Source organism: Dryobates pubescens, chromosome 33, assembly GCF_014839835.1.
Source record: "Dryobates pubescens isolate bDryPub1 chromosome 33, bDryPub1.pri, whole genome shotgun sequence".
Taxonomy (NCBI): Eukaryota; Metazoa; Chordata; class Aves; order Piciformes; family Picidae; genus Dryobates; species Dryobates pubescens.
In genome coordinates, this window is record NC_071644.1 from 9245544 (window position 1) to 9313717 (window position 68174).

Below are 68174 nucleotides of genomic sequence, written 5' to 3' on the forward strand. Positions count from 1 at the left end.
TCGGTGGGATGAAGGATGCTGGGCACGGCTCTCCCGTGCCGCCTGCGCCTGCTCGCACGGCCCGCGGGTGGAGCCCGCACCGCTCCCGGGCACCGGCACCATGCGTCGGGGCTGCCTCCGGGGACAGGGCTCGCCGTAACCCCCCGGGCTGAGGAGCCCTGCGCCCCGGGGCTTCCAAAGCCCGGCTTAAACACGCAGCCCCCTCCCCGGTGCTCCCGGGGACCCTGCCCGGAGCGGGATGCGCCGTGCTGGGGGCACCGGCTGCTCGAGGGATGCAGCTCGGTGCAGTGACCCTCAAATCCCCGATCGCTGAACGGCGCCTGGCTACGCGGGTCCTCAGAAGCCGCTGCCCCCGGTGCCACCCGCCGTGGCCGGGGCGAAGGAGCGATCCGGTGCTCGGTGCAAGTTGCTGCCGTCCTGGGGAGGGAGCGGCCGTTTCCCAGCGGGTCTCTCCCCGCCCTCCCCGGCGGGACCTGCTCGCCCGCCCCACCGGCTCCATCCTCGGGTCCGCCCCGGCCGCGGAGCGGATCCGCCCCCGCCTCCTCCCCGCGCAACTTCCCCGAGCCGCGGCCCCCCGCCCCCGCCCCGCGGGTGCGCGCACAGACGCGGACGCGCCCAGCCCAGGCGTGCCGAGCTGTACCGAGCCGAGCTGTACCGAGCCGAGCCCAGCCGAGTCTCTCCTCTGGCCGCGCATGGGGAGCGCAGCCTCCGCGGGTGCGCAGCAGCCTCTGCTGCCCCGCCGGCGCTGAAGGACCGGAGCAACCGGAGCAGCCTGAGCGCCGGTCCCCGGGCAATGCCCGCTCCGCTGCCCGCCGCCTGCCCCGCCGCTGCCCGCGGGCGCGGAGCGGGGTGCCCGCATGGAGCGCTGAGGCGGTGAGCCCCGCCGCGCCGGGCCGGGAGACGTGACGATGTGGATGCGACGGCTCCCGGGAAGCAGGTAGGGCCGGGGCGCGGAACCCCGCGGAGCCCTCGCGGACCCCCGTGGAGCCAGCCGTGGGGCTCGGGAGTTGGAGGATGAACTTGTGGAAGAGGGATGGAGCGGGGCGCGACGCGGTGCAGCCCGGCGGCTCCCGGGGCTTGCGGGGGACGCGGCCGGTGTCGGTTCCCGGCGGGGAGATGCTCGTCCCGCTGCCCCAGCCCCGCTCTGCCGCCCTGCCCGTGGAACCGGGGCTCCCGTTGCCGGCCGGTCCCCGCACGCCGCCGGGATGGGTCCCGCGTCCCCCCGCAGCGGGCGCTGGTCGGGGGAAGGCGGCTGCCGGGGCATGTGCGGCAGGGGGGGATGTGTTGGGAAGATTAATCGGGAATTGCAAAGCGGAGGAGACGGAGGCAAAGTGTTATGTAACGCGTTTTCATTACCGCGGCGAAGTCATCTGAGCCCAAATCTTGTTATTTCCCCGGTGCTGAGCCCGGGGAGCGCCGGCAGCTCCCCAGCGCTTCCCCCGAGCCGCAGCAGCCCCCGGGGCCGGGGGCTGAGCCCTCCCGATGGGATTCACTTGCAGCAGCAGCGTGTTAAACAAGTGAGATCATGGGGAAAAAAAACCACGCTGCTGCGAGATTCACCACGCGTGCCGCTTCCCCCTCCCCATCCCCATTTTGTGTTGAGAAAAGTCCTGGGTTTGAGCTGGTGAGGGATTTGTTTGGGGCTGGGGTGCGACCTCACCGTGTGGGGCTGGGGTCAAGCCCCACCGCCAGCCCCAAGCCTTCCCTCCACGGAGAGAGCATCCTTATGTTTTCCAGCTGTGGCAAGAGTCTAGCAGCTTCAGAAAGGGGCCCCGAGGCGAGGGGTCCTTCAGCAAGGGGTTCCCACATGGTCCCACTCCCACAGCTCATACTGCGACCACCCCCCAGGGAGCAGGACCTGGCACCCCGGGTGGCTGCAGGGTGAGCACGGGGTGCAACCAGGGGTGCCCATCACCCTGCTCTGCTCCCCGCACTCAGGCAGAACATGGCTGCTGGGTTTGGGGGTGCAGGAGGAGGGGAGGAAGGCAGAGCCTCCCCCCCGAACGCCGCGGGTGGGATGCGGCTGCTGAGAGAGGCCTTTGTCCGTTGCCTTTGGAGTGGCTGAGGCTTTGTCCCTCTGCCTGAGGCTTTGTCCCTCTGTCTCAGCTGTGGCTGGAGTCCTGGGGGTTGAGACTGGAGCAGAGGTTTTGTCTGTGCCGAGGAGCTGAGGGAGGCCCTCGGCTTTTGTTTCCCACTCGCGTGTTCCGGAGGCACGTGGTGAGAGAGTTCCCGATGCCCCCAGCCACATCCCTTTGCCCCTGGCGATGCCCGGGCACACGAGCACCTTCGTGCTGCCAGCGGAGGCGTCGGTCTGCCCGCCGAGGGTGTGCTGCTGCCTGGTGGGAAGGACAGAGTCTCCAGGGAGTCTGCGGTGATGTAGTGACCTTAGGGATTACTCCTCGGGAGAGTCCCCAGGCTGGATCTCGGGGTGTCTGGATGCGTGCCGTGGCAGGGCAGAGCCCGGAGGAGCTGGAGCCGTGCGCCGAGGCTGGAGCCGGCACAAGCCGGGGATGGTGGAACCAGAGGACGCCCTCTGCTTTCTTGTGTTTGTGAAGAGTTTAGCAATGAAAACAGAAGCCTTCCACTTGCTCCTCTCCTCGGTCTGCCGAGAGGATTCCTGTGCTGTCTACCCTGGCTCCTCGGTGCCAGGCTCTCCTCTCCATCACCTCCTCAGCCTCCGGTCCCTCCACATTTTATTTTTAATACGAGATAACTTCGCTGCTAACCTTGTCTGCTGCTCTCGCTCCTCGCTAACTCTAATTGCTTCTGGCTTTATTTCTGACATTTCCCATGTCGTTTCCCCTCATTTTCTTGAAGACTGCTAGAAAAATAGCTCCAAGAGAAGCAGGAGACCTTTCCAGCTCTCGTTTCACCCCGCACAGCCTCCGCCTGGAGCTGCTGGCTGCCGCGGGGACGTGGTACCTTACTGCTCCTTTCAAGTCGGATTCCTTTGGCCCCGGGCAGCGGCAGCTCCGTGACCTTGTGGGCAGGGGAGGGCGAAACCTGCGCGGCTCAGAATTGCTCTGCCCTGGCTTTCTGGGGGGGGGGAGCTTTGTGCTCCTCTGCCTCTGAGCATCGCAAGGAGCAGGGCCGGCTCTGCTGCGCTGACTCTGTGAAGCACCCACGAGGTGCCAGGGATGCAGATGTGGGTGCTGCGGGGCAAAGGGCTGGTTTGGGGGAGGGGGAAGGGGGGGACAGCAGCTTCTCCACCGCCTCCATCTCGGGCACCCACACATGGGTGCGTGCCTACGCCTGCGTCAGTGCCTGTGCCCGCGGGTAAGGGCACGGCAGCTTTCTGCAGCCTGCCGTCTGCCAGGCTTCCAGTTCTGGCTGAGGACTTCCCTTGCACAGCTACAAATGTGGTATTTTACCCAATCTGCCACGGCTCTTACAGCATTTAGCTCGGAAGTGATTTGCAGGATGAGCAAAAGCAGCGATTTGCAATTTCTGCCCGATTGGTACAAAAACAACTCATTAAGAGCAGACATCCCTGCACGCCGGCACCCGAGGAAACTTTATGGGCCCTGGAGCTCCTGCCAAAGCAGAAACGGTTTTCCATGAATTTCCCTCGTCAGGTTCACGCTGTCAAACGTAGATGCAGCCGCTCGTCAAAGATGCAAACCTTGCAGTCTGGGAAGTAATGAGAGCAGCGAGCAGTGGGAGTTAATGGCCTCCGCTGAGGAGTCCTTACTCATCCCCCATCCAGGCAGGGGCTGAGCCGGCTGCTCCCGGCTGAATTGATTGCCACAGAAATTCATCTGGTGTCACCAGCTATGATACTTAACAGCCACAATAATGCTTGAATAAACTGCACTTTGCCGTGGCGCTTCCTACCTCCTCGCAGGCAGCAATTTCACAGCTGAGGCGCTGGTCTTTAGCAGCCTCTTCCCCAGAGCATGAATAATTGTTGTAATAACACTGCCGCGCTGCCCCGGGGGCACCTCCGGTGGGGGGTGATGGATGGCAGCGGGGGCAGGGCTGCTGCTCGCCCTGGGGGCTGTGGGGGCTGCCCCACATTGCTGGGACACGCTGGCCTGGCTGCTCCGGAGTTTGCTTTGTGGAAGTCATCTGCTGGAAACCAGAGCTGCTAGAGAGAAGGCTTGGGGGAGACCTTGTTACTGTGGACCAGCACATAAAGGGTGCTCATCAGGAGGATGGAGACTCCCTTTGCACGAGGAGTCAGATGGAAAAGACAAGGGGTGACAGGGACAAGTGACTGCTGGGGAGATTCCCACTGGCCTCCGGAACAAAATGTTTCCCCATGAGAGAAGTCAGGCACTGGGATCATCTCCCAGGGGAAGCAGTGGATTCCCCTGCCCCGGGCAGTTTGCAGACTCAGGCTCACAGGCTGCTGGGGCAGCTCCTGTCAACTCTGCTGCTGCCTGGAGAGGTTGGAGCAGATGATCCTGGAGGTCCCTTCCAGCCTGGCACTCTGTGATTCTGTGACTGTGATGCTGCTCATTTCTCTTCCCAGTCTGTCAGGGGAACCACGCTGAGGTGGAGAGCAACTCTCCAGGTGGCCTGGTAACCGTGTTCCTACCTTCCCTCCTTTCCTCACCACAGCTGCTCCCTGAGGTCTCCCTGCCCTTGTTTGCCTTGGGATCCCTTTGGATGCACGCAGGGCGGTGCTGGGCAGCGAGTGTGGCTGAGCGAGGCTGAGCTCCACAGGGGGTGAATAACCCAGAGGCTGTGGGGCAGGGCATGGAAATGTGTCCCTGCTGAAGCCCTGGAACACAACTAAGGGCAGGGGGCTGGCAGCAGAGGGTACAGGAATCACTCTGCTGAGCTGGGAGCAGCTCTGCACTGCCCTGGCCCTTGCTCTCCTTATGGCTGCTGCTGCTGGAGTGAGTTACAGCAGCTAAGGCCCAACAGGGATTGGGTTTGAGAGCACAACTCTTCCAGTGGGATAACTCTTGGAAGCCAAATGTGTTGGGTGGGATCTGCAGGGAGGAGGGAGCAGCCTCATTGGTGCTTTCTCTCCCTTACTCAGAAGAAAGGCATTTGAGGTCTTTCCTTCTTTCCATCCTTCCCACACTGGCTGGTCCTGCTGGGAGAGGGTTCCCCAGCCAAGCCCAGTGGCCTGATGACCATCGTGGGGTTCCTGAGGGATGCTCCTGAAGCTGTTCCTTGGCCCCTTCTCCATCTTGGGCACATGGATCTCATCAGAGGGAGTTTTTTCCCTGGAACACCATCAAACTGTGGACCCCAGCAGCCTCCTGCAAACGGCATTTGCATAGATATGAATATTTCCCGTGGCTCTTCTTCCCAGGACCTGCTCCTCCAGACTCTGATAGCTTACATAATTTCCTGTGATGGAGATGTACTTCATCTAATTTCACTTTGAAATGCATCGATTAAGTCAGAACTGCTGGGAGATTTAAACTGAGCCTCTGTGGCCTGAACTTAACTGTGGGAGGTTTACCTGCCTTCATCCTTCAACATTAATTTGGTTTTATGAGGAATCCTCGTGAAATGAGGTTTGGGCTCCCACTGAATTGCTGCTGCTCTCAGGGTTTATCAGTCCCTTTCCCTGGCCTCAGCAGCTCTGGGGGTAGAAGCTGCACTAAAGCCTCCTTCCAGCACAGCATGGGATGGCTCTGTGTGGAGAGTCACGTTGGATGCCACACCAGGGGACACAGCAGGGTCCAGGTCACCTTTCTGGTGTGGCTTCGTCTCTGTCTGGTGCTTCCTGCATGAGCCTTCTGAGCTGGAGGAGAAGCAGGGCCAGGTGATGCCTCAGTGAAGCTCTCACTGAAGTCAGGGCTGAAGGGCAGGATGCTCCTGGAGCGGGATGGAGACCTGCAGTGGTGACCCCATGTGCAGGAGGGGTGTCCTCTCAGCACTGCTGTGTGATTTGGCCTTTCTTGGTACCAAGTGACAGGGGGAAATGGCTTGGCTGGAGGTGGATGAGCAGTTGGATGGGCAAAAGGAGTCAGCACCCAGGGCAGGAGGCTGAAGCACCCTCCAGGGAGTCACCTGAGGCCCTTGCAGGTAAAGCAGTTGGTCAAACATCCCAGGGAAGGCCTTTGAGCCCTGCTCTGGTTTTGTTTCCAAGAGCACAGAGCACCTTTGGGCCAGGCCTTCACCAAAATTCAACAGCAGAGAATTCCTCACTCTGCAGTTTGCTGCTGCCCTGGAGAGATTAAATGGCCTTTAAAACAAGATTAAAAAATCAGGCTATATGTAAAGGAATAAAGCTCATCATTCATGAAGTGTTCCTCTCAACTCTGAGCTGCAAGATGTCTCATTGTGACTTGGAAATGATGTGTGGGCAGGAGATCTGCTTTAACACGAGATGATTTATGATGCCTGTTGCAGTTTGCTCTGAAGGTCTGTCTCAGCAGCTCTGCTCTCCTGGAAGGGCTCCTGCATCCCTTCTTGCCCCCACTGGTGTCCCCCCACCAGTGGCCCAGCCCATGGGCTCCAGCAGCCCCCACCTTGCCCACTTTTGCGTGGTGCTGGGGGGAGCAAAAGCGATTCCCAGGCAGGAAGCCTTGGCTGGAGTGAGCAATGAGAGCTCCAGCTGCCAACAGAGATGGTTGGCAGTGAGGAGAGGTGGATCTGCTCTTACCCCACTGGAGCTGCCCACGGGATGAGGCTTGGTGCTTGCAAAGCAATGAGGTGGCAGTGGTGAAGCTTTGCCCTGCCTGGCTGGGCTGGGAGTGCTGTCAGCTCCCTGGCTTCCAGACGAGGGCTGAGCAAAAGATGTTTCGAGAGCAGCAGGAGGGCTGGGAGTGGTGAGCTGCTTCCTGCGGGAGAAACAGAAGTCTGGACCCTGGAGGTGGAAAAACTGGAGTGTGGCAGCAGCCCAGTGTGAGAGAGAGGACAATGGGAGTGTCCTGGTGCAGGGATCTTCAGCAGGGGCTGGAGACCATGTTCCTCAGGACACCTGCACATGGCAGGCGAGGGACCATGCTGCTCCTCACAGGAAAGTGGTTTTGCCTCTTCTGCCTGGTATCAGGCGATAGAAGGAGAGGAAATTGTGTCAGAGGAGGGTTAGGTTGGATATCAGGGGAAATGGTTGGACTGGATGATCTTCACAGAACCCTGTGATTCTATGACCTCACAGGGACAGGTTGCTCCCATCCATACGGGGCTCTGGCTGCGCCTCCCTGTCTGCAGCACCCCAGGATGCTGAGGACACCTGCTCCAGCCATGCTTTACAGCTCCATAAACAGGAGCTGTGGCTGCCTGACGCCGGCTCGGGGACTGCGCAGAGCTTGGGTGGCTCGGTGTGGGAGGCTGAGGGCTCGGCAGGCAGCAGCCGAGGTTCCCTCACGAGCAAACAGCACTAATTGCTGCCACTTGACTGCTTGCCATTCAGGTTGAAGACGCGAGGAGGTCGAGGGGAGCCCAGGGGTTGCCCCCCTGGGGTTTTGCAGCTCGGTGCCCGCCGCATCCCCGGGGCCGCGCTCCTGTAATTGCCGGAGCCCCGCGCCTGACCCCAGCCTGCTCCTGCGATCGCATCTCCGTCTGCAGGACCGGAGTAATGAGGCGTCAGTTAATTGACATGGATTAGGACATCCACTTAAGTCCCCACCGACAGCTGGGTGATTAATGCCGGCAGAGGAGGCCACGTGGCCGCCAGTCCCACCGGGATGCGCTGGAGCTCTGCTCTCCCTGGCAGGAGCTGCGGCTCGGCTGGGGCTGCGCGGGGAGAGCGCTGCCGCTTCAGCTAAACTCATTTGCTCCAAGTGGTGGCCTTCTGGGGGCTTCCTGATTGAGTTTCCTCTGGGCAGGAGCTGTTACTCATCTCTTCATCTCTTGTTACTTGTCTCTCTCGTTTCTCCAGTGGTGTCCTGTGGCAGGACGAGAGGAACTCGGCAAGTTCCACCTCCACAGGGGGAAAAACTTTGGTGTGAGGGTGCTGAGCCCTGGAGCAGGCTGCCCAGAGAGGCTGTGGAGTCTCTAGAGACTTTCAACATGCATCTGGATGTGTTCCTGTGTGACCTGCCCTGGGTGCTCCTGCTTTGGCAGGGGGCTTGGGCTCGATCTCTGGAGGTCTCTTCCAGCCCCAACCATTCTATCGCTCTGTAATCTTGGTCGGCAGACAGAGAGCTGGGAGAAAGCCAGGGGTGGATCCCACTTGCTCTGGTGAGAACTGAGAGTAGCTCTGAGGGGACCACAGTGCTGGGGTTAAGCTCTCTCGGATTTCCCAGGGGACTGTGTATGGGAAGGGGTCAGCTGGGCCCTTTCCTGGGCATCCTGGGGTCAGTGCTCGTCTCTGCTCCTGGGAAAGCTGGTCATTAAAAATCCCGTTGGAAGAGATTTTTCTCCTTGGATCTTTGCGGAGTGGTATTCCCAGGGATGTTGGTATCTCAGGCAGAGCAGCGGACTCAGATGCTGTGTTCCACTGAACCAGCTTTAATTACTGTGTTTTGAAGCTCGTTAAGCCGCTGCTCTCTGCCTTCTGAGCGAACTTTATCTGAGGCTTTGAGATCAAAGCGGCTCCTGAGCGCTGCCATCGCCTCAGCTCCTTCATTCAGAACCAAGATAAGCGCTGGGGCTACCCACCCGGGAGGCTGGAGAGGTGTGAGGAGCAGCTGGCACCGTGGGCTTCCTCTCCGTGGGTCCCTTCGGAGCCAGGGGGTTGAAAGAGCCTCCAAATCACTGTGCCATGGTGGATGTGGGCTTAGGGGAGGAAAACTCCTTCCAAGGCTCCTGCCTCAGCCTGGGATCAGGCAGGATTTTTGAGATCCTATCCTGCCCCGCAGTGCTGAGGCTCTGCACCCTGCTCACCATGACGTGGTCATTCTACCAGAGCAGGGCTGAGTGCCCTGCAGAACCCCAGCTTCCTCTTCCAGCTGATGCTGCAGGGGGTGGAAGGTGGCAAAGGAAGAAGGTTCAGGAGCAAAGCCGGGAAATGAGCAGCTCCTTTGTTCCTGGCTCTGGGGGAAGCAGACCTGGATCTGCATCGGGGAGCTGCTAAACCGACCCAGCGACTTATTTACCCTGCCTGGCATCAGGGATGATCCCTAAGCTCATGGATTTGCTGTGCTCAGGCATGTGGCACGGGCCCCTCCCCACAGCAGAGCAGAGTTTGGTGGGAACAGAAGGCTTCCTCCTCTCTCGTGGTGGTGATGGGAGAGGGCAGTGTGGTCCCAGGTAGCTGGGGACCTCCTGGATAGATGTTGGGCAGCAAAGACCGGGGAGCAGTTTCGTGGTGCACATGAGGTGGTGGAATGCACAAGGAGGTTTAGATGGAAGCCATGCTAAGGGGACAAGCCCCAAGTTTCCTCAGGGTTCTGGGACTTGTTTTGCTGCCACCCAGAAGGGAGCTCAAGGCTCCTGGATGAAATGTTTGTAGATCTGAACTTCCCTGAGAGTTGTGTCTGAGCCGAAGCTCTGCCTGCTGCCTGGTCTCCAGTGCTGGGGCTGGGTTTGAGGGGGGGATGAGCAGGATAAGTGGGTGCCAGGTGCAGGTTTGGGCTGGGAAGCCAGCACTCACAAAGGGCCTTTGTCCGGGTGGGACAAAAGCTGAGTGTTCCTCCCGCCGGGGGGGATGAAGGCTGCAGTGTCCGCCCCGTGCTTAATGCCCGCAGTGTTTGCCGGCTGGGCTGGCAGCAGCCATGCCGGGGGGATGCCTGGGAGCTCTGGGATAGATACCCCAGAGTGCCATCCTCCCTGGGCAGGTGCTCGAGGTGTTTTGTCACCTGGCAGGGATGGGGGGCAGTGGGACCACCAACCCCTGCCCCCAGCTCGGGGTGACTTGCCCAGAGCCTGCCTCTCAACATCTGGCAGCTGAAACCAGAGCCTGCTTGGGTCTTGTCCATGCCCCTGCAGCGAGCAGGGACAAGAAGCCCTTTGAGGGTCCCTTCCAACCCGATGCATTCTGTGATTCTGGGAGAGCTGGGCCACGCCTGGGCCGCCTCCTGCTGGAGCAGCAGCAGCAGCTGAAGCTGAGCCCTGGTTTGTGCAGGGGTTTGTTGAAGCTGCTGCTCTGTCTGAAGGCACAGGATGGCTTCTGGGCTCCCAGCCCCCAGCGCTTCTCAGACCCTGCCCGAGGTAATCCTGTGACCCCAAGGGGACACATTGCACCTTTTGGAGAGAGTTGAGCCAGGCTGGGGATCCTGGGTGATGTTCACCCACTTGCTGTGCTGGCTGAGGCCTCACCCCCATCCTCAGGTCTGCTGCAGGTGCTGGGCACCCCTCAGTCCCCTTGGCACCCTTTAAAATCTTTGAGAATGTGAAGCAAAGTTGAGAGCGGGGCTGAAGGGTTGGCTCAGCTCTAGCAGCCACCAGGCACATGGAGCAAACCTGCTTTTGCCTTTGCAGTGATGCCACCTGTGCCACTTTTCTCCATTTCCCCCCTTCTTGCTCTTATTCCTATCTCACTCTGCCAGACCCTGCTGCTCCCCGCGGCGTGGGGTGTGCCGGTGGCCTCCAGTGCCCGCGGCGGGCTGCAGCACTGGGGGGCTCCGGCATCAGCCCCGGGCTGCTGCTGCTGGGGCTGTGCCCTTCCTCTGCCTGTGGCAAAGGACAGGCCTGGCTGGTGAGCTGCGTGGCACCGCTGCGCCAGCTCCGCTCTCTGACAGCCTTGGCAGGGCCACTCCTCCCACATCAGCACACTGGCGGTGCCCTGGGTGCTAATGATGCCTTCCGCACTCGCGGCTATTCAGATGGTAAAATTGTTTATTTGCAGCTGGCTGAGCTCAAGACAGAGGCAGAGCAGCCAGCAGCTCCCCCCGGCGCCCTCCTGCCCCCTCCCCAACTGCAGGCAGGGATGGATCCGGCGCCTCTGTGCTGCTTCCATCCTGGGGAGGACTCGCAGCCCCTCGCTGCCCCCCGCAGCCCCTCGCTGCCCCCCGCAGCCCCTCGCTGCCCCATTTCCCCAGGGGAAGAGGCACAGACCTGTGGCCGTGGGAGTGTGGTGGTGAGGATCCAGCCTATTTCACCCTCTGCTGATTTCCCTCCGTGGTAAATCCCATCCCCCGTGCCCCGGGAAGTGCTGTTTGGTTTAATTACTTGTGGGGAGAAGGGGGAGAGCAGAGGAACTTAGGACTTGTTTTAAATATCACTTTTATTAGCAGGTAATCCTGGGGCTCAGCTCTGTAATATACACAGGTAGTGATGTGGCACATTTCATTTACCCAGGTGCTTCCCTGTGTCAGCTTTTGTGCCTTAATTCCCAGTGCTGGCTCTAAAGAGCCTGGCAGACATATTTCTGCACATTTATAATCATCTTGGAAGGAGTTGTGGCTGCAGACAGCACAGTCAGGAGTCACTTCCCAGCTCCTGTTGGGACTGGGTTCTGAGCAGCCTGTCCTGGAGCAAAACATTGCCTAGGAGAAAGGTGCTTGGGTAGGTGGTGCCTGTGGCCCCACAGGGAGCAGGGCAGGATGTGGTGGGTGCTGTGCTGGGTGGTCCTGGGGATCTCCTTCTGAGCATAGACTCACAGAATGGTTTGGGTTGGGAAGGACCTTAAAGATCATCCAGTTCCAACCCCCTGCTGCCTGGCTGGAACTGGTCTGTGCCACCCTTGCATGGGAATGTGCAGTTCCTTCCTCCAGAGGTTCCATTCCAACTCTGGTGATGCTGTGGTGGTGCTGGATTTCCATGGCAATGGCTGTGGTGTCACCGCAGAGGACAGTGGCTGCACTGCAGGGATCATTGCTGCACAGGGAAGCAAGGCTGGAGCGGGGAGGGAGAGGGGAGAGGAGAAGGAGAGGGGAGAGGAAAGGAGAGCAGCTGCAGCAAGTCTGCAGTCCCCACTCGGGTGAGGACCGGGCCAAGGATCTGCCACCGCCAAAACTTTCCCCTTTTCCTCTGGCTCCAGTGTGAAAGTCAGGCAGTGGCCTCCTCCTGCAGGCAGCTCCTGCAGCTGCTCTCGCACCGAGTCCTGCTCCCTGTGCCTGTGCAGGACACGCAGCCACTGTGCTGCCCCCAGGCTGCTCCTGGAGCTTGCCGCGCCCGGGATGAGTGACCGCGGCCGCGGCTCCTGCTCGCAGCAGGGTGCTCGCAGGGCTGCTTTTGTCTCTGGCTGGCTGGAGATAGGAAACGCTCAGGGTTCGTAAATCATCCCAGCAAGGACATAACCTTGCTTCCCTGTGCAATACCAATAGATTACCTAAGAGGAGGCATGGGATGGAAGAATGGCTCCATTTGTATAATTCTGCATTAAAAATCAGCCTATTCTGCATTTAATGCTGCCCGTGAAGTGTCTGCACAGCCGGGGGAGAAAGGAGCTGGTGCTGGAGAGCAGATGAGGACCTTCTGGAAGGCACACACAAAGGTGCCTCTGCCCGGGGCTGCGCCGGGATGCGAGCCCGGGCGAGCCGCGGGAGGCTGCGGGGAGGTGGGACCTGAGCTGGCTGCTGATGGGCTGAGCTCTCAGCTTTGTCAGAGCCACGCCATGGTCCCAGCTCCTCGCTGGGGCAGATTACAAGTCAGGGGTTTCTGGGCACCTGGTTTTGCAGCCCCTGGATTAACCCCCTCCTGCCCCCAGCTTTGGGGTTCCTCTGCCCCCATCCTCTGACAGTCCCTGGGAGTTGGGCAGAGGGGTTCCCATCCTGCCCCATTGCCCATGCTGGGTGTTCCTGTTTGGGGTGGGAGGAATTTGGTCATCCTGCCTTTTCTGGCAGGAAGAAGCTCAAGGTGCTTGGGTTGGTGAGGCCAGAGGAGCTGGGCAGCATCTCTGTGCCAGCCTCAGCAGCCAGCACAGTGCACAGCGAGCTCGCATCCTCCAGCCTCCCGGGAATTAATCTCCCTCTTAAGTGCCAACTTCCCTCCTCTTAGAGCAAACAGCTGCATCTGGAAGGGTTTGAGAAGGGTTTTACACCGGGGAGGGTCCTGAAAGGTGTCAGGTTTGGAGGGCAACGCCTTCAGCTCCCCTCCTGCAGCACCTTTAAACCCGAGACCGGCTCAGCTGGGCTCAGCAGGACACCCCAGCAGTGCTCAGCCTTCACGATCCTGGTAATTATCCAAGCAATTTCCTTGGAATCTGCTCTTGTGCTTCCCACGCGGTGCAGGTAAATATTTAGTGGAGGTTCCCTGGCTGTGCCTCTCCATCCATTAGCTGCAGGAGTGGATCTGTGGCTCATGGGAGCAAAGGCTCCAGACGAGGCAGGTGAAGAAGGGATTCCACCTCCAGGCCCCTGCTGCTGGCTTCTTTCTTAACTCACTTCCAGAGTTTTGATGATTTTTTTCTGGAGTTTGAGAAGTGTTTGGGGGTGATGTCCACATACCCCTCCAAGATGGGAAAGCAGATAAGGAAAACTGCCCTCACCCCCCTTTGCAAAGGGAAAAGAGGTGGTGCTGGGCAGGTGGTGGAACAGGAGCTCCCTGGTGTGTGGGGAGCAGCAGGACTCTGTGGGACAACCTGGGGGCTTCTGGGGCAAGCTTCCAGAGAAGGGCAACAAAGCTGGGGAAGGGTCTGGAGAACAGGGCTGGGGAGGAGCAGCTGAGGGAGCTGGGAGTGTTTAGTCTGGAGAAGAGGAGGCCGAGGGGAGACCTCATTGCTCTCTACAGCTCCCTGAGAGGAGGCTGCAGTGAGGAGGGGGTTTTGGTCTCTTCTCCCTAGTCTCAGGTGATGAAGGAGAGGAAATGACCTGAAATTGTGCCAGGGGAGGGTTAGGCTGGACAGGAGGAAAATTTTCTTTGCTGTAAGAGTGGTCAGGGATTGGAAAAGGCTGCCTGGGGAGGTGGTGGAGTCACCACCCCTGGAAGTGTTCCAGAACCCTGTGGCCATGGCACTTGGGGCCGTGGTTTGGTGGCCCTGGTGGGGCTGGGTTGCTGTTGGATGATCTCAGAGGGCTTCTCACACCCAACCAACTCCCTGATTCTACGGCCTCCAGGCGGGATGTGTCCCTTTGGGATGCACCTCTCTCTCTGCCCTCTGTGGCTGGGTGCTCAGCTGGGGCCAGGGGAGCAGGAAGGCTGCCAGGGAGGGCGGCGGCGTGGCCAAAGCCGGGGTCCCTGGTTGCCAGCGGCCCCGGCAGGCGCTGCCGCATCCCGCGCCGAGCAGAGCGCTGCGTTGCCAGGACAACAGCAACTCCTACACGCTGCTATTTATTCTGAAGGACACTTGCTCCTCGCTGCTCCCGAGCCTGCTCGCCTCGCAGAGCCCTCCCAGGTACCTGCACTCAGCCCTCTCGTCCCCACAGCCACCGCCTGGGGCCGTGCCAGCCCGCCGGGTGGCCCGGAGGACACTGCTGGGTGACAGCTCCTGGGGTGACAGCTCCTTGGCTGGCGTCACAGAAGGGACACAGAGAGGAAGGTGACCCAGGCTGTCCTTGGGGCAGGGCAGGCTGCTGCTGGGGGCTCTGCCTGCCTTGTGCTGAGCTGAGGATGTCCCTCAGCATGTCCCCACCAAAGCAGGCTCTGGTCCAGGGGCTGATGCCAACAGCAGGGCACACTCCTGTGTTTGGGTGTCACCTGGCACCGCCTGCCATGCTCAGGCACAAGCTGCTGGCATGACCTGCAGCAGTGCTCAGGAGCTGGGGGCTGCCATTGCTGCAGCTTGAGAATGTCAGGAGCAAGCAGGAGGAACTGTGAAGAGGGGAAAAAAATCTGTTTTCCCTGCAAGCTGCCAACCCTGGGTACCAAGAGCTGGCATTTTGTCTTTGAGAAGCTTCCACGCAGCAGCTGGGGTTGGTGAGCACCCACTTTGGGCTGGGCACTTCCTCCCCTCCCTCCTGCAGCAGCTGTTCAGCGGAGTGCTGCTTGCTCACGGAGGGCAGGGCAGAGGTTTGGGTGTCAGAGTTGGTACACAGGGAGAGAGTGGCACCAGGCAGGTGCCTGGCACCTGTCCCTCCTTGCAAGAAAACATTTTGGGTGGTGCTGGGGAACCAGGCAGGGGCTGGAATGGAGCCTGAGGTACTGCTGGAGTGAATGGGGTCCCTGTGAAGGTGAAGCTGTGCTCAGTGCTCTCACTGGAAGCTCCTGGCTCGGTGGGCTGTGGCACTGCAGCTGCATGGCACACCGAGGGGGTGTGTGTGTGTGTGCCCTTTGTGGTGCCCCCCTGGCACTGCCAGCCTCTGAAAAAAATACAACAACAAACCACCAAGCACCACAACCCCCCCAGCGTGTTTGTGGGGTTTTTGTTGGGTTTGAAGCCTTGCAATCCTTCCTCCCCCAGCCTGAACTATTTTGGTTGCTGTTGTCTGTTTCTGGCTCTTCCCTTTCTCCTTCTGCGCTCTTTGCCTGCGTCGCCTTTTCCCTCCCCAAAATAAACACTGCCAGGCTCGGGGGAAAAAAAATATCCCCAATTAGGGAAAAAAAAAGGATAAATAAATAAAAATCAAAAAGGAGCAATCCTGTGAGCAGCACAAGGCCCTGCCGGGGAGGATCCAGGTCAGCTCCTTCAGCTGGGGCGTGCGGGGAGGGTCGGAACGCTGCTGTCAACCAGATGCACGTTTTGGTCGCGCTCCCGGGGCCCGCCCGGGCGCAGCGCTGCGGAGGATTAGTCACTTTAGGCAGATAAAGCTCCAATTAGCTCCTGCTGAGGCCAACAAAAGTCTTGCTTCTGCAAGAGCTGAATAAAATGGAGTAAAGATTTCGCTGGGCTTTGGTCTAATGATTTTCTCCCCCCCCACACCTCTCTGGGGTAAAGAGAAAAAAACGCGAGAGAAGGAGAAATGTGTTTGTCTCAGGCATTTTCCTACTGTTTTTTCTCCTTCGTGAGGGGGAGCATCTGAGGAGGAGGCGTGAGTGGAGCTGAGCCTTGCAAGGTGTGGTGCTGCTGAGGAAGGCAGAGGGGGCTGACATGAGCCGAGGTGATGTGACATGACGTGGCGGTGGCACGTTACATCAAAGCGAGAGCTGAAATCCTGAGCCAGCCTGATCTGCAGCTCCTCTGGCACAGAAAGAGCACGGAAAGGAGCTGCTGCTCCTCGCCTGCCGGGGCAGAGGCTTTGCTGAGGGTGCCCCAGTGCCACCAGGTCGATTCGCTCCGAGGTGGTCCTGCTGCAGTGTGGACAGCCACAGGACATGGGCCAGAGGCTCTCCTGCTTCAGGTCATTGAGGGATTGGTGCCCTCCACGGGCTCATACCTTGGCTGGAAGCCTGGGGAGCAGGGACCAGGCTCCCCAGAACCCCTGTGGCTTGCTGGAGCAGGTCCAGAGAAGGGCAACAAAGCTGGGGAAGGGTCTGGAGAATAGGGCTGGGGAGGAGCAGCTGAGGGACCTGGGGGTGTTCAGTCTGGAGAAGGGGAGGCTCAGGGGAGACCTTCTGGCTCTCTACAACTCTCTGAAAGGAGGTTGGAGCTAGTTAGGGGTTGGTCGATTCTCCCAAAGGGTGAGAGACAGGTTGAGGGGAAACAGCCTCAAGTTTGGCCTCTTCCAACCAAAACCATTCTGTGCTCCTGTGAGTCAGAGACCTCAGAGCAAAGACTCTTTCTTGCTGCTGGTGCTCCACTTGTGCCATCTGCTTTAGATAATTCATCCAAAAGGGCTGGGACTGGGCACTGGCTGCTCCCTCAGGGCACTCTGTGGCACAAGCCACCCTCGAGTCATTCACAGATCCACTGGAAAGCATCAGGGTTGTGGTTTCTGATGAGAGCTCTTGATTTGCTGTGGTGCTGGTGGTGGTTTTGCAGTGGGAAGAGGGTGGGGAGTGGGTGCAGGTCACCCTGCAATGCCCTCTCGTGGGACAGGCTGGAGCACGGTGGGAGGACGTTGGTACCACCTTCCTGCGGCCCCAGGGGCTGCTTCGTGTGGCTGGGCTCGGGGAGGGATCCTCGGGTTGCTCCCCTGCCCTTCTAACGAGGTCCTGTCTGCCCACAGGTCAGGTTGCCCGCTCGGAAGCCATGCTTGGATTTTAATAGCCATGTTCCACCTAGCCATGGACCTCGCCAGCTGCCAGCCCGCGGCCAGCGGCACCGGCGGGAGGCTGTCGCCGCGCCCGGCGCTCCGGCACAGACTGTCCCGCGCCTCGCTGTGGGGCACGGGGAGCGGGGAGGACCTGCGGCGCCCCGGGCACCCCTGGAACTGCACCCCGGTGCCCCCCTCCACACAGAGACCCCGCCCCCGGCGGCCCGCCGCCCCCCTGCCCGCCGGCCGCCCCCTGCGCCGCCCCCGCTCCCGGAGGGGCCGGCGGCACCTGCGCAGCCGCGGCTTCGCCCCCTGGGACGGGCGCCCCACGGTGCTGCCCGAGGTCATCGTCTGGGGCCCCACGGGCGAGGAGGACTCCCTGGAGAGCAGCACTCTGCCCAGCGCCTTCACCACCACCGCCGCCACCACCACCGCCGCAACCACCACCACCACCACCGCTGCCCCCGCCGCCGCTGCCACGCCGCCCCGCGTGCCCCCCAGCACCGCGGCTCCGGTGCCCGGTGGGGACGTGCCCCGCAGCAGCCCCGGCCGCACCAGCACCGCCGAGCCGGCCGCCGGCCACAGCAGCGGCGGCAAGGACGCTCGCCCGCCCCGCGGGCTGGGAGACAGCACAGGTAGGGCCTGCTGGGGCAGCAGGGGTTAAATGCGAGGGCTGGGGGGAGGTCCCGCCGGGCAGGGCTCCTGCAGCGTGAGCTCCCTTGGCGGTGCTGCACGACAGTGTGCGTGTGGCGCGTGTGGCCAGCGCGTCCGGGGAGCTTCTCCTTCCCCACCGCTCTGCCCTGGTGAGGCCACATCTGGAGTTCCGGGAGCAGTTCTGGGCTCCCCGGTTGAAAAGGGACAAGGAAGTACCGGAGAGAGTCCGGTGAGGAATGCAAAGCTGCTGAGGGGCCTGGAGCAGCTCTGTGAGGAGAAAAGGCTGAGAGCCCTGGGGCTGAGTGCCTGGAGAAGAGCAGCCCCAGAGGGCAGCTGAGCAATGCTCAGCGAGAGCTAGAGGGTGGGGGTCAAGAGGATGGGGCTGGGCTCTTGCCAGTGGTGTCTAGTGGCAGGACAGGGGGCAATGGGCACAAACTGGAACCCAGGAGGTTCCACCTGAACAGGAGGAGAAAGTTCTTTGGTGTGAGGGTGCTGGAGGCCCAGAGCAGGCTGAGCCCAGAGAGGTTGCGGAGTCTCCTTCTCTAGAGAGATTCCCAACCACCCTGGACGCTGCGATCCTGGGCAAGCCGCCGTGGGTGACCCTGCTGGAGCAGGGGGGGTTGCGCTGGATGATCTCCAGAGGTCCCTTCCAGCCCCACCAGGCTGGATTCTGTGCTGTTAAACACGAGCAGCTGGGGGCCGGCAGCAGCAGCAGAGCTCTGATTCAGCGCGGCGGTCGGGGGCGTTCCGCAGCCTCTCGCTGTGCTTTCCCCTTCAGCTGCCTCCAGCCCCAGCCCCGGCACCGGGCGATGCCTTCCCCCTGCGCTGGCTGCTGCGTGGACATGGCTGGGAAAGCTGCTTCCCATTTATTTCAGATTCTGTTTGTTATTGCTGGTATTAAACCCTGGGACACCGCCGTGTAGTTTACAGAATTTATTCACTGAGCATCGACTGCTTCCAGCCCCCAGGGACCTCCTGGGTGAATCTGAAAAGAATTTTATGGCCTAATCTTAATCCCAATTAATTTCTCCAGCCTGCCCCGCTTGGCAGGAGGAGACAAGCCACCCGTGGGGGTGTTCCTGCCTCAGAGGAGTTATTTATAGTGTGTGGGGGGAGAAGCTCTCAACCTACACACCTCTGAGCAGAGGCTGGAACCAGCTGGGTAAAGCCAGCGAGGGAGCACTGATGCCAGCCTGAGCTGCGTGACCACATCTCCAGCCTTATCTCCCCTGACCGGTGCTGGTGGCATCCTCGGGGCTGGGGGTGTGGGCTCTGGGGGGCTGGTTGCTGTGGCAGCCTGCGGGCAGCACGTGGGGTGGTGGCTCCTGGCATGTGCAGCTGCTGCTCGGTGGTTTCTTGGAGCTGGCAGCCTCGGTTAGGTGAGGGCCAGCCGGCTGGCAATGCCATCGGTGTGCCAGCACCACCACGGTCTTGCCAGTGCCACCACGGCTGCCAGCCCTGTCCGGCAGCTCGGCAGAGAGCAGCGGCCCTGAGCCTCCCCGGGGCGGCCGCTCTAATCTGCAGCTCTCAGCTCTCATTAGGAGCTCTCTCCAGCAGCGCAGCGTTTGCTAATTAAGTGCTTTGTGCTGGTGCCGGGCGCGATAGACTCGGCCCGGGGCGGAGGGACCTTCCTGATCTGCTCTCAGCCTCTCCACCCTACGATGGGAAGGGCCTGAGCTGCGATCTGCTTTTTCTTCCAGTGCCCGGGCTGAGCTCAGAGGAGAGCCCCGGGCAGCTCCTGGCTGCTGCCATGTCTGGGGATCGAGCAGTGGGCACTGTCTGGAAGCAGCGGCTGTGCCATGGCCGGCCCTGCCGGGACTTGCTGCTGGGGGACCACAGGGTCCTTGGCACAGAGGCATAGCAGCGGAGGCAGCAGTGCTCGCTCAGGCGAGAGATGAGCACAGTCCTGCTCTGTCAGCTCTTCCTTCTCACCCTGCTCCTCCGTGCCGGGAAAGCAAGAGAAAAAAGACAGAAACAATGTCCCCGTGAGTCACCAGCTGCAAAAACAAGCTGGAGAACATCCCCTGGAACAGCAAACACTCGTAGGTAGGAGAGGAGGCGGCCGAGTGATGGATGGTGATGGCCAGAGAGAAAGGAGGGGCTGGTGGGCAGCGCTGTGGAGCGGTGGGCACCTCTGCGAGGTGGTGGGTGCTGCCGTGAGGTGGTGGGTACCACCATGGTGCAGTGGGTGCTGCCATGCCAGGGGGTGTTTTGGGTAACCCGTGGCTCAGGTGTGCTTGTCCCGGTGCCACCCCTGCCGCCCGGCGCCTGGCAGAGTGCTGCTGGCAGTCAGCTGGGACTGTGTGGTGCTCACCCAGGCGCAGTTTGTGCTGCTGCTCTGGGAGCCACGCTGCCTGGCTCGGGGGCTGGCAGGAGGGTGGGGCAGGGGAAGAGAGAAAGAATGAGAATTGCAGGGTGCTGCAGGGGCTGGCTGGAGGCTTGGCTGGAGCCTGGCCAGGGTGGCTGCGCTCCTGGCAGGCTGGGCTCCTCCACCATGACAGAGCATCCTCCTGGTTCCTGGGCACAGCCAACAAACGAGAGGAAAGGAGAAGACTGAATGAGAGGCTGCCAGGGGGAGGCAGGGATCGTGCTGGCTGTGCTAGCTGAGCCTCTCCTTTCAGTGTTATTAGAATAAAGCTGCCTTTAATTAAACCCCTAAGTGGTGTCTAAGGCAGGAGCCTCTCTGTGCCCACTGCTGCTGAATGGTGGCTTAGTCGCTGCTGTGCTGGGGATGGAGCTGGTGCCCAGGGAACCTCTCTTCCTGGGGATGGGTTTGCTTGCCAGGATGTTCCAGAGTGGAGGTGGGGAGCTGTGTGGGTACTGCTGTGGGTGATGCTGTGGGCACTGCCATGGCAAGGCACTGGAACAGGTTGCCCGGGGAGGCTGTGGATGCCCCCTCCCTGGAGGTGTTCAAGGCCAGATTGGATGAGGCTTTGAGCAACGTGGGCTGGTGGGAGGTGTCCCTGCTGATGGCAGGGGGTTGGAACTGGGTGATCTTGAAGGTCCCTTCCCAACCACTCAATGAATCTATGGGCACCCACCACTGCCAGCAGCCAGAGCCCTGGGTTCATGGTGTGCCCCAGCCTGCTGTCTGCCCCCTCTCCATCCCTGGCCCGGAGCATATCAGGAATAAGAGTAATGATAAAGAGACATTTGCTGGGAGATGACCCTGGCTTGGCTATGAGGGGGTGTTGGATGCAAGGAGCTAGCAGCTGAAGAAGGCTTCAAAGGAATTAATTAAAGATAAATGTGTTTAAAGGAAGACCCTGGGTGGTGGGGCTGGAGCTGCTGCTTTGATCTGCCCGGCAAAGGCGTTGGGAGCAGCGCAGCCTGGGGCTGGAGAGGAGCCGAGGGGGCTGGAGGGCATCGCCCAGGTCAGCACCCACCAGCTGCCTGTCCCGGGAGGGTCCCAAAGGATCCCGTGCGAGGCTGTGGTTTCCCCGAAGGCTGGAGGAAGGAGGCTGCAGGCAGAGCGGAGCCGAGGGAGCAGGACCTGCTCTCTCCCGGGATTAGCAGCTGCGGTGTAGCTGCCTCTGCCGGCACCCACGTGTGTCTGAGCCAGCCGGCAGCTCTCCTCTGCTGCTCTCTCAAGTATTTACTGCTCGCTGATATTTACTGTAACACCTGAGCAGATAAGTCCCAGTGTCTTTAGCATAAGCCTCTAGGATCTTCCTTCTTGGCAGCGCTGCTCCTCAGCGGTGGCAGCAGGAGGATGTTCTCTCCTTTCATCAGCCCAGCCCCAAATACCAGGAGGTTTCCAGGAGCCTCGGTGGGTTCTTGCTGCTGAAGAGCTGCGTTTTCACTTCAGGAGGAGGAGTTCTCACGGGGCTGTGCTTTGGAGTCAATTGTCCTGATTTAGCAGGTGGGAAACGGAGAGGCTTTGCCTGCCCAAACCCTGCTCTGAGGGCGCAGGGGGTGCTCAGAGCAGCAGCCCCAGGGCACTTCCCTGGCACGCTGGAGGCTTTGCACTGGAGTGAGCTTTCCTGAGGAGATTCCTGCCCTGTCTCCTGCCCTGTAGCTGAGCCTCCTGCTTTGGGTAAATGGTTTTTCTCGAGCTGCTGAAGGGCAGCAGGGTTCATGCCATGGCCAAGCCTGGCTGATCCCCCTGGGGCCAGCCGGTCCTGGCCGATTGCTGCCAGCAGCCATGCAGTGCTCCGGGTGTGATTCTCCTGTCTGAAAGTGGTTTTTATTGGCTGGCTGTGGCTTGGGGGTCCGGGGGGGCTTGCTGACAGCTGGGGAAGTCCCTCTGGAGCACTGTCCCCAGCCTCTCTGCGATGCCTGGGAGGAGGTGGAGGCATCCTGGCTGCCCAGGGCAGGAGCCTCATGGCACAGATGAGGGCAGGATGTTGAGCTCCACAAGAAGACCACACTTTGGAGAGAGCAGCCACTGGCACTGATGTCCCTGTGTCCCAAGGCATCTGGGGTCGATTCCCAGGGCAGGCAGCCAGCTGCCAGGCTCAGCAGGCCCCACTGGCTTGGAGCAGAGTGGATCCTCTCTGGCTGTTGCCATCCCAGTGGTACCTGATGCTCCGAGGAGGCTCTGCGGAGCCCTCAGCCCAGCTGTTCCCCATTCCAGGCTCTTCCAGATGTATTTTGCCTGCAGGGATGTGGGCAGGGAGCCAGGCCAGGTGCTATGGACAGTTGCTGAGCCACCCAGGAGGGCTCCATTGCTGGTACAGCTTCTGTGGGCAGCAGGTTGTGGTGTAGTCATCAGGCTGGGGGACACAGGATGATGGTCTGCGTGCTGTGGTGCTGAGCTGGGTGCAGGACACTGGTGGCAGTGCTGGCGGCTGGGGGCTGCATGGGCTGTGATGTTCACTGTGGAAATGGCTTAGAAGGTTATTTTGGGCAGGAAATGTGGGCACAGCACCACTTCCATCTGCATTTGTATCATTTCCCTCTCAATCAGCTCTTCAGCTGCTCTCAGGAGCCATTTCTTTGCCATGCTGCTTGCTGGGAGCCTGTTTGGGATGGTGCTCAACTGGCTGTGATGCTTTGCTCGAGGCTTGAGAGGGAAAGGTGCTAAAGCCTGACCACGAACGTGGAAACCTGCTGCAGTCTGGCACTTTCCTCTTGAGCCTGCCCTGGTGATGGTGGATGGGTCTCCCCTCCCCAGACTGAGTTTATTGAGAGGATTTGGCATTTCAGCTCAAATTGGGAGCTGTGAGAAGGCTGGGGGAGGGGGGAAGAAAGGAGCAAGGAAGCAATGATCCATGTGCAGGAAGGGGTTGTGGTGCTTGACTGCATCCTCCCAGGTGAAGGCAGCAGGTACCCAGGGCGTGGGTTGTTTGCCTGACTCAGGCCCAGGCTCTCCAAAATTAAATGGAGCTGTTTGGCCTTTTTTTGTTGTTTTTAATTTTATGCAGCTTGGAGGCCTTGAGGAGGGGCTTCAAAGAGCTGCTGCTCAGAGCTGGTTTTATTGGGAAAATGAAAAATGTGGCCTCCCTAAGCAGGGCTGTGGAAATAAAGGCCTTGGGGGATGGAGGTTCTCTTTGTTTTTAATTAAGAGCCTATATCTCCTGTTGGCTTCCACGCTAGCAAGACATCACTCCAGAATGGATTTGCTCATGGAATTAATTCTGTTGATGCAGAGCTGTCCGGGAGCCATTTCAAAAGGTGGCAGGAAAGGCCAAAACTCAGCACTTTCATCTCGGTGGCACGCAGATGGGCTCTCCAACACCGCGGAGCAAACCCGGCCCCGGCGCCCGCGCTGCCGGGGGGCTGCAGCCGAGTCTGGTCTTGGGGTGTGGCTGCTGGGGGTGGTGAGGATGGGTCCCACCACGAGAAGCCCCCCCTGCGAGAGCAGAGTGTGCTCAGGCAGCAGGAGAGTGGAAAAAGCCAGCAGTAGTTCAGCATTTCCAGGGGTTCAAAGAGCACCTTTGAAGAGCTTTCCCTGCTGGCAGGAGCGCTTTAAATTCTGCTGCTCCAGCAGAAGCGCAGGGGCTTGGACACACTTGCGATTCCATTAAATACTTCTCCTGTAATTACCCTCCAGTTAAATGGTCACTGCGTCAAATTGCCTGGTAAAAGCCTTGTCAGAGGGACGCTGGCGGAGCCGGGGCCGTTCCAGTTGCCGGGGCCAGGTGGGACGGCAGCTCCCGGTGCCCCTCCCCGGCGCCAGGCCAGCCCCGGCCCCTCCCGCCGCTCCTTTCTCCGCTGTTAACGAGGAATTAACTCTCTCAGTGGGGCTGAGCTTTGCCAGCTGCAGCCTTTGCCATGGAGGTGAGCAACCACCCCCCCAGCCACCCTGGTTCCTGCCTCCAGCTTCTCAGCTCCCTGTCTCCTGGGGGTGCAGCTTCCACTGTGAGTTAGGTGCTGGGCAGCAGCCTTCCCACGCTGGAGGAAGAGAGGAAGAGGAAGGTAATTTTGCTTTATGAGCTATCGATTTTTCTCCTCCTGGTCCCTTTTCCTCCAGACAGATTGGGCTCCCAGGGCTGTGTTTAAAATAATGCTTTGCTCTTCACAGCCATCTCTCTTTCATCTCAGCTCACCCCCTGGTGCTGTGTGTCCCTTATGGGATGCTCCCCGTGCCCAGGATGCCACATCCATTAGCTCCTTCCCTGGCAGGTTGGCTATTTCTGTTCGATTTTGCTCTCTGTGCTTCTCTGTATTTCTTTGAGGGCCTGAGAGAAAGGATCTGACACATTTGTGGAGTCAGGATGGAGAGCTGTTAGAGCAGCTGAAGCGTGAGGAGGGCAAACTGAGGCTGGAGGTTAGGAAGAAATTATTTAGTGAGGCTGGGGAGACTCTGGCACAGGTTGCCCAAGGAGGCTGTGGCTGCCTCCTCCCTGCAGGTGCTCAAGGCCAGGCTGGATGAGGCCTTGAGCAGCCTGGGCTGGTGGGAGGTGTCCCTGCCCATGGCAGGGGGTTGGAACTGGATGATCTTGAAGCTCCCTCCCAACCCAACCTGTGCTATGAATCCATGAATTGCACTGGGCACTGCTATGGGGCTGCCCAGGAATCATCCCAGTCACCCAGCAGGGCTCTCTCCCCATCCCCTCCGGGGCTAATGGTGTGGGGGAAAACTTTCCCCACCCCCTTGCCGTGCCCCCGGGCTCTGGTGCAGAACCCAAGTGCGATGGATGCAAAGGAGCTTCCTTCCACATATGGCTCCTTATGGCAGCGCTGGAGTCTAAAATTATCCAGCCCTTCTCAAACCCATGTGTCCTGCTCCGAGGAGCTGCCATCCCTCCCCGGGCGCCGCCACCTGCAATCTGTTCTGCCTCCCCTGACGTAAGCGCCAGGCCTGATGCAGGGCTGGGTCCTCCCGGTCCCTGCCGCCTCTGCCGCGGCTCCCAGCCCCCCGCAGCTTCCGCTGCCGGCGCCGCTCCTCCGTTCAAAGCCATCGGGCACTGGGATGGTTTCATCTTATTTTTAGAGGCTTCCCTTTTATCTTTTTCGGCAGTGGCCCACTGGGAGCCGCTCCAAGATTGCAGCCAAGAATGCGGCTGGGATGCTGCCGGGGTGGGCGTCGCTCCTGACCCGGCACCGAGCTGCTGGCTCTGCTCCTCAGATCCGTGGGGACGCGGCTCCCAGGGACCCGCGGCCCACACAGCTCTGGGCTTGGTGGCTCTGGGGTGAGCAGCCCACCCAGAGCCACGTCCCCGTGGGTGGGGATGGTTTAGAGCCCAGCCCAGCCTGCAGAAACATGGATGGGTTCTGCAGGGCCGTGCTGGGTCCCCATCTGGAGAGCATGAATCCCCACGGGCCGCTTCCTGGTGTGGGACCCTGCTGGAGCTGGGACTGGATGGAGAAGGTTGGTGCTGGGTCCTCTCCGTCCTCCACCACCACCATTCACAGCCCTTGAGTTTGCTTCCCTGACCTGCTTTGTCCTGGCAGCTGCTCATGCCAGCCGTTGTCGGGAGGAGCCTTGTCACAGCCTGTTGGAACCAACTGCAGTGTGACTGGGAGGGAATGGAGGAATGGGGTCATGAGCAAAGGAGATGCTGGAGTAAGGGAGAGAAGTAACCCTGATACATCCCATCCCCTGCCTCGGCTTGGCCAGGGCATGAGGGCTGCTGAGCAGCCAGCCCTCCCTCCCTCCCTCCTTTGCTTCCTTCCAGACACCCTGCTGCTTTCAGTTTGGGGTGAGGGCTTCGGCTCCACCATCCTCCAGAGCTTTGTGGTCCCCAAGGTGGGAGCTCTCTCTCCCCTCCCTTCCCACTGGCCCTTCCCAAGCATCCTGGGGCTGGCAGAGAAGTCCTCTCCTGGGCAATTGCTGCCCTATGCTTGGCACCAGGCGTGTTTTGGTGAATCAGACCTGCCAAAGGTGACCTTGGGTTTATCACATCCCACTGTCAGGATTCCTGATTTATGCCCAGGATGCATCCTGGCAGCAGAGTCATCCATGCTTCCTTAGGAGGTGTCTCTGTGGGCTGGCACCATGGATCACAATCTGGGATTTGATGGATCTCAGCATCCTGAGGGATCTGCACCTCCCTCCCGAGGTAGCCAGCAGGAGGCCTGGACCCTGCAGCCTGGGCAGTGCCAACGAGGGGAGATGGTGCTGGATGGATGCTGAGGTGGGGAGGTGTGATGCTGAGGCATGTGTTGGTAGGGTTGGTGAAAGCTGGCCTGGCCCCTCAAGCCCCCACACTTGTGCTCCTGGTGCTGGATGCTGGAGGTGACCTTCAGGAGGTGAACAGATTCCTTTGTGCCCCCACAGCCAGCAGCTTGCACCCCCCCTGGGCTGTCACCGTGGGGCTCAGCAGCCTCATGTGGCTCTTCCCCTGCTCTCCCCCAGGCCAGATGCACTTCCTGTGCTCTCCCTGGGGGACGAGCAGCTCCTGGGAGGCACAGAGGAGGTGGCAGCTCTGCCCTGGGAGCCTGGCTAGTCTGGAGCAGCTCTTCTCCCTTGATGAATCTTGTCGGCAGCGTGGGCAGGGACACGAAGCCCCCTGGGCTGTGGAGATGAGCAGGGGGAGACAGAGAAGGAACTTCAAGGGAGGCAAAACTTTTGTCCTTGGAGAGAAGCAGTGGAGCAAGAAGCTTGAGCCGTGGTTGGAGATGCTGCTGCTGAACCTCATCTGCCCTAATTACCCAGCCTGCTGCTGCCAGGCCTGTGCCAGCCTGCCAGGGCTGTGGGGTGTGCGGGGCCAAGAGCTGGGGAGCCACAGCCTGGCCTCAGATCTGCAGTGCGGAGGTGTGGGAGAGGCTTGGGAAGTCATGGGGTGGCATTCCTGTGGGAGAGCCAGGGCAGCACTCCCATGGGAGCATAAAGCCCCCACAGCAAGCAGCATTCCAGGCTGGGCTGAGGTGCCAGCCCCATCCCATCTCTCCCAGGAGGGTTTTCTGTCCTCAGAGGAGGGGGCACGCCTGGCACATGCCACTGCTACAGGGGAAGGGATGCTGGCAAAAGCTCCTGCAGGCAGCTCACTGCTGAGACCCATTGCTGGGCAGGCTGGCAGCCATCTGCCCACCTCCTTCCTGGGTCTGCAGCCAGGGCAGCCCCGCGGGCACCCCTGGCTCTGGCCAGGCTGTGGCAGCCGGCTGGGAGCTGGCACGCTCTCGTGTGGGAAGCAGCAGCCACAGACAGCCCCAGAAGCTGGCAGTGCTGGGCATGTCTTGCACAGATGCACAGATCCCACTCAGTGTTCTGCTGCTTGTTCCCCTGCCCTGCTGACACTTGGTGATTTATCAAAGGCTCCCTTCCATCAGGAGCTGCAACATCTGCCTGTGCAGAGCAGCACATCCTTGGGCTGCAGCCAGCGGAATCATTTCATTACCAAATTGCAACTGTAAAGCAGCACGAAATCACCAGCAGCCTGTACACGGAGACGCTTTTGTTTCCAAACTGCTCATTAGGAGGGAGGCAGGAGCCAAAAAGCGATCCCCTGCCAGAGGTGAACCGGGAGCAGAGGAGCCCACCCCGAGCGCGGCGATCGCCGGCGCCGGCTCAGCGCGCAGCGCCCCCAGGGCTGCACCGAGTCTCCCTTTCCGTCCCGGAGGGGAGACGTCCTCCCGTCTCTTCCCTTCTTCGTGCCTAATGCGGGCTGACAAGGAGCAGACTTGAGAGGGGAGGCAGTGAGGAGCTCGGAGATGAGTTTATGTAAGGCAGGAGGGAGGATGGCACCGCCGCTGCCGCGGGCTGTGGGCAGCTCCGTGTTGGGAGGCAGTGGGGGGGAGGGGGTGGAGGGGCTCTGCTCCCTGCTGCCCGGGCTCCTCCGCGGCTCCTGTGCCCACCGTCTCGTTTCTCTCTCCACAGGTCTGGCAGTCCATCAGATCATCACTATTACAGTGTCCCTCATCATGGTCATAGCTGCTCTGATAACAACTCTTGTCTTAAAAAACTGGTAAGGCTCCTCCTGGGGCTGCTGCTCTTGGGGGTGACAGGAGGGTGGGGACGCGGTGGGGCCAGGGACACGGTGGGGCCAGGGACACGGTGGGGCCAGGGATGCCTTTCTAGCCGTGAGCACTGAAGGCCATGGCATTGCAGGACAAAATGGGGGGGTTGACGAAACCTGCAGGGAGGCTGAAGCACCCTCAGCCATCTGTGCCCCTCTGGTGGGTGGCTTTGGGGACCAGCAGGTGGCCAGGGTCAGGTGGCCAAGTCCCACGCAGGACACAGGCACATTGCTCCTGTGGGACTGAGTGGCTGCAATGGGATGAGGTCAAAGTCATGCACAGGGCCACAGTTGGTGTCCCAAGCACGCTAGGACCTGCCTGGCACTGGGTGGCATCTCCTCTGCCACCTTGCTCAAGCAGCTTTGCTGCTGCTCCTCAGGCACCAGCCTGGCTCAGCAAGCCCCAGCTGCACTGTTTTGCCCTTCCCTGTGTCTCCAAGGACTGCAGGGCACCTTCTGAGCCCTCAGATGCCACCAGGTTGAATCGTGCCCCATCCCCTGGAGCGTTCATGTTCTCCTCCAGCTTAATTTGCTCCTGTTTGTGCTCTCAGCGTGGCAGGGCGTGTGGCAAAATAGGTTAGCTCGGTGCTGCAGGCACTGCTGCTTACCTATTTTCCCAGGGACAGTGCCCTACTTTGAGGTCAGCCTGGCTGGGGGAGTGATATGGCCACAGCTCGGGGCTGGTGGGAGAGCTGCTGTGCCGTGCCAGGCTGCCATGCCACACTCAGTGCCAGCCCTTCACTCCTCCTGCCCTCTCTGCCCACTCCAGCTCTCCCCAGGAGCTACAGCAGACCCATTGCTGTACCCAGGGGGGAAGCAGAGAAGAAGGTGGATGAGGAGCCAGCTCCCTCCCCAGGCTAACCTCTGTTATCAGAGGTGATAGGATGAGAGGCAATGGCCTGAAGCTGGAGCCAGGGGAGGGTCAGGTTGGAGATTAGGAAACATTTCTTTGCTGCAAGGGTGGTCAGGGATCGGCAAAGGCTGCCCAGGGAGGTGGTGGAGTCCCCATGCCCGGAGGTGTTCGAGGAGTGGGCAGAGCTGGCACGCAGCACATGGTCCAGTGGTGGCAGAGGTGCTGGGTAGATGATCCTGGAGGCCTTTTCCAGCCTCAGTGGTTCTGTGGCTTAATGCCCGTGGCGGGGCTGGGCTGATGCTTGGGGTCGATGCCCTCGGAGAGCTTTGCCACCCACCACCACCTCCCGACTCTGCTCCCGGTGCCCTCTGCCCCCCCAGCTGTGCCCAGAGCGGGCGCCCGCGGCGCAACAGCCACCAGCGCAAGCTGGAGCAGCAGGAGGAGAGCTGCCAGAACCTGACGGACTTCGCGCCCGCGCGCGTGCCCAGCGCCCTCGACATCTTCACCGCCTACAACGAGAGCCTGCAGTGCTCCCACGAGTGCGTGCGGACCCCTGTGCCCCTCTACGCCGAGGAGGCCTTGCGCTCGCCCGGGGACTACAAAACCACCTTCAACGGAAACAGGTGAGGTGGCCGCCGTGGGGCGGGGGGCATCGTCCCTGCCTGGTGCCAGGGGAGGTGCCCGTCGGTGGGGCGGGAGGAGGGCACGTGGCAGAGCCGCCTTCCTCCGGCTCGCCCGCGCCGCCGGTGAGGATGGGTGGGCAGCTCAGCCGGGCCCTGGCAGCGTCGGGCACAGAGCATTTGCCGCTGCCCGGCTGCCGCTGCCAGCACATAAATGCCACCGGATCCATCTTCCAGCAGCCTGCTGCCTGCCGAGCGGCACCGGGAGAGCTGCTGGGCTGTGGAGGAGCCGGGTGATGAATGGGGGAGCAGGCGGCGGGAGCCAAGGGACCATTTGTCTGGCTCGGAGCGATGCGGTAACGAGGAGGGGGCTTTGGAGCAGCTGGTGGCGTGGTGCGAGAGCTGCCAGCCCTGGCTCTGTACGCCCCGTGCGGGCCCAGAGAGGGAGGTGGTCACAGTGAGCTCTGCCAGCACCCTGGGCTGGCTCCCAGTGCCTGCTGGCTGGGTGCTGGTGCAGGTTCTCCATGCAGTAAATGCTGTTCCCCTTCAGCGCCAGAGGAAATGCCAGGAGGAGCGGTGTGGAGGGAGCAAATGGGCAGAGGTGCCCAGCTGGGTGGGGGACTGTGTGTGCCACCCACAGCTGATGTCTGCCTTGCATGAAAGACAGAAGCCAGCTTGGACAGACACCTTCTTAACCCTCATCCTCTGCGTGTGCATGGGGGTCTGCTGGGTCACACTGCCCAGGCTGTCCTCAGCTCACCGAAGGCAGAGAACTGCCAGGGGGTTTCAAACCATTTCATGGAAGGTGTCTGTGGGGTTGGGCTGAGGTGCCAGGGTGCCCTTGACTGGCTGGAAGGGCTTTGGTGCTTTCCTGGCATCAAGCAATGCTTCCTGGGACCCTGCTGGCCTCAGTGCCTTGCCAGGCAGACCCCCTGCAGGGGATGGGCACGGCAGACCCCTGTGGATCCCATGGAGTGGGGAGGGTGGCAGATAGGAGATGCCCTGCTGCTCTTTGGGGTCAGCTCCTCCCAGAGCAATTGGCTGCCTCAGAAGGTGCTGGGAGCTTCTGGAGGGATTTTTACTCCCTCCAGAGGGGTCAAAGCATTCACTGCTCCACTCCAGCTTTTGATTCCTCTGTCTCTGCTTTGCACCACCCTGGTGCCCAAGGCCTTCCAAAGCTCTACTTTCTTTTTTTTCCCCTCTAAAAGCACTGAATTTTGCAGCAGGGCTCGCCCCTGGTGCCTGGCCCGGCTGGGCTCGCCCCTGGTGCCTGGCCCAGCAGGGCTCGCCCCTGGTGCCTGGCCCGGCTGGGCTCGCCCCTGGTGCCTGACCCGGCTGGGCTCGCCCCTGGTGCCTGACCCGGCTGGGCTCGCCCCTGGTGCCTGGCCCGGCTGGGCTTGCCCGCTGTGCCCTGCCCAGCAGCAGGTGCAAGCCCTCTCTCTGCTCGCTGCAGACCCTCCTCTTCTGACCGGCATCTTATTCCCGTGGCCTTTGTGTCTGAGAAATGGTTTGAAATCTCCTGCTGACTGGCCGCAGCCTGTTTGAGCCCCGGGGGCAGGGCAGACGCCGTCGGGCTGTTTCCTGGTACGTAACTGCGCCCCCCTGCGCTCGGCCCCTGCCCGCGCCAGCCGCTCCCTGCCCTGCCCTGCCCGCTGCCACCCACCCCCTGCTCATGCTGCTTTTGGGATGTGGGACCAGGGAGGCTCCCCCAGCCCAGGGCGGGCCGGGCACATCTCCCGTCACAGAGGGGACCTGGGGTGCCACAAAAGCTTTTCCACGGAGGTGAATTACAGACAGGCCTGAGCTAAAAGGTAGGGACCAAAAAAGGGTTGTCCAGCACTGGCCCAGGCTGCCCAGGGCAGTGGTGGAGTCGCCATCCCTGGAGGGGTTTCAGAGCTGTGGAGGTGTGGTGCTGAGGGCCATGGTTTGGTGGTGCCCTGGCACTCCTGGGTTCATGGTTGGACTCCATGACCTGAAAGGTCTCTTCCAACCCAAACAATTCCCTGATCCTGTGATTGGGATGGACAGGAACTTAGCAAAGGGTCCTTGGGGCAGCCATGAACTTCAGCCAGGTGTTGTGGTTCCAGCCCCGCTCTGAGCCCTGGCCAGGTGACAGCAGTTTGCATGCTGCAAGGTGGCCTGGTCTGTAATTAACCTCCTGGTGCATGCTGGACAGCCCTGCTCGTTCCACAGCCCTGCTTCCTGCACTCCATCCGTCCCCAAAAGCTCATCTGGTCATGTCTGCTGCCATGAGCAATTCCATGCTCCTGCTGCCAGGGTGCTGGGGTCCTCCTCCTCCTCCTTGTTCCTTGCCTTGTGGGCAGCGCAGCCTGTACCCTGCGTGTGCGGTGCCCGCTTCACGCCCCGGGTACGACACGAGGGCATCGTCCTGGTCTCAGCGTCTGGGAGGACTTTCTCCTTTTTGAGCCGGTCTGAGCCCTTTGCAGCTCCTTGCCTGGCTCTTGGCAGTGGTGCCAGCAGCGGCAGGGAAGGCAGCGAGGGCTCGGTGCGTGCTGGCGCGGCGCCAGGCAGCGGTGCCTGCCGGAGCCACACGCTCCGGTGCATGGATTGGCATGTCCCAAGTCCCTGCTCTCATCCACGCAGTGCAGATGGAAGCTGCAGCCTGTCCTGGCTGCAGCCTGCTCGCAGCAGCCTGTCCTGGCTGCAGCCTGCTCGCAGCAGCCTGTGTAACACTCTGCTACTGAACACGGGAAGCTAATTAGCTCAGAATGGAAGGGAATGGAGCAGCGATGGGCTCGGCTGTGCTGGGGGCTGCCTGTGGCTGGGCAGGGTGAGGTGGGCACCTGCCAGCTTGGCAGAGGGCAGACAGCAAAGGGCCAGCCCTCTGCTCACAGGGTCTTGCTGGCTTTGCCCCTTGTGAGCCCCTCCTGCCTTGATGAGCGAGTCTCAGAGGTGCTCACTCCCAGCTCTTGATGTTCTCTCATTTCTTTTGTTGTGGTCATTATCTTGGGGGACAAAGTGTGAAGGAAGCTGGCTGGAGAGCTGGGCATGGGCAGCTGGAGGGTGACCAGGAAGGTTCTGCAGTGTCTTCTCCAACAGCACATGTGGCCACTGGCTTCAGAAGACAAACAGCAGCAAGAAATTCTTTCTAGTGAGGGTGGGGAGACTCTGGGACAGGCTGCCCAGGGAGGTTGTGGCTGCCTCCTGCCTGGAGGTGTTCAAGGCCAGGCTGGATGAGGCTTTGAGCAACCTGGGCCTATGGCAGGGGCTTGGAACAGGATGATCTTGAAGGTCTCTTCCAACCCAAACCATTCCAGGAGTGTCCCTGCAGCCTGGGGTCTGCCCCACAGCCCAGGATGCTCAACACAACTGCCGTGACCTCCCAGAAGCCTGCCCTCAAAAGCTGCTCCACAGCCCTGTGCAAGCAGTGTTTTGTCTGCCTGCTGTGCCAGCTGGGCCATCCCACAGCCAGGATGAATATTTCAGGTTTCAGATGTCTCTGTGTAAGGTAAAACCTTCCAGGAGCAGATGGCAGGGCTGGTGGTACCGAGATAGCTCCCTGGTAGATTGTCTCCTGTCATCATGGTTGCCTTGTGCCGTCACTGGACAGCTGCTGGCAAGTGCAGGAGAGCAGTGGGGCTGAGGATGCCTTTCCAGCCCTCGTGTCTAGAGGAGAGGCTGAGGGAAGAGGAGATGCAGCTGCTTGGGGCTGCACCTCTTTTCCTGGCTGGTCTCTGTGGCAGCAGCACCGTAGCCTGAAGGTGACTTGAGCTGATGCTGATCTGCAGCATCTCGGCGGCGGTGGAAGGATGCTCCAGAGCTTCCTGGCCAGAGGGGTTCTGCAGAGCTTTCCCTTCCAGCCCCCTTGTCTGAAGGTGACTTGGGTTGGTGCTGGCCTGCTGCATCTCAGCAGAGATGAAAGGAAGCTCCAGAGCACTCCAGGTTTCCTGGCCAGAGGGACTGCATGCAGCTGTCCCTTCCCAGCCCCTTTCTCTGAAGGTGACTTGAGCGATGCTGGCTTGCTGCAGCTCGATGGAGGTGGAAGAAGGCTCCAGAGCACACACAGACCCCTGCCAGAGGGTTACTTGAAGCTTTTCCTTCCCAGGCCCCTTCTCCCAGTGGAAGGGGCACAAGAGGGTCACCCACCAGCCAGGGTGAGTGGAGGGGCAGGAGGCTGTGCCCACTCTGTAGGCACAGAGCACCCAGAGAGGTCCAACACTGCACCAGTTTGTGCCAGAAACCTCTCTCCTTGGAAAGGCTCAAAGCACTTGACAAGGTTGAACTGTTGGCACCTCACAGCTCTGGCTGTGGAGCTGCCCAAGGGGTAGAGCTGGAGGCACAGGACAGGTGATGTGGCCAGGGTCAGGGGTGGCAGAGAGGACATTTCAGCTCAGTGAGTACCAGGGGGCTGGCTGGAGTTGAACGTGGGCTTTCCATATTGCAGACCCTCAGCGCTGTGTGAGTCCCAGGGCCCAGTGGCAGGCTGGCATTGGGTGGTGCTGCTGGCATTGGGTGGTGCTGCTGGCATTGGGAGGTGCTGCTGGCATTGGGAGGTGCTGCTGGCACCTGAGCTGGGCAGTCACAGGGAGCAGATGCAGGGACAGCACCGCAGAACATCTCCAGCCTGCAGAGCTGCAGGCAGCACAGGGATGGTGTCAGGCAGCCTGGTGGAGCTCAGGCAAGCAGATGTTGGAGCTCTGTCCCGGGGCCGCATCCACCCTGTGCCAGCAGGAGCCACGGGGAGGGTTCCGGTGCCCACCGGGGGCTGGCGCTGAGCAGCTGTTGGAGCTTTCCAGCAGATTGCTCTGCCAGCATCAGCCTCCAGCGGAGCTGGCACGGAGCTGGATGTGGCACCTGGGCGGCAGGCAGCCCCTTGGTTGTCCCTGCAGCGAGGGACCTGGCACGGCTGCGGCACGGAGCGCAGCTGCAGCGGGACCCGGGGCTGCCTTAGGAGCGGAGCAAAGCCAGCAGTGAGTGTGTCTGTGCCAGGCAGCTGGGGAAGGATCTACACAGGGCTCTGAGGAGGAAGACTGTGCAGGTGACAGAGGAGATGCAGCAGCAGGGGCAGACACCACTTGGCACAGCCGAAGGTGACGTTTGCCGAGGACTCGAGCGCGGCAGCGCAGCGAAGGGGGGCTGGTGTGGTTTGATTTCCCCCCCAGCTTTGGGGCTTTCTGGAGTGAAGTTGGAGGGTTTGCATTGTTCTTGTCCTTAATCCCACTCCCTTTGAGCGCAGAACGCCGTGGAATGGGATTAGGCAGGAGTCGGGGAGGTTGATCAAGCGCTGACCTACTTTGCACAAAGAGGCTGTTTGCAATACAATGTGGATTCCACACCCTGCAGCGAGGGCCTCCGCTCGCAGCCCTCCGGAGCGGTGCAGACCGTCAGCAGCGTGGGCAGGGAGGCGGTGGCTGGAGACCTGCAGCTCCAGACCGCAGCGCTCTCAGCCCGCGGTTAGGGCCCAGCGCCGGGTGGCAGCGCCGAGCAGCTGCCGGGACGGCCCCGCTCTGCCTGCCGGCAGCAAATGAGTTTGTTAGCATTAGCAGAGAGTGAGTCAGCATCAGGAGCCAGCCCTGTCTGGGGAGGAAGAGCAGCAGCCCCAGCACAGCCTCGGCGCGGGGGTGAAAGGCTCTCACGTCGGTCTCGCTCATTGAGCCTTCGGTGCTGGGGCTGGAGGTGGTGCCTTGGGCGTCTTGCTTGAGCAGAATGTTGAGGAGGAGCCCTTGGGCAGGAAGCTGATGGAGGAGCAGCGTGCCAGAGGTCATGGTGTGGGTGAGGATCATGAGCACATGGAATCACAGAATGCCAGCTTGGGAGGGACCCCAAGGATCATCTCGGGCCAACGTTTCCAGGCGATGGTGGAGCTGAAATGAGCTGCCCCAGCACCACCCTGCCAAGCTGAGCTTACACCTGCCCAGTGCAGGGCAGCTCCTGACACAGCAACTCCTTCCCTGCATCAGGGTCTGTGTCTGCACACTGCAGGCAGCAGTCCCTACGTACCTGTACACAGAGCCCACCTGTGGGCAGCTGTGCCAGGCACCCCCAGCTGTGCTGGAGCAGCCACAGCCCCCCAGGATGGCACACACGTGGAGGGAGTGGCCACAGGCCAGCGATGGGCAGCAATTGTCTGCACTTCAGAGATTACACAGGGAGAGGTCTCTCAGAAGGCAGCAAATAAATAGCTTCAGCAGGACCTCAATAGGATCTCTGGTTTGATGCTTAACCAATTCTCCATTGATTTCTTCAGGGCATTTAACTCTAGGAAATCTTGTTAGTCCTCATCAGCATCTCCTCAGCTGCCAGAGCTGCTCTTAGCCCAACTGTGAAAAGCTCCAAGATGATCAGGAGTGAATCAGGCTCTGGCAGAGGCCCTGTGGAAAGGAACCTGTGGAGGAAGGCACAGCCGAGGCCTTCAGTCCCACCTGCTGCTTGTCAAGAGCATCCCCACCCCACTGTGGGCATCCCCCCTACACACACTGTGGGCATCCCCCCCCATTGTGGCCATGCCCATCCCGCTGTGGGCATCCCTGTCCTGCTGTGGGCATCCCCATCCCAAAGGCTGCACCACAAAACAGCTGGAAATGAGCTGGGCAAGGCTGGAGCTTCTTCAGGGAGCAGGAGGAGTGGTCCCAGTCCCACATGCAGGCTGGGGAGGGGGTCATGGACGTGCTGCTTCCTCCACACCCCACTGCCATCAGCATTCGCCCCCCTGAGCCCCACGTGCCACTGCTGGGAGCAGGAGGGAGAAGCCCCTGGGGGGCACCAAGCGAAGCGAGTCCCAGTGCTGTGCCCTGGGGGGGCTTAATCTGTGTTTTGTCTCTCATCCTTGGCAGGATTCCATTGGTGAACCTGTAAAAAACCTCCAAACCACTGGTTCCCTGTACCTACCATTTCTGTTTGCCAGTAGGAGACTCAAAGGGCAGCGTCCCGAGGGCCAAATCTATTTTTATATGAACCAAGACGCCTGTGGGGAGCTGCAGCTCGCGAGGAGGAGGAGGAGAAGAGGAGCAAAGGTGCCAGAGGAGAGCCCCCAGGAGCAGGAGGGGAGGGAAGCGAGCGCCCGGGCGCGGACTGTGACTCTGAACCTGTGCCAACTACACCATTATGTGCCAGGGCCGGGAGCCCGAGCCGAGTGCCAGCGCCTGGACACCTCGTGGAGGACGCCTGGGGCATCTCTGCTGGTGGGGGCAGCCCTGGCAGCCCGCACACCCCCGGGGCCCTGCTCTGGGGAGGCAGCGCACGGAGAGCTCCACACACACAGCTTCCTCCTCCTGTGCCGCAGCGGATTGTGGAGGTCTGGTTTCTGCAGAGCGCGTCCTGGGCTGGGTGAAGCCTTTCCTGACCACGCAGAGACCCCAGCAGGGCGACGCTTCCTGCCTTGGCAGCTCGCCCCCAGCCCCCTCTGCGTGCCCAGCTTGATGCAGAGAGCTGCTGTGTGTACCTATAAACACCTAGAGCTGTGCATCCTGCTGGAGCTCCTTTGGCTCCGCCTGGGAAAGGCTTTTCCGGCGCTGATGATGGGACTGAGGCACCAGGGCGTGAGCAGGGCGTGAGCAGGGCTGCAGTGCCAACGTGGAGCCAGGAAGAGGCTTCCCAAAGTCCAGCCAGAGCAGCCCCAAGGTCCCCCCGGCTTGGGGAGGGATGGCAAAGAGCTGCAGAGCCTGGCTTGGAACAGAAGGAGAGCGGAGCCAGGCTGGGTGGCGGCTGGAGGGATGCATCTGAGCCTCGTTCACAAAGTGCCAGAGGAAGCAGGCGAGCAGGGAGCTTGCTGCAGGCAGGTGCCCCAGCTCCTGGCAGCTTGCAGCGGCTCAAGGTGCTGCTGAGAGGTCTCCCCAGGCTCCCACAGCCCGATGCATCCTCGAGGTAGATGGGAAGAAGCCCAACAGCCTGCTTCTGCCCCTTGTTCCACTGAGCTGTGGCCCTCACGGTGTGATGCCTCAGGGCAGGGTTGGGTTCTGGGTGTGGAATTCCAAAGGAGCCTCCCTTGGCACAAGACAAATGTCAGGAGTGCAATGTGGGAGATGTTATGGAAGGTGGCTCCCAAACTGGCCAAAGCTTGCTCAGCCCTGCGTGAGGAATGGGAGAGGAAGGAGCCTGTTGCCTCCTGACCCAGCCCCAGGCCAGCGAGCTCCAGGGAGCCTCTCCCTTCGTGCCCTTGGTCTTGGCTGGGTCAGGAGAAGGTGCAGGTCACTGCCCCCAGTCCTGGGGATCCTGCAGCAGCACTAAGAAGGGAATTTGCCCAGCAGCTTGCCAGGGAGAGGGAGTTCTGCCTGCTCTGCTTTGGTGTGTGGCTCCAAACACATCCCAGCTCCTGCTGGGCTGGGTGCTTTTGGTGGGTGCTGGTGAGTGTGCCAGCCTGGGAGCCCCTCTGCCCAAGCCTGGCTTGCCCACGTAGATTGTGCCAAGGCAAAGCTTGCAGAGGGCAGCTGGGTGCCCCGCGGGATGGGCCTTGCTTGGGTGGCTTTGACCTTGCCTGGTGGGGATGAGAGCAGAGTTCAGACCAAAGCCCTCTCCAGTCCTTTTTGTACACCACCCTCTGTGGGCAGCAGCAGCTTTGTGGGGCTGCCCAGGCACATTTCTACTCCTCCCACAGCTACTCAGCTCCGTTTCTTATTGCAGTGAGCCCCAGCGGCTCCTGGCACCGCAGAGCCACCCCTGCCCCTGCCACCCTTTTGTCCTTTCCTGATGGAATTGCACAGTCTGGATTATTTTTCCTGTGTTTCTGGAGGCTGCCTGGGAAGAAGTCTTCCTTACTGGACCTGGCAATGACCTTGGCTTGAACCAGACCTCTCTGAAGGTGTTGGCAACGTTCCCTGCGACTCCAATGAGCCTCAGGCATCACCTTGGGCATATTCTGCACCGGGGTTGCTGCCCACCAGCAGCCAGAGAGGAGGAGGAGGAGGGTTCCCGTTGCTCCTGGGCAGGTTTTTGGTCCATGACTGAATCAGTTCCTTCTGCAGAGCACTGAGCTGGGCATGGATGGCAGCTGAGAGGTGCACCCCTGGGGCTGGGGCTTGGTGTCTGGGGGGGGTTAACATAGGCCAGCAGAGATCTGCTCTGCTGTTTGTGGTTGGAGACAGCAAACCCCTGGTGGGCTGGGCACTGGGCAGAGGGCTGTGCTGGGCAGCTGTGGTGCTCCAGGCCATTAGGTGAGATGCCTCCAGGGTAGGAGGATGGACAGGATCTTATTAGAGAAGCATCCCCCTGAAGCTTTCATCTTCCCTGGAACACAGGGAGTGCTTCCCACTGCTGTGGGGTCCTGGCCAGCAGTCTGGGGGCTTTGGGCTGCACTGGGTGCAGTTAAAGCTCCATGTGGCACCTTGCTGCAGTCACTGATGGGCTACCCCAGAGCAAGGCTTGTTGGCACCAGGGTCAGCCAAAGCCTCTGTGAGGAGGGTGGGTTCTGAGCATCATCTCCATCATCTCAGTGTGCTGGGCATGGGTGTTCTGCTGATGCGAGTGGTGCAGCCCTGCCAGCTGAGCCTGGCACAGCTCTTGGTGTGACTTTGTGTGCTTCAGCCATTGACCTTCCCGTGGATTGGTGTCTGCTGGCTGCACCCAGGGCTTCCTGCAGGAATTCTGGTGGCAATTTGGCAGCCTGGAGTAGATCTCCACTCTCTCCTTTCCCAGCAACGTGGCTGAGTTTCTGCTGCCTGCAGTCATCAGGTGGAGCTGGGGGCTGGCAGGTGGCATGGCAGAGCTGGTGATGGTGGTGATGGTGATGGTGGTGAAGCACCCAGCTCCTGGGAAATTCCCTGAGGAGCTGGAGACAAGGAGGGGGAGTTGTGTGTGTGTCTGTGTGTGTGTCAGGGAGAGAATGAAGGCAAATAACCTTGCCCCCAGGTGGCAGAAGCAGGTTTCTGAGGCAGGAGTTCCAGGAGCTTTGTCTGCAGGAGGACTCATCCTGGTCACCAAGAGGTGACCCAGGGAACAAAAGTAGATGCACAATCTTCCCTTATTTATAAGGACCAACAGCACTTGCACTTTATCAGAGACTCTCTCCCACCCCTATGCATGCCAAGCACACCAGGGAGGGACAGCTGCCCACAGCGGGGAAGGAAGGGCTGGAGCTGCTGATGTGGTGCTGGACAAGGCAGGATCTCAGCATCTCCAGGTCTCCCACAGCAAGCAGAGCAGAGCTGGGGCTGTTCCAGGCCCTGCTGGGGATGGCAGCCAGAGAAAAGAGAGAGAAATGCAAACACAAAGTCACATTTGCATGGAGCAGCCCAGCTGAGCAGCCGGCAGGCTTTGCAGAGGACCTCAGGACCTCTGCCACATCCCCTTGCCCCGAGGTCCTCTGGCCCCTGGTGCTGGCTCTTGATGGGCTCCTTGGTGCTGCCCATCATGGGGCACAAAGGTTCACTCCCCCGTGGTGGCTGTTGTGCCAGGGCCCATTGCTGTGAGCCAGCCCAGCAGTGACAGGGCAATGCCTGTGCCACCGTGGGCTGCAGCTGCTCCCTCGAGCAGTGGGGGCTGGCTCCTGTGTGGGCACAGGGAGGCTCTCAGGAGGTTTGGAGACTCAGGGATTTCCCTGCTGGCAGGCAGGAGCTGAGCTCCTCCTCCAGCCTGAGAGCACTGAGCAGGAAGCAGGAAGTGTTCCACCGTGAGACACAGCCCTGGGCACTGGTTGGCATCGTGGGTGCTGCAAAGGTAGGGAAGGTCCTTTCTGGACATCCCTGTGGTGCCAACCTCGCTGCAGGGCTGTGCTGGGGACCTGGGGGCACAGATGTGGTGGGACTCCAGGGATGCCCAGGGGAGCCTCCTGGGGCACAGGGTAGGGATGGCATTGGGTATCCCCCCACCCCCATCAAGTCCATGTTTCCAGCAAGGCCTTTCCTTGGCAAACCAGAGCCTCCTGCTGTGCTTGCTTTGGGTGTGGATCTGGCAGCTTGAAGCTTTGCTCCTTGCTTTGCTCTCCCTCCCTGCTGCTTTTTGGTTCATTTTACTGATTTCTTAGTTACTAAGAAATGTGTCACAGCTGCTGAGAAGCCACCCACACCCCCCCACCACCACCCCCCCAGCTGTGTGGTGTCCATGTGTTGCTTGTGGCTCTGTCTTAGTGGGAGAATGGCTTGGGATGAGCCCTCTCACCTGATCAGGGAGCTGGCAAGGCTGGCTGCTCTGTGCTGGCATGGTGGCTGGGATGGCTCTTCCTTGGCTCTGCAGCAAGCCCTGACCTCCCCCGAGGCTGTGCAGGACCCTCCCCCAGCAGAACCCCTTCCAGAGGCCACACAGAAGCTGCAGAGCTGAGCTGGGGAGTCAGCACAGCTCCTTGTGCCAGGGCTGCGGGCAGGGCTGCTCCAGCTCTTTCTTTTTTGTGCCAAACTCAGCTGGTTTGGGGCTGCCATGCCACAGCACCCAGGTACAGCAGGCAGGGCAGTAGGGCTTGGTACTGAGTGCCCTGGCTTTGGAAACAGGGGAATGCCCTGGGCAGCATCGTCCTCAGCACCCTGGGCAAGCCCAGGCGCTGCTCCTGTCCCCAGATCTGAATCGTTTACCTTCACTCTGTCTTCCCAGCTAGAGGAAAGGGCCACTGGTGGTGGTGGTGGTGAGGCTGTGTGGCTGGCACGCTCCCAGGGCTCCCCAGCCTCGGTGCCCATCGTGCCAGGGCCGGGGTAGCTGTGGCAGGAGCGTGTGCCAGGGTGGCTTGCAGGTTCCCTTCTCCATTGGCAGCTCGTTGCAAGGGAAGGAAGGAAGGGAGGGAGGAAGGAAGGGAGGGAGGAAGGAAGGGAGGGAGGAAGGAAGGGAGGGAGGAAGGAAGGGAGGGTAGCTCAGCTCAAGTGGTAGTTAACTCGTAGATATTCTACACATATTCTATATTTTGTACAAAACAAAAAGGAAAAAAAAAAGGAAAATAATAAAAAAATTAATAATCCTTTAAAAAAAATTAAAATAGGATAAAAAAGGAAGAGAGAGAAAAGTAAAGCTCTGTCTGTGCTAGCTCAGCCCACACCGGTCAGGACAAATGTGGTTGGAGTTGTGATTCAACCAGGTATAAAATCTGGGAGTGAGTTTTGGGGTTTGGTTTTAGTGGGTTTTGGGGTTATTTTTTTCCTCTCCAAACCCAGCAGCAGATTTTCTCTCTCCCCATTCCCATGGGATTGGCCTCCAGATCTTCCCCTCCCCACCCCCTGCTTCTCTCACCCCTTGGGAAGGTTCCTCCCCAGCGTTTGTAAGGTGCACAGTGCCACGAGGGGAGGGAAGATTTCCTTTGAGACACAGGGAAAAAGGAAAGAAAAAAGTAAGGGGGAGAGAGAGAGAGAGAGGAAAAAAAATTCCTTTGAGGCATATTAAAAAAAAAAAGGAGGGAAAAAAAATTAATTTGAGACATAGTAAAAAAGAGAGGGGGGGGGAAAGGTGGGGGGGAATAGAGAGAGGGGGGAAAATGGGGGAGAATAGGGGGGGGAAGAGAGAGGGGGGAAAGAGAGAGGGGGGAAAAGAGAGAGGGGGGAAAGAGAGAGGGGGGAAAGAGAGAGGGGGGAAAGAGAGAGGGGGGAAAGAGAGAGGGGGAAAAGAGAGAGGGGGGAAAGAGAGAGGGGGGAAAGAGAGAGGGGGGAAAGAGAGAGGGGGGAAAGAGAGAGGGGGAAAAGAGAGAGGGGGGAAAGAGAGAGGGGGGAAAGAGGGGGGAAAGAGAGAGGGGGGAAAAGAGAGAAAAATGTTTCCTTTGAGATATATTAAAACAAAAAAGAGAGGAAAAAAAGAGAGAAAAAAAATCATTTGAGACATATTTTTAAAAAAAAGGAAAAAAAAAGTTTCCTTTGAGACATATTAGGGAAAAAAAAAAAAAAAAGAGGAAAAAAATTCATTTGAGACATTAAAAAAAAAAAAAAGAGGGGGGAAAAAAAAGTTTCCTTTGAAACCTATTAAAAAAAAAAAAAAGAGGGAAAAAAATAATTTCAGACATTAAAAAAAAAAAAAAACAGAAAAAAAAAAAGTTTCCTTTGAAATATATTTTAAAAAGGGGGAAAAAAAAGTCAACGTTGCACAAAAAAAAAACACAAAAAAAAAGGTAAAATAATAATACAAAAAGACTGCTGCAGCAGGGCACAGCTTCCTGGGCCAGAGTCTTCTATTTTGGGTTCTGAGGGGTTTATTTTTCTGCTCGCCGGGACGCGCACGGTGACCTTTACACTGGATTTTTATTTTGCCAAAAGAAAACCTTTTTCTACCATGCGGACAGCTTTTCCTTTCTACCTGCGCCGACATCGCCGAGTGCTTCTTTCTTTTTTTCCCCCTGGGAAAACAAAACAAACAAAAGCGTCAAGGATCCTGCGGCGGCCGCCGCCGGGGTGCCCGCCGCCGGGGTGCCCGCCGCCGGGGTGCCCGCCGCCGGGGTGCCCGCCGCGGGCCGGCGCCGTGGCGGTGCCGGCGAGGTGCCAGGGAGCCGCTGCCCGCGGGGCCGCGCAGCCAGCGGCGGCTTTGTTCCCCAGTGGTTTTTAATTTGTCTCTGTCGTTGGAAGCTGTGTTTGAAGCACTGTAAATGCCCCCTCCCCCCCCCCCGCCCCCGGCCCCGCTCCCCTCTGTATATTTAGTACTCTGATGTTACTATTAAATCTGATATGAGAACCGCGCTGCCGCCTGCCTCCCTCTGTGCCGCGGGGGCTGCCTGCCGAGGGGATGGGGTCGTTCCCGGGGGACAGAGGTGACCAAGTCCTGCGTGAGAAGGAGCCCAGGGATGCCCTGGAGAAAATTCCCAGGCCGTGTAGCCCTCAGGTAAGCACTGAGAAACTGTTCTGCTTTCGCCTGGGGAAGAGGGGCTGGCACATCCCCCCGGGGGCTGGCACATCCCCCCGGCGGCTGGAGCGTCCTTTTGGGACCTGGTGCAATCCCTCACGGCCTGACACATCACCTCGGGGTCTGGCACTTTCTCTCCTGGTCTGGTGAATCCCTTTGGGGTCTGGCACATCCCCGAGGGGTGTCTGGAGTGTTTCCTTGGGGACCCCACCGCAGCAGCACCCACCTCTGCACCCTGTGGCAAAGGTAAGAGGGTACCGGGGTCCCCAGGCTCACCCAGTGTTCCCCAGGGCTCAGGAGGGGACCCATCCCTGTGGGTTGGGACAAAGCTCTTGGAAGAGGGAAGCTCTTTAATAGGACATTTGGGAGTTAATTAAATGTCACTAATGATGTTTTAAGTAAGGAGGGAGGCGCCGAGGTGAGCAGCCTGATGGAACTGCTTCAGCCAGAGCTGTGCTGTGCACGCAGGGCTCTGCTGCCTGGCCAGAGGGGGGTGGGGATGGCATTTGTCTGCAGATCTGGGTTGAACTGGGTGAGAGTGGTTGGCACTGGGGCTGCTCTGCTCCTGCTGTGTGCTAGACAGACCCAGGTACCGTGCAGAGCTTGCTGGGCAGTAGCCACAGCTTGTAGAGTCCCCACTGCTCCCACCAGCATCCTCCTCAGCATCCTCCTCTTCCTCAAGACACCCCAGGTCAGCGTGGCTGCGATCCTTCAGCACGGCATCTGACCTAGAAATGGGGGAAAAAAGCCTTTTTCCAGGTCTGTGATGGCTTTGAAGAAGGATGACCTGAGCAGGCACAGCCACCCACAGGCTGCCAGGCTGTGACAGCAGCTGCCCCGCAGTGGCAGGGCTCTGTGCAGCTCCTGGGCACATGAAATGAGGACCAGAGGGGATGCCAACCAGCCAGATCCACTCAGAAAGCTCTCATCTGTGGGAAAACACAGGGACAAAGGGAAAACAGGGAGGGACAAAAGGAGCTGCTCTTCGTTTGGGGGCCAAAGTACCACTCAGTCATGGTGACTGCGTACAGCCAGCAGGACAGGAGGGGCCCTGGAGCTGCATCCACCAGCCAGAGAGCTCTGCTGTGCTCAGGTTGGACTGGGATTGCAGGGCATGAAGTGCAGGGCTGGGATCTCATTCCTTGCCCTGCTATTTATCACAGCTGGAACCACGCTCACCAGCCTGAGCTGTTGGCAGTGCTGCTGCTGGGAGCGTGGGGGAGAAATGTGCTGAGCTGGTGGCGTGGGAGAGGGCACCTGAGGAGCAGGGGGGCCTGGGGGACAATGGGGAGCTGCATGCCTCGGGGTGGTTCCTCACGTGGACTGCAGTGGTGACAGGCAGCTGGCATGGCTGCAGGGCAGGGCGCAGCTCCTCACTGCTCTGCTCTTTGGGTGACTTCTTCTCCATGGAGTCCTCCACAGCTGCCTGAAAGGAGGTCAGAGCCAGGCAGGTGTCGGCCTCTTCTCCCAAGTGACCAACTGCAGGACAAGAGGTAATGGCTTCAAGCTGCACCAGGGGAGGGTTAGGTTGGACATCAGGAGGAATTTCTTTGCACCTGCAGATGTGGAGGTGCTGGGCAGGAGCTTGGCCTGGGAAGGCTTTTCCGACCTCAATGAGTCAATGATTCTGTGATGAGGATCGTGGCTGCAGGAGCTCCTGCCCAGCCTGGCTTGCTCAGGCTCCTGCAGCCAAAGGGGACAACCCTCCAAAGCAATGTCCCTGCAGAGCCATCCCTGTCCCCCCCAGCACAGAGCCAGGAGCATTCTCTGCCCGCCCCGCAGCGAGGACCAGTGCCCAGCTGCCGTGCCCAGGGGCAAGCGATGCCCAGAGCAGCGCCGGGGGCTGGAGGAGCCTCGGTGGGTCGCCAGCCCCTTGTCAGGGCTGCAGGCTGCCATCTCTGCATCCCTTCAGGGCTGCTTCAGCCTAGACTGAGAACCAAGGCTGGAAACAACCCCCCAGCGCTGGTGCCTCAGCAGAGTGGTGGTGAAAAGCAGGGCTAAGCATTATCCCAGTTTAATGATTGTAATTATACCGGGGCGACGTAATTGCTGGAGATATTTTAAGCGCCAATCAACAGCTATTTGCAACAACCAAGCTCTGAGTTTCTCCAGGGCTAGGTGGCAACCATCAGCACACAGCGAGGCTGCCCACAGGAGGAACCCACCCGGGAGGGGCTCGGAGCTGGGCCTCTTCTCTTAGCTGCAAGCAGGAGTTTGGGAGGGGGGAGAGGCGAGGAAGGGTCAGGCAGAGTGAGTCCCTTCAGCACGGGGATGTGGTCAGCCTGGTGTCCCTGCATCCCCCAGGCTGGGCTGCAGCAGGAGCACTGCCTCAGGGAAGAGGAGGTGTGGGGGATGCAGCGACCCCAGCTCGGTGGTGCCCTGAGGAGGGCTGGCTGGGGCTGGCTGCTGCAGCGCTGCTGCTGCGAGGGGCTGGGGCTCCGGGGCTCCCTGGCTGGCTGTAACAAATGGTCTGCATCCCTCTCCAGATGGAGCCCTCTCAAATCACCCTGGGCAGGCTCAGGGCTCAGCTCCACGGCAGCAGGAGGCACTTCAGTTCACAGAGTGCTGGAGATGTGCTCCAGCCAGGGCTGCTCCTTAGTGCAAGCTGAAGGGCATCACCCAAGCTGTTGAGGCTCACAGCCAACAGCTCCACACTCCACAACCTTCCAAGTGCCACCAGCTCCCCGTGGGGATGGGCAGCAGGGACAGGGCCAAGTGTGGGTGCATGTGGCCAGAGGCAGGGCAGCTGTGGGGGCAAGTGGAGGGGATAGTGGCACCTGAGCTTGGCCAGCAGCTCATCCCTACCCCATCCCCGGGTGGATACCAGACCCCAGCACCTGTCCAGCTCCTGGTGGGTGCCGTGGGCCAAACCTGCCTGGCCTGGACAAACCCTTTGACTCAAACTGGGATTGTTTGACTTGCCCAGAAGCAAGCTGGGGGAGAGGGGGAGAGAGTAGTGGTGCTGGCAGTCCCCAGAGCAGACCAAGTGTCACCCACCCAGGCCCCACACCGAGCCTGGCTCACCGTGTGGCCATGGACACGTGCCCAGGAAGTGACAAGAGCTGAGAGAGCTTTTGTCAGTGCCAGGCAAGTTGTGCTAATGAGACCCTGAAGCAGCAGAGCCTCAGCAGGGATGAGTTATGGCAGGAGGGTGTCAGGAAGGGACAGCTCTGAGGATGCTGCAGTGGAGGCCTGAGCAGAAAGCACCAGCATGGGCCAGGGGGACGTCAGGATGTGGTGGGATTGGGACACAGTGGGGCCAGATCATGGTTGGGGTCAGCCCATGATGGGATCAGCCCATGTCTGGGGTTAGCCCAGGGGTCTCTTCCACCTGCCCACCTGGGCTGGGGACCTGCTGTGCTGTGGGACTCATGTCTTGTCCTGCCAGCTCAGGAAGCTTGTGCTGCTGTGACTCAGGACCCAGAAGCCAGGCTGGTGTTGGATCTCATCTGGAGCTTTATTGACGCTGACGTGAGCAGAGCCCAGGGACCGCAGGACCTGCTCAGCATTGCCAGCAGGGACATCTCTGCATGGCTTTAATAAACTCACCAGAAGGAAGCCCTCTGTCCTCCTGCCCATCCTCCCAGCGTGACATCAGCTCTGCCAGCTCACAGTTCTCTCACTCCCTTGTCAGACCGAAGTGGAGATGGAGTTTCCCCGGGGCTGTTATTTTCCAGACGTGAGTAAGCGATGTGGCAGCAGCAGAGCTGGTGGTTGGCATCCTGGGAGCCTTCTCCTCACCTCTGCCACCACAGAGGACCAGCATGGGGGCTGTGCTCGCCCTGGGGGGACCCCACAGCTGCAGTGAGGCATTGTCCACGTGCAAAGCCTGGTGCAAAGGTGAGGTGAGCAGCAGGGGGCCGCTCCTGGTGCCCGAGCAGGCTGTGGGCGCAGCAGTGGTGCCAGGAGAGGCACAGCTCAGTGCTTTCCTCTGAGCCTCCCTTCTCCAGCCAGGCTGTCTGCATGCCTGGGGCAGGTCTGGAGCAGTTTGTGCAGGGAGTTGGGGCACAGCATCCCGGTCCAGGGCTGAGCCTGAGGCGGGATTCAGGGTGCAGCATCCCTGTCCAGAGGTGGCCAGGTGTCCCAGTTCCCTGCTGGCACAGCAGCCAGGCTGTGCTGCTCCCCTGGGTGCCTGTTTCCAGTTCCCAGCACATCCTCCTCTGCTCCCCCGTGTTTGACAGGCTGCCCAGCACTCTGCCCTGGCTCTGGGAAACCCACAGCTTGACATTTGCTTTTCCCTCCCTGTTTCTCGTTCCTGTTCTCCTCCTCTCCCCAGCAGCCTCCGTGCTGACATCCAGAGCAGCAGCTCAGCCCAGAGCAGTGGAGCTCAGCCAGCACCATTTCTGAAATGGCTCTGGGAAGCTGTGAGAGGAGCAATATCCATGTAACACTCCATAAACCTGCACATCAAAGCAATTAGCCCCGTTCCCAGGCCCTGCTAAAGAAAAGCTCCACGTCCACCAATTGGCTTTCAATCAGCCCAGGGAGCTGCTGGGCTGGGAACCATCCCCCAGCCAGCGATGCCCTTAATGCCTTGGGCTGGCAGCTTTGCCCTCTTCTCCTCCTGGGGTTTGGAAGGCAAAGAGCTCTCCACGCCTGGGCAGAGGAACGGGGGCACTGGGGGGGCACTGGGGGGGCACTGGGGCTGCTCTGGGGCTGCTCTCTGTGTTGCAGGGGCCAGGGCTGGCTCGTGGCTGCTCGGAGCTGCTGCATTGCTCCCACCAGCATCTCTGCAAGTGTGTGGCTGGAGAGCAGGAGCAGGAGCAGGGCTAACACTTCCCATGCAGACAGACCTTGCCCCTCGGGGCTGGCAGGTTTGAGCACTCTCTGGCTTCTCATCATTGACTCCCAGAGCCGCTGAGGCTGCTTGGGCAGAGGGGGTTGGGAGAGTTGGGAAGAAGCAGCCAAGAGCCCCCCAGACCCTGCTTGGAGCTGGGTCACTCGTGCCAGGGAGGCTGGGAGCAGAGCACATGCAGGGACTCAGTGTGCCGGCAGGGACAAAGCCTGGTGACAGCTGAGTGACACAGAGCAGCAGAGCCCAGGAGCATCCTCTCTGCGGGGGGCTGGGAAGAGCCCGGACAGCGCCGGCGGCAGCCAGCCAGAGGCGCTGGGAACATCCAGCGAGCAAACAAAGCAGCGGGACAAGAGGCTCAGAAGATGCAGCTCTGGCTGGAGACCTCCCGAGGGTGGTTTGGAGCCCTTGAATTGCTTTGGGACATTTTCCTGGCCCAGCCCTCGGGTCCTGCTGGGGCCATACAAGCACAGTGGCAGCTAGAGCAAGGTCTGAGGGCTGCAAAGAAAGAGGAGAAAAGGCAAAGGGAAGGTTCAGAAGCTCTGGGAAATTCCTGCCCAGAGCCCAGCTGAGGCTCCCTGTGGCAGGGCTGGTGGGACACAAACACTGGAGTCCCAGCAGCCAGGGCACAAGCAGCCTGGGGAAGCTGGCACTGGTGGCTGGTCCCTGTCACAGTCTCTGTGCTCCTCCTGGCTTTCCAGATTTCATTCTCCAGCTGGGGACTTCCTGGGGAACATCTCCCAGGGTTAGCTCTGAGGAGGACAGAGCCTGCTGTGTCCTCTGCTCTAACTGCAGCTCAGGCTCTGCAGCAGGTCCTGGGTGCCATGGGTGGCCCTGGGCCATGGTGAGGGGGTGCCCACCTTCCCCAGCCATGGCAGGGTGAGGGTCTCTTCCCCACAGGGCACTGCACAGCTCCTGCCTCACCCCTGCCTTTCAGTGGCAGGATGCAGAGGCTCCTGCGCTGTGCAGTGCAAGGAACCAGCACAGCAGAAATGTTTAATTATGTATTTGAGGGAAACAGTCTCAGTTTGGGTTCATGCAAGGCTGCTTAGTTACCTCAGCTAATTAGGAATTTTACAGCTGGATAGGAAGTTTATAAACCACCACAGAGAGCAGGGCCCCGTGGTGCTGAGCAGCTCTGCCTCTCCTTGCGCTGCAGAAGCGAGCTGCTGGTGGCTCCCCCAGGCCGTGCCCAGAGCAGGCCCCCAGCTCTCAGTGCCCTCCCCCCAGGATGGTTTTGCTGGGTGATGCCAACCCCTCCCTCCCAGCACAGGTTCAGCTCCTCCTCAGATGGCTCCAAGGCTGGAGCCTCCCCTGGAAGGAAGGTTAGCTGAATCCATGGTCACACCACACGGGGCTGATGGTCCCCAAAGGTGGCAACGGGGGTGGCCTCCTTGGCACTGTGATTTAAGAGCAGTCCGAGGCCAGAGGATGGTCTGTGTGGAGGTCTTACTGTGCAGGCTCCTCAGCCTCCCCTCCTGCAGCCCAGCCTCATCCTCCCCTCCTGCAGCCCAGCCTCATCCTCCCCTCCTGCAGCCCAGCTTCATCCTCCCCTCCTGCAGCCCAGCCTCATCCTCCCCTCCTGCAGCCCAGCCTCATCCTCCCCTCCTGCAGCCCAGCCTCATCCTCCCCTCCTGCAGCCCAGCTTCATCCTCCCCTCCTGCAGCCTGGCTATGCTGCTGTCCTTGTGCTTTCCCCTCCAGCTCCTCACAGCCTCTGACCAGCCCTGCCCATGGCCTGTGTATGAAGTTGTTCCTCTCTGAGCAGCCCTGCAGGAGATTCCTCCCCGGGCAGGCCTTGCCCAGACCATTTCCAGTGTCTCTTAAGGCTCAGGTTTGGTTCCATCCGTAGGCAGAAGCAGGTTTCCATGGCTGGGGGATGCTGGTGCTGGAATCCCCTCCCAGCCTTTGTGCCTCCTTAGAAGTGTCAGAATCAGTTTCCTTTGTGTGATCTGGCAAGCTGTTCTGTGCAGCCCTTGTCTGACTCCATGATTTATAGCAAAGATCCTCAAATCTATATTTAAAATGAGTATTAAACAGATTTTCTTCTGGCTCCTCAGCTGGGCCAGAAGCCCCAGCAGCAGTTGCTGCCCTCCAGCTCAAGCACTTCATTAGCTTAGGAAAATTAATTTTTTTCCCATTAAATCTTCCCAGGCTCCTGAAGCTCTCTGCCTCTCCCCCTGCCTCTCCCCCTGCCTCTCCCCCTGCCTCTCCCCCTGCCTCTCCACCTTCCAGAGCAGTATCTCCTTTTTCAGTAAGGTGCTGCTGGTTGTGATCTTTGGTTTCCTCCTCACAGCTCTCAGGTATCTGCAGCCTGTGGCTGCCCTCCTGGGCTTTGGGCTTTGTGGTTGAGGTAAGGGAAAGAAAATTGCCACCTGACCTAGAGCTGCTCTTCCCCTGCTGCTGCTCCTTCAGAGGCTTGCTGGGGATGATGGAATTCCAGTGGCTCCTGGGAATTCAGCCTCAAAACCACAATGTGCTGCAGGCTGGGGCATCACTGCCTCCATCACCTCCTCCTGGGAGGCTGCTGCCTGCCGGAGGGGTCCTGAACGACCCTCCCTCTGCCTCCCCAGGGCAGGAGCTGGGGTTGGGGTGCACAGAGGCACTTCTGCCTGTGCTTGGGCATCCTGGCAGCACCCTGGGAGCTGCCATGCAGCATGACACAGGGCTGTGTGCTCGGGGGTGGCCACCTGGACTTTCCTGCTGGCACTGTGGAGCATGGTTTAGTGGCCATGGTGGTGTTGGGTTGGACTCAATGATCTCGGAGAGCTTCTCCAGCCCAAACAACTCTGTGATTCTGAGCTGAGGTGCAGGGGGTCCTTCTGTCTCGCCTCTCTCTGGTTTATTTGCAGCCCAAGGCAGCGGGGGGAGGTGTTGGAATCTCTGAAGGTGGTGGAGGTTAGCACCTCTGGAGGGGGAGACGATGCTTGTGCCTTGGAGAGGCACCCTGCAGGGCAGGATTCATGGAGCTCCTCAAAGCTTTATGGGCAGCACGGTAAATTTGCCTTTAATCGAGCCTTAAACATTCCCTGGCAAGGTTTAGCATCGAGGAGCAGCTGCGAGGGAGTCGTTAAGGGCTGCTCAGAGATAATCCTGCCTTTGTCATTCCCAGACTGTGCATCTCCAGGGGGGCCACAGCCACACCTAGCTGGGAAAAGCGGGGAAGGGGCAACACACCTGGGTGCAGCTGTGCTTGCTGCTGGCTCCCCTCAGCATCGCTCTCAGCCAGCTGCCTTTTCAGAGGAGGTTTGTCTGTGCTAATTGGCAATCGAACACAGCACTGAGAAAATCCATCAGCACCCCCAGTCAAAGCTCCTCAGCCAGCTCAGCCCACTGGAGGTGTTTGTGCTCCAGGGGCAATGGGATGAGGTTTCCCAGCTCCCTTAGCCCAGCAAAGGCCTTTCTGAGTGGTTCTGGAGTGCTGTGGAGCTGGGAGTGCAGGTGTGGCCAGGTACTGACCGCTGGGGGTTTCTGGGCTCCTCCTGTCAGTGCAGGCTGCTTTATCTGGTCTCCAGTTTTGTGACCACCCTTGGTGCTCCACAAAGAGCCTCCACAGCCCCTGCCCACGAGGAGGTGAAGGTGGCCACATTGCCAATCAGTCCTCACGGTGCCAGCCCTCACCCAGGGTTTAACACAAGCTGAGCTGGAAGGATCTGAGGATCCTGACTCCTTCCCCTCTTTCCCCACCTCAGCTGGCTGTGTGTGGAACGACACTAATGTGAGCTGGCAGCAATTCATGTTCACTTTCCAGGACAAGGCTTCAGAGAATAGGCAGAGGCAGAGCTGGGCTCCAGAGTGCCTGAGAGGCACGAGGGGAGGGAGGACGATGTCGGAGAGCTGCTCCTGGGGAATCCAGATGGGGAAAGGGAAAATCAGGCTGCTGGGCTGCACCTAACAGTGCTGCGGGGCCCAGGAAAGCTCCTGCAGAGGTTTGGGTGAGGCTCTGCCTTTTGTTTTGCTGGAGAGGCTGTAGGGATGGATGGGAGCTGAGGAGGGGCAGGAGCTGAGGAGGGGTAGGAGCAGGAGTTGCAGCAGGAGCTGAGGAGGGGCAGGAGCTGAGGAGGGGTAGGAGCAGGAGTTGCAGCAGGAGCTGAGGAGGGGCAGGAGCTGAGGAGGGGTAGGAGCAGGAGTTGCAGCAGGAGCTGAGGAGGGGCAGAGGTCAGGTGTAGCTTTTCACCCCCCGCCCCTCCTTTGCTTGGCTGGCAAAGCAGAGCAGGAGCTGCCTGCAGCCCCCGTGTGCAGGCTGCTGGCAGCAGCTTGGCCCTTTCCTCCTTTCCCTTAAGCTTACAAAATGGGAAGATTCAGGTTGGAATCATGAGGAGATAATAAATATGGATCGTGGTGCTTTAGGAGCTTCCTGCACGGAGCAGCACTTTGAGCACTGCAAAGCCCTGCCGAGCGCGGCGGCTCGGGCTGGGGCTGCATGCACAAGCACCCTGCCCCTGCCGCTCCCGCTGCAGCCAGGCCCCCGCCCTGCTCCTGCCGGGGCGTGCAGCCTCCCTGTGAGCCGAGCTCCCGGGCTGGCAGGTGTCGTTTTGCCTGGGTTCCCGGGGGAGACGAATGGAAAACGTCAGAGCAAACCCTTGGGAGTGGGTGCAGGGAAGAGGGAAGCCAGGACCCTCAGGATATTCTCCCTCTCTGCCAAGTCTCCGCACGCTGCTTTTAATTTCTGGAGGTATTTATAGCTCCTTCCTTCCTTCCCAATTATCACCACGAGCAGGAGGTGCAAGGGAAGAGGGAGGCAGGAGGGAACCAGCTCTGAAGTCCAGGAGCTGGATCCGTTGGGTGTTCTCTCCCTGCCACCGTGGTCCCACCTGGACACATCCAGGGCTGGACCACCTCCTGCAGAGCTGCTGAGGAAGGTCCCAGGCTGCCAGTTTGGATCCTTCCTCCTCTCCTGCAACAGAAGGCAGCCAGGGGAGGGGGAAAAAATCAGCTCCCAGAGCACAAGCTGTGATTTCAACTTGTGATTTTATTTGGTATGCAATAGCTGGAGCAATAATTGTATTTGTGGAGCCAAAAAGTGAAGGGAGATAAATGGTTTAATTTGAATCAATATTAATTTTATGCAATTTAACTTTTTATCACAGCAAATACAATTATCCTCCTTGGGATCAATCAAGAAAGAGAAGAGGGGGGGAAAGAGAAGTGCTTTTAGCTCAGAAAATGCTGAGTGAACCAAGCAGGGAGCTTGCAGGCTGAGGGAACTGGTGATTGCTCATGGGCTGCAGGTTCTGCTCCAAAGGAGCTGCTGGGGATGTGTGGGAGAGGCAGCAGCTCCAGGATGGGCAGGGAAGAGCTCACCACCAGCACTGCTCCGGGAAGCAGAGCTTGGGAGAGACTGGGGAAAGGTCTGAGAGCAAGGTCTGACCTCGAGCATCTGTCCCAGTGAGACCACAGCTGCAGTACTGGGTCCAGTTCTGGGCTTCCCCATTCCAGACAGGCAGGGAACTACTGGAGAGAGCCCAACAGAGGATACAAAGCTGCTGAGGGGCCTGGAGCAGCTCTGTGAGGAGCAAAGGCTGAGAGCCCTGGGGCTGAGAGCCTGGAGAGGAGCAGCTGAGAGGGATCTGATCAATGCTCAGCAAGAGCTGGGGGCGGGGGGGCAAGAGCAGCAGCCAGGCTCTTGATGATCAAAAGCTTTTTAATGATGACATCCTGGGTCTGTGCTGAGCCTCAGAGCTGAGCTGTGCTCTCCTTGAGCAAGAGATGGTGGGAGAGGTGCTGATGATTCATTCCTCCTCTCTGAGCCTGTGACCCACTGGGTCAGACCCAGCATCAATGCTTTGAGCCAGCGCTGGCCCCGGAGAGGGTGAGCAGAGATGCAGGCAGGGAGGCAGGCAGGAGGTCAGAGGCACTTCTGGTTGCATCCAAAGGAGCAGTGTCTGTGGATCATGTAAGTGGAGCTGAACAAGCTGCTGTGGCTCCTTCAGGTCTTCAGGTCTTGCCTTCAGGTCTTGCCACCACCTTTTAAAGGCAGGGGAAGGCTGCCTCCAGCAGCAGTGATCTTTTCCTTACAAGTCCAAGCTCCCTGCTGCCTTTGAGCTTGAGGACGTGAGAGGTCACCAGGGCTGGCACAGCCTTGGCTTCAGCAATGCTCCCAGGTAGAGCCCATGCTGGGCTGGTCATGGCACAGCATCTTTGCTGGATGGAGGGGGTGGAGGGATGTTCTTGAGGCCCCCTTTGGAGGTGCCTTCCTGCTCTTCCCTGCATCTCTCCTGGGGAAAGTGGGGGTTACAAACCCAGAATGTCAGCTGGGCTCTGAAAGGAGGCTGGAGCCAGGCTGGGGTTTGTCCCAGGTAACAAGCAGCAGGATGAGAGGAAATGGCCTCAAGCTGTGCCAGGGGAGGTTCAGGTTGGACATGAGGAACAATTTCTTCCCCAGAAGGGTTGTCAAGGCCTGGCCCAGGCTGCCCAGGGCGGGGAAGTAAGTCAGTAAAGTAAAAGATATTCTCATTCTGCTCACGGCTTTCAAGCGAAGGTCAGGCTGCTTGGGGATGGAGGCTTCTGTTTCTAATCCAACCCTGCATGCAGTCCTCCTTCTGGACTTGGACATCTTAGACTGGACATTAGGAAAACTTTAGTCACAGCAAGAGAGGTCAGGCCCTGGAATGGGCTGCCCAGGGCGGTGGTTGGGTCACCAGCCCTGGAGCTGTTTAAAGGTTGTTTGGACGTGGTGCTTGGGGGGTAAATTTTGTAGAGGAGAGTTATTGGTTGGACTTGGTGATCCTGAGGGTCTTCTCCAACCTGCATGATTCTGTGATCTGTGGAAAGGGTTGGAGTCCTCACGGAAGCGTTCGGAGAACTGTGGCGCTGTGGTGCTGAGGGGCATGGTGCTGTGCCTTAGCTGGCAGTGCTGGGCCCCTGGCTGGGCTCACTGACCCTGGAGATCTCCTCCACCCTTAAAAACCATCAGTGCAAACCCTTTTCGAGTGGGACCCTCTCAGGTAGCAGCTCTCTCTAGGTGCCTGTCCTCAAGCCGTGCTCCAGCCAAGGGGCTGTGAGTGAGGCTCTGGCACTCCCTGGGAAGCGCTGGCACCACCTCGAGTGCACCAAGGACAGCTCTGTGCACAATCAGCGCTGCAGAGCATTAAACACAGCATTTATCTCCCTGAAATTGGTACAGGCTTTGAACATTGATTTTCACCTTAGGGCTAACGTGCTGCTTTGGGGAAATGGCAGTGGAATAAAGGCTGGTTTGATCTGTTGGGCTCTAACCTTTTTAGATCCATCTCAAGCACAAACGCTGACTGCTCCTTCATTACCTGCGTTTGATCGCCTGCAACACGGGGAGGGGGAGAGGAGGGGCAGCAGGAGGAGGGAGCAGATGTGGCTGCTGACAGCAGCCCCTGTGGCCAGCCTCCAGCTCAGGAGGGGTGCTGACTGGGTGCTCAGCCCCTGAGCAGAAGCTGGCAGGATCAGCTGTGCCTCTTCTTGCTGCCTTGGGATTCCCAGTTTCATAGAAGGGGTTGGGCTGGAAGGGGCCTTAAAGCTCACCCAGTTCCAACCCCCTGCCACGGGCAGGGACACCTCCCACCAGCCCAGGCTGCTCAAGGCCTCATCCAACCTGGCCCTGAACACATCCAGGGAGCAGGCATCCACAACCCCCATGGACAAAATGTTCCAGTGTCTCACCAAGCCACCAGGAGATTCATCTCCTCCACCCTCAGGTAGCTGCAAGCTTGGTGCATCACTGGGGCTTGGCTCCCTCAGCACCCCCTGCACCTTGAGCAGTGCCTGCAGGGCCCCAGGGGTGCTCACCACAGGCTGTGATGAGGCAGGAGAAAGCTCTCCCTTAGGGCATGGTGGGGCTCCTGGGGCAGAGCTATGCAGAGCGTTTTTGGCAGCAGTCCTGGGGCAGCCAGAACAACTCCTCCTTTCTGCACAGGCCTGGGGGAGCTCTGTCTCTGTTCCTTCTTTCTGAGAACCGAGGATAAAACCCATCAGAGACAGACGCCCGAATTCTAAGGTCCTTCCCCCCCCTCTTTTATATGGTAATGTGCGAGCTGAGCAGCAGCCACCCTGGGTAAGTGCCTTAGGACAGAGGAGCTGCTGCGGGGAGCGGCCGCCAGGAACGATCCTTCATTTAAAGTGCAATAAATAAAGATCCTTTCCTCTTCAAAAAACATGGGGAAGCTGTGCCGTGAATCTTCCAGAGGGTCACAAGACCTTTGAAGTGCTGTTTTTTTCAGGCACCATCAGTCAAGTTAAGCATTTAAAAAGCAAGCGGAGCGGGAGCGCAGCCTGCGAGCCTCTGCCTAATGCGCTGAAGTTGAGGGAAGTTCCATTTTTCCCGGTGACTGATAGGTGAGCAGGGCCAGGCTCCTGCTGGGAGCTGCACCGAGCTGGTGCCGTGGGACACGCCGGGATTTCCAGCATGTCTTCCACATGCTCTACTAAATTCCTCGTGTTTTACACCAGCTCCTTATCAGCACCGGGCTGATAAGGTTGTGTAACACCGCAGCTCCCTGCTGTTAACAGATGAGCTCCGTGTGCCGCCAGCCTGCCAGGGCTTGGTGCCGGGAGGGAGATATGGCTGTGTGTGGCACAGTCCTTTGTCCCAGCCCCGTGCCGAGGGGGACTTTGGCTGCTGGCGTGGGAGTCCCTGGACACGGAGCTGATGGAATCAGCATCGCCTCCTCCAAATGCTCCATCTCCAGCTGGAGCTGATTGTCACAGATGCCATTGCCTGAGAAGAGGTCACAGAGTTTGTACTGGGAGCAGAAGCAGCTCAGCACCCAGCAAAGTGGAGCAGAAGCTGCTCAGCACCCAGCCAAGTGGAGCAGAAGCAGCTCAGCACCCAGCCAAGTGGAGCAGAAGCAGCTCAGCACCCAGCTAAGTGAAGCAGAAGCAGCTCAGCACCCAGCAAAGTGGAGCAGAAGCTGCTCAGCACCCAGCAAGTGGAGCAGAAGCAGCTCAGCACCCAGCTAAGTGGAGCAGAAGCAGCTCAGCACCCAGCAAAGTGGAGCAGAAGCAGATCAGCACCCAGCGAAGTGGAGCAGAAGCAGCTCAGCACCCAGCCAAGTGGAGCAGAAGCAGCTCAGCACCCAGCCAAGTGGAGCAGAAGCAGCTCAGCACCCAGCTAAGTGAAGCAGAAGCAGCTCAGCACCCAGCAAAGTGGAGCAGAAGCTGCTCAGCACCCAGCAAGTGGAGCAGAAGCAGCTCAGCACCCAGCTAAGTGGAGCAGAAGCAGCTCAGCACCCAGCAAAGTGGAGCAGAAGCAGATCAGCACCCAGCGAAGTGGAGCAGAAGCAGCTCAGCACCCAGCCAAGTGGAGCAGAAGCAGCTCAGCACCCAGCAAGTGGAGCAGAAGCAGCTCAGCACCCAGCCAAGTGGAGCAGAAGCAGCTCAGCACCCAGCCAAGTGGAGCAGAAGCAGCTCAGCACCCAGCCGTGTGGAGCTTTCCCTCCCTGCATGCCAGGAGCTGGGAGCAGCCTGGAGATGTGGCTCAGCCTGCAGCACAGCAGTGGCTAACTGCCCTCATTCATCAGAACACAAACCCAGGGAGTGGAACCAACTGGGAGCTCTTCAGGACAAAGCAGGCGAGCTTGAAAACCATTTGGAAATAAAACTTGTGTGAGATTCATTGTTCCCTCGGAGCAAATCTCACTTTTAAGGTAGCAAAGCCTTTGGACTAAGTGCAAAAGCATGTCCGGGGCTCTCCCGGAGAGCAGCTCGCCTGGCTTGCATCACTTGTGGTGCCAACACCTCCCAGAGCTGCAGCATCACTCTGCTTGCCTGGGTACCTCGGGCAGCTGAGCCCCTCGCCGTGCCCAGGGGAGCAGCGAGGGCAGCATCTGCCCAAAGATTCCCAAACTGCTCCTGGGGGAAGGGCAGGAAATCCTGCCTGGCATTCCAGCAGCCTCCCAGAGCCTGGGAGCAACCCCAGCGCTCCCTTTGGTCTGGGTGGTTGGGAAGCAGAGCTGGGCCCTGCATCCCTGCCAGGGCATCTTCAAACACCACAGAGGTCACCAAGTCCAGGTGCCAGCAGCCTGGCATCTGCCTCCCAAGGAATCTCAAGTGAAAGGAGGCCAAGCAGCAAAGCATCTCAGAGATCTCCCTGAGCTTCCCACCACGCCTGTGGTCTGCCCTCAGCTGCTGCTGTGCCTTTGAGCACTGCCAGTGTCCTGCGGGGAGGGCACTGCTCGTGTGCCCAGGGCTGGTGCCAGCTGTTCCTGGGATTTGAGAAGGAAGGGAGGCAAAAAAGGTGGTTTAAGGATTGAAGCAGAAGCCTCTGGTGGTGGAGGGAGCCGCCTGGGGTGGTGGCTTTGGCCAAGGGGATGTCTTTGGAAAGATGAATCCAAAGGAGGAAAATGAAGCTGGTGAAAGGTCTGGGGCATAATCTTGTGAGGAGTGGCAGAGTTCAGCCTGGAGAAGAGGAGGCTCAGAGGAGACCTTCTGGCTCTCTACAACTCCCTGAAAGGAGGTTGGAGCCAGGAGGGGGTGGTCTCATCTTCCAAGGAATAAGTGATAGGAGAAGAGGAAACAGCCTCAAGTTGCCCCAGGGGAGGTTTAGGTTGGACATGAGGAGCAGTTTCTTCCCCAGAAGGTTTGTCAAGGCCTGGCCCAGGCTGCCCAGGGCAGTGGTGGAGTCCCCAGCCCTGGGAGGACAGAAAAGCTGTGGAGCTGTGGTGCTGAGGGCCACGGGCTGGTGGTGCCCTGGCAGTGCTGGGTTCAAGCCTGAGAGCTCTCTTCACAGCTCCTCCACACCCAGGGAGTCTGGAGATGGCTTCTAAGGATGATTGCTGTCCAACCCAATGCTGAGACACAGCTGCCTTGTGCCAGGGCAGCAGAGGGCACAGCAGCTGGGGGAGCTCAGGGGAAGGAGGTGCAGGGGAGCCTCTCCTGAGCTGGCATTTCCCAGCCACGTTCCCTGCCTCCCAGAACGCAAAGAGCCTTCAGCATCTCTCTGAGACTCTCACATCCAAACTTCTCTCTGCTTCCCTGCTCAAATATTTAGAGGAAAGTTCTTAACCATTCCTTGCCACATTAATGATTCCTATTAATTATGGATGCATTTATAAATAGCATTATAATTAATATTTAACAGTATTTTTATTAGAGCATTTCAAAAGTGTGCTCAGACTCTGCACATCTGAGGCCCTACCTTTCAAGTCGAAGGACAGATTTCTTCTTCATCTTCTTCCTCCCTCTCTGTCTTATCAGCAGCTTAAATGCTGGCCACACAGCTCCCCAGGGAAGGTATTTTTAGCTCTGGGCTTTCGTGGTTTAATCATCGTTTGGAGCAGAAATTGGGTGCTGCTAATTGGAGCTGTTCCCCCGGGGGGAAGCCAGGCGAGGGCTGTGCCTCTGCCCTGTCCCATCCCCGGGGGGCAGCCGCACCCTTTGCCACGGCTGGGTCATTAATCACCATGAGGCTGATTGCTCTGGTCCCAGGAGGGCTGAGGACAGCCCTGTGAGCCCAGCTGAGTGGCTGGATTGAGAGCTCCCTTGGATGCAGCGAGGATAAGCTGGCTATGAGGCTGAGATGTGACTTTGGTCCCCACCAAGGTGGTGTGTCCTGAGCTTTGGTCCCCACCAGCATGGCATTCCCTGACCTCTGATCCCCACCAGCATGGCATTCCCTGACCTCTGGTCCCCACCAGCATGGCATTCCCTGACCTCTGATCCCCACAGCATGGCATTCCCTGACCTCTGATCCCCACAGCATGGCATTCCCTGACCTCTGGTCCCCACAGCATGGCATTCCCTGACCTCTGATCCCCACAGCATGGCATTCCCTGACCTCTGGTCCCCACAGCATGGCATTCCCTGACCTCTGATCCCCACAGCATGGCATTCCCTGACCTCTGGTCCCCACAGCATGGCATTCCCTGACCTCTGGTCCCCACCAGCATGGTGCCTTCCAAGCTTTGGTCCCCACCAGCGTGGCAGTTCCTGTAATTTGGTCCTCACTGCTACACCTTCTGGGCTTTGGTGCCCACCAGGGTGGTGTTTCCAGGGCTTTGGTGCCCACCAGGGTGGCGTTTCCAGGGCTTTGGTGCCCACCAGGGTGGCGTTTCCAGGGCTTTGGTGCCCACCAGGGTGGTGTTTCCAGCACAGCTTTTGAAGCAGGTGAAGGAAACATCTCCCCTGTGGTGGTGTCCCAGCACTGAGGAGGCTGAGCTGCCCCCAGCCCCAGGCAGGATCCTGCTGGAGCTGGATGCTGTGCTCCTGCCTCACGTTTTGAATCCTTTCCCTCTTCCATCACCTTGCAGAAAACCCCTCCGGGTGTGGTGCTGGCACTTGGGTCATCAAGATGAACAGCGATAGACTTGTGCTGGTGCTCAGGCAGGGAGGAACACCTGGAGCTGCTCTTTTATGACTGATTAATTAGGGGGAAAAAAACCTGCCGTGGTTCTAATTGGCATTTGAGTTCTCTCGGAGCTTTAACATTCATGCTATGCAAATACATCAATCCCTAACAATGTCTAACAAGATCATTTGGAAATGAGGCTCCCGAGGGGATTGCAATCAGGGCTGCAGGGAAGGCCTCAGCCTCGGAGCCTTCCATCTGCTTGCAGGAATCCACAGGAAAGTTGGGATCTCCTCTTTGGTGCCCAGCTGGTGTCCACTGGGTACTGCCCTGGGGCAGAGGGGGCAGCTCCTGCCTCTGCCTCCTCCCACTCCAAAGCTTTGGGAGGAGATGCTCTCCATCTGGCACACCTTTTGGTGTGAGCAAGGGTAGGATCCTTTACTGCCTCCACTTTTGTGCCACCCAGTCGCTTCAGGTGCTGGCAATCTGGGCTGGTGGGAGGGTTGGAACTGAATGATCCTTAAGGTGCCTTCCAACCCAAACCCTTCTGTGAATCAATACTGCTCTGCCTTGCCTCCAGCCCCTTTGCTCCCTGCCTGCCACCAGACTCTTCGGCAGAGGGACCAGAGCTGCACATCATTAGTTTGTCCTCATGAGCAAACCTCTTCTGACCCCAACTAACAGCAGGGCCCTAGGATGCTGTGCAAGGTGGCCCTGGGGAAGGCTGCTGGAGCTGCCTCGGGGGCAGGAGGTGTCCCTGGAGGTCTTGTTTACACGGCGTGGTGAGGCAAGTCCCCGGCGAGCTTTAATGAGCTAATTGGGGGTTATTACGGCCCCCCTTTTATTGATGATTATCTCACAAATGTGATCCTCCGGCTGCCTTTGCTCTGCACTAAGAGCTCTGAAAGGAGGATAATTACCTCTGGTGTAAACCTATACTTACAGAGAGGAGTGACGTGGGGAATGAAAGGCCTGGAGGAGCGGCGCAGGCTGGGGCTGCTCTGCGCAGACGCCGGGCAGGCGCCCGCTCCGCGCCGGGATGTTGGCTTCGGAGCAGCTCCTTGGTGCCACCAGCGCCAGGCACCGTGAGGGGACCTGCGTCCTGCCACCTCCCTGCCCTTTGCTGGGTATTCAGGCACCTGCAGAGGCTGCCTGGGGATGGATGATCCGTCGACAGATCGTGCAGTTGGGTAGGTTGTGCCTCTTTTTCCACTGGAGAGAGGACATCACCACCTGCCCTGGAGCCTGTCACAGCCTCCAGTGGAAGATCAGAGAATCCTGCACTGCGTCGGCTTGGGAAGGGACCTTAAAGCTCATCCAGTTCCAACCCCCTGCCACGGACAGGGACACCTCCCACCAGCCCAGGTTGCCCAGGGCCTCATCCAGCCTGGCCTTGAACACCTCCAGGGAGGGGGCAGCCACAACCTCCCTGGGCAACGTGTTCCAGGGTCTCCCCACCCCCCTCTGGATAGGAGGGAGAGGAGATCCTCTCCATCTGGAGAGGGCTGCATCCCTGTCTCACTGCCCTCAGGACTGAGGCTGCAGAGCTGCCAGGCTGGGAGGGTTAGCTGGTGGTGGCTCAGCGCTGCCTTCGTGCCTGCTCCCCGGAGCAGGTCCTGCTGCAGCGTGGGAAATGAGCTGTGGGCAGGGAAAGGAAAACAAAAGTACAAAGCTGCGAAAGCCACAGGTTGGGGAGTGGTGGGGGAGGGGTGAGGGAGGCACCCGGGGAGGGCATCGCTTCCCAGTGCCCCCGCGAAAACCACAGCAGCTCCAGTGCTGGCCGGGACCTGGTGCTGCAGCTCTTCCCTCTCGCTGCCGTTTCTGATCCTTTTCCTCTTTGCTTTTTGATCTCCAGGGCCCCAGGGCAGTCATTATTTCCTGACTGGAACAATAAGCCGAAGCTCTGCGACTGGCAGGGATAAGTTTGGGTTATTTGTTTGAAATGACTAAGCTGATTTGCTTAACGCTCATCTCTCAGCCGGGGATGTGGAAGGGGCAGCTCAGCTCGACCTCTGCCTCTGCTGCGCTGCAGGGGAGGTGAATATTGCCTCCGGCAGGAAGCTCCTCTGAACCTTCTGGGCTGCCCCCCCCCGCTCGGGTAAATGTGATAGGAACACTGGCACCAGGGCTGCCACCGCTGCCCCGAGGCCCTTGTAGAGGCTGGGATGGTGTCAAAGCCTCGAGGGACAGCGGTGAGCCCAGAGAGAGGCAGCCCTGAGCTTGGGGCTCTCAATGGCATCTTCATTCTTGTCCCTGGCAGTGATGGCAGAGAAGCAGCAGGATGAGCTGGGCTGGGGCCTCTCCATCACTGGTGCCAGGATGCCAGAATTCTCCGAGCCCAGAGCCCGTCTCTGCTCGGCAGTGCCCCCAGCAAGGGTCTGTCTCCCCCCTGGGGCAGCACAGATTAATTTCTAGCTAAATTTCAATCTTTTTATCCTTCTGGTTTTGAAGTTTGCCAGGAAACTGGAGGCTGCTAGGGAGGGTTAAGCCTCTGCAGAGCAATGGCAGCTGACCCAGTTAAGTCACCTGTCCCCTGGCGTCACAGGAGCACAGCGAAAGCCTTCAGAGCCCCTGCAAATCCTCCTGACTCTGCCGTGGCACAGTGGGACTGGGGAGAGCAACCTCTGGAATCCATGCTCTGGTATGTTTGCAATGGGGAGAGCATCCCCTGGGACCTGTGCTGGGGTGTGTTAGGACTGGGGAGAGCATCCTATAGGATCCACACTGCGGTACATTGGGAACCAGGAATGGGAAATGGGACAAAGCATCCCCCAGGCTCCCTGCTTGGCCCCAGCCCTCCCTGCAAGGTTTATTCTGCTCCTGGGATGCACCAAGGTTGTCTCTTACTCCTCAGGCCGGCCCAGAGCCCTGGGGAGGCCTCACCTGATGGTGGCTGCAGCTCTGCTCCACTGCTCTGACAGCTTTCTGTGTTCCCTTTGTTTTCCCAATGCCTTCCCAAACAGCCCAGCTCTGCCCTACAGCCCTGGCAGCAACAGCTGTGCCACACTGCCTGCTGCCACGGCTCTGCAGGGCACTTCAAGGGCACTCAGTTAGAACAGTGCCCACTGCTTCAGTGCTGGGCACATCTTGGGGTGCTCCTGGGGTGCTGCAGCAGAGGGTTTCCTGCAGGCAGTGCTGTGCAGCCACCATGGGCTGGCTGAGCATCCCTTTGGTGTGGGCTCAGAGTGCATCCCTTTGGCACGTGTGTGGCTGGTGCCCTGCATCCCAGCAGCAGCTGAAGATGATGCTGGCACCCATAGGTGGATGCCCTACACCCACACCCAGGCCGGGAATCATCTCTGGGCTGAGCTGCTGCAATCCTCCCAAATATTTGCCTTGCAGCAGCTGTTCCCCTGCACATTTTCTTTCCTCAGTCTGTGGTTGTTACTGAGAGGCAGAGGAGCCAGGTGGGACTCTCAGTACCAAGATCAGGAGCCTTGCAAAGCTTTGATGACTTCAATTAGCTTCAAGGTGGCAGTGCCAAGATTCCTCCAGTTATGGCAGGGAGATCTCACAGCCTGTGGTGGTCTCCTGTGGAGAGGTTCAGTTTAGCTCAGTTTCTGTAACACAGAGACACAGCCCCACCCTCACCCCTCTGTGGGAGGTGCCAACCCCCTTGCTGCCCCGGGACCTCAGCCCATGAATCTGCGTTCACTCCTCCAGCAAAAACCTCCTTGCTGCCAACACCCCTGTGAGGATCGGGGCCCCAGCAAGCCCCCAGCCCAGGGAGCTTCCTGCAAGACCATCCAGGCAGGCTGGTTGGAACCAGATGATCTTTAAGGTCCCTTCCAACTCAGGTCAGTCTGGGATTCCATGAAGCAGCCTCCTGGAGGGAGCGGAAGCCCTCCGGGCGCCGCTGAGAGCTTCCTGGATCGGTGTGGGAACAAACCGATGGAATTCGGAGTGAAGCCAAAGAGAGCAGCAAGGCCTTCGCTCTCCACGAGGGAAGCTGAGTCTCAGGCTGCCTGGGGAGTCTGTGCCTTCAAGGATGCTGCAGCTGGGTGAATGATAAAGCACTTTTCAGGTGTTTCCACGGGGAGCTTGGTGCTGCTCACCACGGCCCATGGTGGCTGAAGGGCGCTGAGGTGCTGGAAGGACATCCAAGGTGATGCCTCTGTGCTGGGCAAAGTCCTCCTGAGCAGTTCAGCCAAGGAAGAGAAGAGAAGGACAAGAGAAGGAGAAGAGAAAGGGAAGAGAACTTCATAGCTCAGCCCTGCAGAGGGGTAATTCATGAGTGTTCTTCAGCTGGGAAGTGACTGCCTCTAGATCTGGCTGAGAGCTGGGCCCATGGTCCCACCCCGGGCACGGAGCGAGCCGGCGGGCAGGGACGCCGCATGGGGAGCAGCCTTTGCTGTCCTTGGTGCAGCTCTCTGGGGATAAACAGAAAGGTTTCCTCCGCAGGGCTTCCACTCAGGCACCTTCCACCAGAACTGGACTAACTCTCTGTAGTGAGGGAGTATTAAATCTGAGAGGATTTGCAGCAGAAGTGAGTTTCACATCCTCGGTTCCGCACCCAGGAAATCAGCTGCTGAGTCCAATCCCTGTCAGAAATAGTTACCAAGAGAGGAGGGGGAAAGAGAAAAAGAAAGAAAAGAAGAAACTCTGAATCTGCAGAGAAGAAGAAACACAAAGTCTTTGGTGTGAAGCAGAGGCGTCTCTCCCTGGGGAATGTGATAATTTATAATGAAACATTATCTGCAGCCCCATATGCTACATTTGCTATTTATGGCTAATTTGCTTAAGCATTTCTAATGTGCACCCCAAGGGAGGACAATTTGTCTTTGGGCAGCTGCTGGCCAGGGAGGGAGGGAGGGAACAAGGCACTTCCTCATCCCAGCCGCCGGCAGCCGAGGAGCTCAGCGAGGGGCTTGGAGATCCCTGCGGGGAGGCTGCTCCTGCTCGGGTCCCACTCTCACCCAGCTCCCTGGGGCACAGCTGGGATGCCCCCAGTGCTGGAGGGAACCCCAGGGCAGGAGCCACAGGCTGGGGGATGCCTCCAGCACATCCATAAAAGAGGCCATGAAGGTGATCAGAGGGCAGGACAACCTCCTCTAAGGGGACAGGCTGAGAGCCATCCAGTACCCAGTACCTGAAGGGGCTTCAGGAGAGCTGGGAAGAGACTTTTGGCAAGGGCTGGGAGTGACAGGATGAGGAGTAATGGATTGAAGCCTGAGAAGGGTAGGTTGAAACTGGAGATGGGGAAAAAATCCTTTCCAGTGAGGGTGGTGAGACATTGGAACAGGTTGCTCAGGGGGGTTGTGGATGTCCCCTCCCTGGAGGTGTTCAAGGCCAGGTTGGATGAGGTGGGAGGTGTCCCTGCAGGGGGATTGGAACTGGATGATCATTGAGGTCCCTTCCAGCCCAAATCATTCTAGGATCCTATGAGCCCTGTGCTCAAGGAGGTAACCTCCTGTGCTAACCATTTCTGGTGTGAAAAGCTCAGGAGGCAGGGGTACCACGAGGGGCACTCATCCCTCCTGGCCAGACCTGAGGCTGAGGAAAGTGCTCTGCCCGACCTGCCCGGTGCCATCAGGTTCCACCCAGGAGCTGGGCTGGCAGAGGGAGCAGGGCTGAAAATGATGAATGCTCCTCTCAGCCTTGCTGGGAGGCTGAGTGGATCCTGGGACATAACCACCACAGTTCAGGCACCAGGTACAACTGCTCTGCTCTTCCTGGCTGCTGCTCAGCCACAGGCAGTTCAATCATCCCAGGGAGGGGTGGGGAACCAGGATGACTTCTGAATCACTCTCTGCATCACTAAAATATTTTCAGATCTGATCCTAGACGTCTCAACAAGATGTTCACAAATCAGCTCAGGAATACATCTCCCTGCCTCTGATGTTCAAATTTCGCCCTTGAGCTCTCAGAGGAGCTAAAAAACCACCACAAAACAACATAATAAAAAGGCAGAAGATTTCAAGAGTTCCTCCTGGTGTTTGACCCAGATGGCTCCTCGGGAGCACACAGAGCAGTCCGGGCATGCAAGGCCAGCCAGAGCCTGGGGGGTGATGGCCCCCACAGCAACGACCCCACTGCAGAGTCCGACTTGGTTTGGCTGAAGCCCTGCGCAGCCGCAGCTGCTGATGGGGATGAGGTTTGGCTTTGGGGCGAGGTGACAGCTTCAGAGCTCTGCATCCGTGGGGCTGCGGTTCACTGCCAGCATCACAGAGCCCCTGAGGGCAGCGAGTCCAACCTGCAGGGGAGGCTTAGGTTGGAGACGAGGAAACGTTTCTTTGCTGCAGGAGTGGTCAGCGACTGGCAGAGGCTGCCCGGGGGGGTGGTGGAGTGTTGGGGAAGATTTGCCTTTGTTCGAATTAGAGAAAGCTTGGCTTAGTCTGCAGCTCAGGGAAGAAAGCAAACACTTGGTAAGGAAAGGAGAGGAGCCGGATGGAATGTGGTTGGGTGGGTTAAAATGTTTTGTTACTTTGACCTACTGTGTGCCTTAATTGCACGTATGCTAGCAGAGAATAGCCAACTAAGACGCGAGAACTTGGCTTTCAAAAAGCCCAGAGACCCCTGCTGTGTAACGTAAGAAAGGTCTTCGCTTGCTTGCATCTGGTCCTGAAAGCATTGCTCCGAGGCGAAGCCGAGCATCTACACTTTTACCGTGGAGTCCCCAGCCCTGGAGGTGTTCAGGAAAGGTGTGGCCGTGGCACCTGGGGACATGGTTTGGGGGCCATGGTGGTGCCAGGTCAGTGCTTGGACTCAGTGATCTTGGAGGCCTTTTCTAATCGAAATGATTCAATGATTCTGTGATGCTAAGACCACCATGGCCTGTCGCAGCGTCCTGCTCAGCACCAGCAGCACTGTGCCAGGCTGTGCCATGCCGTTCCCTCTCCCTCTCCCTCTGGAAGCCGAACAGCTGCCTGATGTGTGACGAGGGATCTACCACCTCCCGACACAATATCAGCTTCCTGGAGTCGGTTTCAATGGAGGAAATCAAAGGGAGCCATTAGAGCTCATTACCATTTTAATCTCCAGCGCTGCAGATCCCTTTGCTGTCGTTGTCCCTGGATGTGCTTTGTGCTGGCACCGGCGCCAGCCGCCGCTCCCCTCAGCCCCGGTGCTCTGAGGAGCACCCGGCTGGAACCACCAGCGCAAGAGGAGCAGCCACGCACGGCCCTCTCCCAGGCAGGCTCTGGAGGGAAGCACAGGCTGGGAGCGCTGGAGCTCGGTGGGCAGCCTGGGTTGTGGAGAAGGTCAAGAACAAGAGCACAGCAAAGCTCCTCCTGGGCTTCGGTGCTCCCACCGGCAGCGGGAGGGCTCCTCGGCGCTTCTCATCTTACAGCCGGTTTGCTCCGAGCTGTGAAAGGACAAACCTGGAAGATGGGCTCTGCCAGGCTGCTGCCAGGCTGCTGCCAGGCTGCTGCCAGGCTGCTGCCAGGCTCTGGAAGCCTTCATCTTCCCCAGCCCTCGCAGCACCATCTCCTCTTCTCCAGCAGATGCCGGAGCCGCTTCCTTTTGCCAAAATCAGAGTTAGCAGCTGTCTGGAAAGTGAAGCCTCTTGATGTTTCTCCAGTCCCCTTCCAGAGCTTTCTCCTGGGTGTACTCCCTCTCCTACCTTGCTGAGATGCCAGCAGTGCCAGCTGCCCATGGGGAGCTGGGAAGCAGCCTCCATCCCTCTGTGCCTCTTGGAAGGGACACACTTGATCCCTCATTGCTCTCCAGCTGCTCCCTCAGCCCTTGAACACTCAAGGAACTCAGTGCATCCCTCTGAGCCTCTCTGCCCTTTCTGAAGACATGGAGGGTTTGGAACTCCTCATGGGAATTGTGTTTTATAGACAGGCAGAAAATGGGGAAAGATTCAGAGCAGCAGAAGAGGCTTCTGGAGCAGGGAAGATGCTTTGGTGCAGCTCTGCTCTTCATCATGGCGAATATTCCATCTCCAAAACAGTTTCCACCTCCCAGCTCTGTGAGTTTCTGTGACACATGGTTCTGTCTCTCCATGCACAGAAGTTCCCTTTCTACTCCCTGGGGCTTTGTCTTGCTGTGGTTAAGGCTCAGGACACTGTGGGGTTGATTTCCCAGTGCTGGCTGCTCTGGAGTTTTCTTCCCGGGGTGCCACAGATGTGAATTGCAGCCGCAGCCAGGCTGGGAGCACTGGGAGATGATTTACAGCCAGGACGAGATGGTCCAGCTGCACACGGGTAGCTTCCCAGCTCTTGCCTCAGCCACCAGGCAGCTTTGGGGGTTTCTCTGGGCAGCCTGGCATTG

General features: G+C 59.3%; 1 protein-coding gene across 1 annotated transcript; it reads left to right on the forward strand.

Moving 5' to 3' along the window:
• Positions 1-649: 649 nt before the first annotated feature.
• AJAP1 (adherens junctions associated protein 1) lies at positions 650-37226 on the forward strand. Its single transcript, XM_054175783.1, has 6 exons — positions 650-937; positions 16722-17383; positions 27607-27694; positions 28979-29221; positions 30672-30802; positions 36013-37226. Exons 1-5 carry the CDS (start codon positions 909-911, stop codon positions 30742-30744), a joined length of 1095 nt encoding a protein of 364 aa, XP_054031758.1. The 5' UTR covers positions 650-908; the 3' UTR covers positions 30745-30802; positions 36013-37226.
• Positions 37227-68174: the final 30948 nt, after the last annotated feature.

What these genes read in the sequence shown, in the direction of transcription:
- AJAP1 (XM_054175783.1), top strand. Translation starts at nt 909, where the DNA reads ATGTGGATGCGACGGCTCCCGGGAAGCAG. An exon ending in CGGGCTGGGAGACAGCACAG is followed by an intron (nt 17,384 to 27,606) that starts GTAGGGCCTGCT and finishes CTCTCTCCACAG; the next exon opens with GTCTGGCAGTCCATCAGATC. An exon ending in ACTCTTGTCTTAAAAAACTG is followed by an intron (nt 27,695 to 28,978) that starts GTAAGGCTCCTC and finishes CTGCCCCCCCAG; the next exon opens with CTGTGCCCAGAGCGGGCGCC.